This window comes from Mya arenaria, chromosome 1, assembly GCF_026914265.1.
Source record: "Mya arenaria isolate MELC-2E11 chromosome 1, ASM2691426v1".
Classification (NCBI taxonomy): Eukaryota; Metazoa; Mollusca; class Bivalvia; order Myida; family Myidae; genus Mya; species Mya arenaria.
This window is the reverse complement of record NC_069122.1, coordinates 49,669,340-49,740,913: the sequence shown is the minus strand read 5'-3', so window position 1 is coordinate 49,740,913 and position 71,574 is coordinate 49,669,340. Positions and strand designations below refer to the sequence as shown.

The 71,574-nt window shown below is 36.6% G+C and overlaps 2 protein-coding genes across 2 annotated transcripts; both read left to right on the top strand.

Moving 5' to 3' along the window:
- Window positions 1-10,847: 10,847 nt before the first annotated feature.
- LOC128233746 (polyunsaturated fatty acid 5-lipoxygenase-like) lies at window positions 10,848-19,338 on the top strand. Its single transcript, XM_052947610.1, has 6 exons — window positions 10,848-10,927; window positions 12,091-12,277; window positions 14,689-14,887; window positions 15,075-15,189; window positions 15,695-15,841; window positions 16,780-19,338. Exons 2-6 carry the CDS (start codon window positions 12,095-12,097, stop codon window positions 18,116-18,118), a joined length of 1,983 nt encoding a protein of 660 aa, XP_052803570.1. The 5' UTR covers window positions 10,848-10,927; window positions 12,091-12,094; the 3' UTR covers window positions 18,119-19,338.
- Window positions 19,339-31,330: 11,992 nt separating this feature from the next.
- On the top strand, window positions 31,331-41,624 carry LOC128235785 (allene oxide synthase-lipoxygenase protein-like). The gene is made up of 6 exons (XM_052950584.1): window positions 31,331-31,456; window positions 33,590-33,775; window positions 36,856-37,054; window positions 37,190-37,304; window positions 37,770-37,916; window positions 39,455-41,624. The coding sequence occupies exons 2-6, from the start codon at window positions 33,593-33,595 to the stop codon at window positions 40,791-40,793; spliced, it is 1,983 nt and encodes a 660-aa protein (XP_052806544.1). The 5' UTR covers window positions 31,331-31,456; window positions 33,590-33,592; the 3' UTR covers window positions 40,794-41,624.
- The last annotated feature ends 29,950 nt before the right edge of the window (window positions 41,625-71,574 follow it).

Here is a 71,574-nt window from a genome sequence, read left to right as displayed (position 1 = left end):
GATTGCGTAATCTTTAACAAGGCTATATGTTTTAGAAAAAATATTTGAAGTCAACATTGAATGACAATTACTACGCGTTAAGTATGGTTAAGACATCTCAGTACTCCGCGGTATTTGGTAAAAGTACAAAAGCTCTTTCTATGTCATTTTTTACACCTTATGGTAAGTTCTGAAATATCTGGAAAAAAAAATCAGATCGGTGTTTCCTGTTCGCTAAGAAAATTCCGGCCCTAGGGCATTATCGGTAACGAGGACTGGCTTCGGCACGTGCACTCTTGCCTGAATTTTCCATCCGAACCACAAACTCAAGCTATATTTTAGTTGAGCAAGAGGTCGTGAACAGTCAACTTTTATTTGCATTAAGGCAATGCTATGCAATCCAGGAAACATAGGCACGTATCATTCGTTTTTTTTATTCTTGCGTACAATGAGATATATTTAAAAACAAATGTGAAGTAAAATTACACCCAGTTTGCTTAAATAGTTGAGATGAAACAAACTGTCATGTCTGTACGGGTTTTATAGATGATTTTCACGATCTATTCGTCTGACCCACATTTGTTAATGAAATAAATAAGATTGTATGGGTTTATTTTAAATACGACCTAATACGGTTAAACTTAATGACCTCTTAAATTGCAGCGACAATAAGTTACAACAAATAATAGTTTTTTCGTAATAGTATTATTAAGCACTTCGCGTAATCATTCTCAATGTTCTACGTGTGTTGTATTGTTTCGGTGTGCTACTTAGTCAATTTTACTTATTTGAAGTTTATTGTGGTTAAGGTAAAATATGTTTGTGATTAGACCAATATTTTCACATAAATGTCACCAACCTTGTTGCTGCATTTGTAATGAGTATTTACGGCCGCTACATAGCTGAAGTCTGCTGCATTGATAAGGTGTATTTACTGCCGCTACATAACTGTAGTCTTCTGCATTGATAAGGTGTATTTACTGCCGCTACATAACTGTAGTCTTCTGCATTGATAAGGTGTATTTACTGCCGCTACATAACTGTAGTCCGCTGCATTAATAATGAGTATTTACTGCCGCTACATAACTGTAGTCCGCTGCATTAATAATGAGTATTTACTGCCGTTACATAACTGTAGTCCGCTGCATTAATAATGAGTACTTACTGCCGCTACATAACTGTAGTCCGCTGCATTAATAATGAGTACTTACTGCCGCTACATAACTGTAGTCCACTGCATTAATAATGAGTACTTACTGCCGTTACATAACTGTAGTCCGCTGCATTGCTAATGAGTATTTACTGCCGCTACATAACTGTAGTCCGCTGCATTGCTAATGAGTATTTACTGCCGCTACATAACTGTAGTCCGCTGCATTGCTAATGAGTATTTGCTGCCGCTACATAACTGTAGTCCGCTGCATTGCTCATGAGTATTTACTGCCGCTACATAACTGTAGTCCGCTGCATTGCTCATGAGTATTTACTGCCGCTACATAACTGTAGTCCGCTGCATTGCTCATGAGTATTTACTGCCGCTACATAACTGTAGTCCGCTGCATTGCTCATGAGTATTTACTGCCGCTACATAACTGTAGTCCGCTGCATTACTCATGAGCATTTACTGCCGCTACATAACTGTAGTCCGCTGCATTGATGATGAGTATTTATTGCCGCGCTACACAACTGTAGTCCGCTGCATTGCTCATGAGTATTTACTGCCGCTACATAACTGTAGTCCGCTGCATTGCTCATGAGTATTTACTGCCGCTACATAACTGTAGTCTGCTTCATTAATAATGGGTATTTACTGCCGCTACATAACTGTAGTCCGCTGCATTGCTCATGAGTATTTACTGCCGCTACATAATTGTAGTCCGCTGCATTGCTCATGAGTATTTACTGCCGCTACATAACTGTAGTCCGCTGCATTGCTCATGAGTATTTACTGCCGCTACATAACTGTAGTCCACTGCATTGCTCATGAGTATTTACTGCCGCTACATAACTGTAGTCCGCTGCATTGCTCATGAGTATTTACTGCCGCTACATAACTGTAGTCCGCTGCATTGCTAATGAGTATTTACTGCCGCTACATAACTGTAGTCCGCTGCATTGATGATGAGTATTTACTGCCGCTACATAACTGTAGTCCGCTGCATTGCTAATGAGTATTTACTGCCGCTACATAACTGTAGTCCGCTGCATTGCTAATGAGGATTTACTGCCGCTACATAACTGTAGTCCGCTGCATTAATAATGAGTATTTACTGCCGATACATAACTGTAGTCCGCTGCATTGCTCATGGGTATTTACTGCCGCTACATAACTGTAGTCCGCTGCATTGCTAATGAGTATTTACTGCCGCTACATAACTGTAGTCCGCTGCATTGCTCATGAGTATTTACTGCCGCTACATAACTGTAGTCCGCTGCATTGCTCATGAGTATTTACTGCCGCTACATAACTGTAGTCCGCTGCATTGCTCATGAGTATTTACTGCCGCTACATAACTGTAGTCCGCTGCATTGATGATGAGTATTTACTGCCGCTACATAACTGTAGTCCGCTGCATTAATAATGAGTATTTACTGCCGCTACATAACTGTAGTCCGCTTCATTGATGATGAGTATTTACTGCCGCTACATAACTGTAGTCTGCTTCATTAATAATGAGTATTTACTGACGCTACATAACTGTAGTCTGCTTCATTGATAAGGTGTATTACTGCCGCTACATAACTACAGTCTGCTGTATGGATAATGAGTATTTACTGCCGCTACATAACTGTAGTCTGCTGCATTCATAAGGAGTATTTACTGTCGCTACATAACTGTAGTCTGCTCCATTGATCATGGGTATTCGCTACATAACTGTTGTCTGCTCCATTGATAATGAGTATTTACTGAGCGTTTGTCGTTACTCATAAAAGGTCTGAGGTTATGTACATGCACTTTTCAAGTTCTTGTTAAGTGTAAAGGTGTTTGTTATAAGACAAGTTCCATTGATCATATGCATTGTAGGAAATATTCTTTGTATGTATATAACTTATATTCAATTTGCAATGAAGTTTTAGAAAAAAAATCTATAAAATTTGCACAAATACATTTATATTCTATGTGTGATATGATCTTAGTTTTGAACTGAATAACGTTGCTTTTGCGATTTTTAGAAAATTTGTACGTCCGTACTCTCATTGTTAAAATAGCTCTAGACCTATTATTATGTCTACCAATATGCATCTGTCTTCAGTGTGCGCTCATACCACATTGTTTGTGATGTCACAGGCTCGATATACCAATATGTCACTGTCTTTAGTCTGCTTATACAACGTGGTTTGTGATGTCACAGGCTCTAGATACCAATATGCCACTATCTTTAGTGCGTGCGCTAATACCACGTGGTTTGTGATGTAACAGGCTCTAGATACCAATATGCCATTGTCTTTAGTGCGCTTATACAGCGTGGTTTGTGATGTAACAGGCTCTATATACCAATATGCCGCTGTCTTGAGTGCACTAATACCACGTGGTTTGTGATGTCACAGGCTCTAGATACCAATATGCCGCTGTCTTTAGTGCGCTAATACCATGTGGTTTGTGATGTCACAGGCTCTAGATACCAATATGCCGCTGTCTTGAGTGCACTAATACCACGTGGTTTGTGATGTCACAGGCTCTAGATACCAATATGCCGCTGTCTTTAGTGCGCTAATACCACGTGGTTTGTGATGTCACAGGCTCTAGATACCAATATGCCACTGTTTTTAGTGCGCTTATACAACGTGGTTTGTGATGTCACAGGCTCTATAGATACCAATATGCTACTCTTTAGTGCGCTTATACAACGTGGTTTGTTGATGTAACTGGCTCTAGATACCAATATGCCACTGTCTTTAGTGCGCTTATACAGCGTGGTTTGTGATGTCACAGACTCTAGATACCAATATGCCAATGTCTTTAGTGCGCTCATACCACGTGGTTTGTGATGTCACAGGCTCTAGATACCAATATGCCACTGCCTGTAGTGCGCTCATACCACGTGGTTTGTGATGTCACAGAATCTAGATACCAATATGCCACTATCTTGAGTGCGCTCATACCACGTGGTTTGTGATGTCACAGGCTCTAGATACCAATATGCCACTATCTTGAGTGCACTAATACCACGTGGTTTGTGATGTCACAGGCTCTAGATACCAATATGCCGCTGTCTTTAGTGCGCTAATACCACGTGGTTTGCGATGTCACAGGCTCTAGATACCAATATGCCACTGTCTTTGGTGCGCTCATACCACGTGGTTTGTGATATCACAGGCTCTAGATACCAAATCAAGAACGTGTGGAACTTACACGGCCCTTGTACATCAGATTTGATTAATGATATTACTAAGAAAACAGAAAAAATACTTACTGGTGCAGCTGATAAATGAAATTTGTTAAAAGTTAAAAAGAAACAAACTACTTTTAAAAGTATAACTAAGCCATGGTATGATATCGAATGTAAGGCTAAACAAAAAGAAGTTTACGGTTCAAAGCAAAAATATAGGCGTTTTCGCTCACAAAATAATTTTGTAAATAGCTCAATGATGTTGATATTGAATATATTTTTATATTAATTAAGTTTCTGATTTAAATGATGCTTTAAGCCTGCCATTTTCAGTTGCTGAAATTGATAAAGTTATTAAATTGTTGAAAAACAATAAGGCATAAGGATGGTCTTTTGAATAAATACATCAAGTACTCTATGGATGCATTGTTACCAATCCATGGTAAATTGTTTAATCTGATACTTGGATAAGGGGGAGAGCCTGATTTGTGGTGTACTGGCGTGATAATCATATTTACAAAAACAAAGGTGATGTAAATAATACAGATAATTACAGAGGTATTACAATTTTAAGTTGTTTGGGAAAGCTTTTTACTTCAGTATTAATAACAGACTCATTTTTTGGGGAAGATAGTGGTTTAATAGCTGAGGAACTGGCAGGTAATCGTAAAAGTTATAGTATTATTGATCATATTTTTCCAAGGAAATGCTGATTGATATTTATTTGTCTAAACGTAAGAGACTGTACTGTACTTTTGTTGATTATAGAAAAGCTTTTGATAGCATCGATATGGCTGCACTTTGGGAAAAAATGCTAAGCCATAATACTGGTGGTAATGTTCTAAGAGTAAGACATAATATTTATGAGCTAAGTCATGTGTTAAAGTTAATAATGTTTTATCTGATACATTTAAAGTCATAGGTGTCCGTCAAGGGGAAATCTTTCCCCTATATTGTTTTCTATATTTCTGAATCATTTAGTTTCATATATGTCTAGTCAGTGTGAAGGTCTCAACTTTCTTTCTAGTCAAATTCATGAATAGTTGAGTGATAATGATGTTGATGTATTTTTGCAGTTATACTTCCTATTGTATGCAGATGATAGTGTTGTCTTTGCTGAAAGTCAAATTGCCCTTCAACAGGCGCTTAACTGTATGCACGATTATTGTGTTGTATGGCATTTGCATGTTAATACTATTAAGACTAAAGTTGTAATTCTTTCTCGAGGTAAATTGAGAAATAAGCCTGTTTTTTTTTTTTACTTTAACAATGCTATTTTAGAGGCGGTAGATGGTTTTAGTTATCTTGGTGCAATGTTTAATTATAATGGTAAGTTTGGCAAAACTAAGAAACATTTGACTGATCAAGCACGAAAAGCTATGTTTAGTGTTATGACTAAAGTTAAGAAACTTTGTTTACCTGTTGATATACAACTACAGTTATTTGATAGTATGTTAAGCCCTAGTTTATTATATGGGTCTGAGGTTTGGGGATATGAGAATATTGCTATTATATCTCAATTTCAACTCAGGTTTTACAAATATATGTTAAAACTAAAAATGTCTACTCCCACCAGTATGGTGTTGGGTGAGTTGGGAGCTTGTCCTATTGAAAATAAAGTTTATTCCAGTGTGTTGAATTTTTGGGGTAGACAAGTCAGCGTTAAACAAGATAAACTTAGTTCAATTTTGTACCGAACTATGCATAATTTACATGAAAAGGGTATTTTACATTGTGAATGGATTGTCAAAATTAAAAATATTCTTGATAACATTGGATGTTCAGAGTATTGGACTATGCAGAGTATACCTAATTTAAAATATTTTAAGAATAAAGTGAAATCTACATAATGAGTGTATGATCAATATCTACAAAATTGGCATATCAATGTTTATGATTCTCCTAAATATTTGAACCATAGAATTTATAAAATTGAAATGAAACTTGATAATTATCTGCAATGTTTACAAGAAAACTTGGCTATTGCTCTTTGTAAATTTAGATGCCTTAATTTTAATTTATCTATAGAAAACGGTCGTTTCTATGGCATTGGAAGAGGAAAAAGACTTTGTACACTATGTGATAAACAAGAAATAGGAGACGAATTTCATTATATTTTTAATTGTAATCACTTTATAAATAAAAAAAAACGTATATATGTTAATCATAACTTCTATAGATATCCAAATATTTTGAACGATACAAATTTAATGTGTAGTACTGATAAAAGTACATTGATTAAGCTAGCACTCTTTGCAAAAATAATAATGCTGAGTTTTATTTGAATCATCCTCCTTAGTTTTATTCTAAAACAAACGTTTATGATAAAGTTTTTTATTGTTTATTTCAAATGCATAAAGGTCATAGGCCCATGAGCATACAAGAATTTTGCATATATACACATATCATGACAATTCATAGATCAGTGGTCAAATACAATTTCATAGATACATTATTTTTTTTAACAGTAACTAACACTATATTATTATATAATTCAAACTATAATATATATAACACTATATTATTATTACAGTGATGAGACAGTGGCTGTTATTAAACTTATTACATATGTTAGATATAAACAAATGTATTTCTTAATTCAAAAGCTTTATGTACATACATCGATAATTTTCTACATGTAGCTTTCCTATCACTGGCAATAAGTTCAACAAATTTCAGTACATTTGGTCTTTTCCAATAATAATTACTGATGTATTGTTTTCTTAAATCATTATACAATGTACATTCTAACAAAAAATGTCAGTTTTTAGGTTTAATTTTTGGTAAATGCTGAAAAATTAAATAATAGTTCTCGTATTATAGTCTTCTATTTAGTATATTGAATAAATGGATAAAAAAAACACACAATAGGCACCTAAAATCTGCCGCGTATTTGATTTGTCGGAAACTGCTTCTCGTCAACAGCTAATGAGAACAGTGTAAGTACCCTCATGGCGCCCCCATTAGATACACTATATATGACGTCACACATGTGAAAAATATATCGACAATAGCAGCTTGAGCTGTAGTTATCTAAAATGTGAACAATTTTAGTAGGAATTTAAACACATATGAATAAATCAATAAACACTTGTAAAAACTGTCGGAAACTGCTTCTCAACCAGTATACAATATTTTATAAACTGCTCTTACATATTTGATATCATCACAATGCAAACTTTTTAACCAGTACTTTATAACGCTTACAACTCTTTTAGTATATATACTACATGTTTGTTTGTGTTTGTTGTTAATCTGTTGACTTAGTTTTTTCTATTTTCTTGCTGTTTTATGGTTTGATACATGTTTTGTTACTTCTCATGCCCATCTGGGCCATGAGTATGAATAAAACTTGAAATTTGTTAAAGTTGAATCCTCAACCGAAAATGATTTAACTCACTATCTGTATCGAAATTTCATACATCACTAAATTCTAATCATTGTGACTTTATTGTTTGGCATCCGAAGGAAATTATTGATATCAAATTGCAAACGTTTAGTAGTGCATATCTCTGATTTAGGCTATCTGCCCTAAATGTATGCAAGTAGAAAAAATGTCGTCGTGTATATTCACAAATATTTAAATAAATATGAGTTATAATAAATTTCAATCTTAAACGATTGATTATTAATAAGTTTTAAAAACATACATTAAATTTAAATTTGTTCAGATGCATACTTAGTAAAGTGATAAGCCCATCAAGATGGCCTGCTAAGTGGTGATCTATTGACTGGTTCGATGTCATGGTGATTTCATGGACTGATCAGGCCTTTTCTCTTATAAAGCTGATGGGCAATTTCCCTAGACTGAGTTTTGCAGCTAAATGGAAATTATAGATAACACACGCTATTTACTTATCAACCGCTTGAAACACACGCACTACAAAAGATAAAAATCTGTATAATTATATAAATAGTAATAATTTGATTAATCCCAGATATGTGCTGATTTGAAACATAATGAGTTAATGTGCTTACAAGCATTATTCAGTTTTGCGGGCAATCTAGTCAACATCAACATGTAAAGTCTTTGTGTGTTGTTATTCCTTATTTATTGTAACAAAATAATGAACTTTTTTAAAACACACACAAATTAAACTACTACGCTTCATGAGGCTTCATGACGGCAGTTAACAACGTCGCAATTGGGTGAAATGTGATAAATTATGATTTTTTCGGTCCGAATAGAAACAATAGACCCGAGGGTACACGCGTAAGCTATTTTTAATATCGACGTGGCGTCATTTATATTGATGCGACCCCTTTTTATCATATGCCTATCAAATTCCTTTTCCATATCCAACAGTGAAAATACAGCACGATGTATTGAAAAATCCGTATCATGATACTGGTATTTTCCGATTCCGTATCATGCGAGAACCGTGTGTAGTCTCGAAACTACTTTCGCTTTGCTAAATATAGCGTGGCCAAAAATAACTGGTAAAACCTGGCATCTTTTAAATGCATTCACATGGTTCTCATGTCCTTCAAAGAACCATGAGGATAAGCACGAAGCAGAGAACAATTCCAATCAATCTAGACAGCTACCTAGTTGATTGCCATTTCGAAGTTCATAAATTGTTGCATTATCTATGTTTAATATCATAAATACGAGCAGCTCTCCAAAAATGGCCGCGTTACGTCTACAGGAAATGACGATTAGTGTATACTCTTAAAATAAGTACCTTTTTTTTTGTTTTTTGTGCTGTGACATTTTGTGATTGTTTTCGTATAAGCGATTTGTTAATTTTGCTAAAACATAAAATATTTTGTTATTATTTTGCTCAGTAAAGTGAATTCTGTGACTTCGTTTCGCTGTAGTAGCCTCCCTTGACTTTACGCTTTTCTGGTGACCTGCATCACGTCGCGCTATTTTATCATAGCTGATTAGTAAAAGGTGATTTTATGAAACCCAATGTCTCCCCACACACGCACACACGCACACACCCGTACGTATGTATTATTTGTAGAAGGCAGTTAGTTGACCTTTGTATAATTAACCATTAAAATCATGCCGTAAAATTTAAAGAGACTCAGTCTCGAATCTTGGCTAAACGATACGAGTTCAGATATGAGTTAGGTGCCATGCAATACAAAGTTAATATACTCATCTGAACTTTACTGTCTGTGTTAAGAGGTTAATGCCAGGTACCATATGGTCTCATACAAAAGTGCTCTGTGATCTTGTCCGTTCAGCTACGGACCTGACAATGCACGACAAAGTTATACCCCAGACACAAACAAACCATCATTATAGTTTTATAGTGAACCTTTACAAAGTTCAAAGTGCTCTGTGCTCTTGACCTTTGAGCTGTGGACTTTGGTCTTGCATGCTACCCACTGTCTTGATGTGGTAACACTTGTGCATAGTAATTTGAAAATATGTCGATGCATCATGAAGTTATTTACCAGATACGAAATACAACGGACAGACTGACGGACGGACGACCGGATGTTATCGAGCAATCATATAAACCCAAAGCAACAATGTTCTTCTATTCAATGAGACCAATCATTCTTAAGATATTGAATGTTAGAGGATTTCAATTTTATGACCACTTGTGACCTTGACCTTTGACCAAGTGACTCCATAGTTTAAACTTTATTTAGTTTACAACGATTGTGAAGAAAGTTATATGAACTTATACTAATTATCTCTCGTTGGCGCGATGTTAAACGAGAGTGTGGTCTTGTGTTGTGGGGGAAACCGGAGAACCCGGAGAAAACCCACTTGTCCGGCTTGGTGACCACCAACCAATCTCACATGCGCCCACGCCGGGAATCGAACCCGGGTCGCGTTGGTGATAAGCAAGTGCATTTATCACTGATTCCTTCAACGAACATGGAACTCGACTTCATTGAGAACAATCATCTTTTAAACTATGAAATATCAGTGTCAAAAAAGGTTACCAAGATATTGAGTGTTAAATCAATTGACATTTTTTACCCCATGTGACCTTGACTTTGATCCAATGACCTAAAATTCTTCATTGGTCATCTACTCAATAGGTTTTATCATCCTGTAAAATATGAGGGCTCTGCCAGACAGAGCCACACAACATGCCCATTATCTATCTGGTAGGCATGCACTGTTGTTTGAAATGTGTGACGTTTTCGTATGAACAATATTTTATATAATACGGTTGAAAATACACTATATTATTCATTTCAAATGAAATTAAATCAAGAAATTAAAATGTACGTATATCTCCTAACTTTTTTGATGATGCCTGTGTAAAACAGCCAACCGGTCATTTTTTAAATATCCATTGTCCAATAGAATTTAAGTTCAAGATTGTATTCAAATGTTCAAAGTCAATTATATTGAACAATCTTTCTTCTTTATATAGATTATAAAAAAAATCTCTTCGCTCGTTTCGGGTTGTATGAAAACTGACAAAATTGTAAAAACAAATTCGCTCGCTCACTCCAATTTTTAAGGGCAAACACCCAAGGAAAAAATATTAATTTGGTGTGGCCTAAAGGTTGTTTATTAGATTCAATACAACCAATTGTTATAATAGGATATCAAGATTATGTGTCACTGTATAACTAACGCACGCTATCCTTCAAATTTCGTCAATCTGTTATGTCCTTTACGGAACTTGATTAGTGTGGTAAGTATAACAATATTTAATTTGTGATGTGTTTTCAATGATTATGACTTTTCTAAATCGCTTCAGTTTTATTCAATTTTAAACTGTAGTACAAAAACGCCACCGTTCTAATTATGATTATGTTTATACTTTGGTCATGCAAAACATATGTGATCAAATATAACTTGCCAAAACAATACATACATCATTCTGTGTCCGTTTACTTCGTGATATTACATACATCATTCTGTGTCAGTTTACATCGTGATAATACATACATCATTCTGTGTCAGTTTACATCGTGATAATACATACATCATTATGTGTCAGTTTACATCGTGATAATACATACATCATTTTGTGTCAGTTTACTTCGTGATATTACATACATCATTCTGTGTCAGTTTACATCGTGATAATACATACATCATTCTGTGTCAGTTTACATCGTGATAATACATACATCATTTTGTGTCAGTTTACATCGTGATAATACATACATCATTCTGTGTCAGCTTACATAGTGATAATACATACATCATTCTGTGTCAGTTTACATCGTGATAATACATACATCATTCTGTGACAGTTAACATCGATCACGCATACAATTTAACTTATTAGAACAACGCAACACTCTGCGTTACTGTATTATGGTGGCATATAACTGCCGTAAGATCACCTGTTAACGTTCGCGAAATGTTTCGTGTTAACCACTTAATTTTCGCAATAATTATTTAGTTAATATTCGCGTTACTTTTTTGGTAAGATAAATATCATAAGACAAACAACAGGCTTGAAAGTGCCCAGAACTGCCACTTATTACCTTTTTTAGCTGTTCAACATTGACAGGTTATCTAGTTAGGGTTTGCGAATACCACTTAATAAGTAACATAATAACTGGTTAACGTAATAAGATGCGTGTTACTACTTAGCTATCTAGTTATAGTTTGCGAGTTGTACTTAATAAGTAACATACTAACTGGTTAACGGATAAGATTCGTGTTACCTCCTATCAATAAATATATTTATACAAATGGTTATCAACTTATGATTTGCGAATTTCACTTAGTAAGTGGAAACACGAATCTTATTACGTTAACTAGTTATAATGTAAACGAACGCGAGTTATTCGCAGCATTTTGAATACAATCACTAGTTTGGAAAATTCTGTGTCCCTGCAGAGAAATGTACGAATACCGGATAACAGTGAAGACGGGTGATCGACCACGAGCGGGTACCAACGGCAACGTTTATGTTGTCCTACACGGCGAAGAAGACCTGGTGATCCCTCCTACAAAGCTTGATGCTTTTTTTCATGACGACTTCGAGCGCGGACAGACGGACGTTTTCACCTTGAAAAATATACAGGTAAATTTGTTTCAGTTCATTGATTAACATTGTATGTAAAGTGGCGCGACAATCAGCTGGTTTAGTGGCACAGCGATAAGCTGGGTCAGTGGCTCAACGATCAGCTGGTTTAGTGGCACGACGATCAGCTGGCTCAGTGGCTCAACGATCTGCTGGTTTAGTGACATGATGATCAGCTGGTTTAATGGCACGATGATCAGCACGTTAAGTGGAACGGCGATCAGCTGGCTCAGTGGCTCAACGATCTGCTGGTTTAGTGGCGTGTAATCAGCTGGTTAAGTGACACGTCGATCAGCTGCTTTAGTGACACGACGATCAGCTGGTTTAATGGCACGATGATCAGCACGTTAAGTGGCACGGCGATCAGCTGATTTAGTGGCACGACGATCAGCTGACTCAGTGGCTCAACGATCTGCTGGTTTAGTGGCGTGATGATCACTGGTTAAGTGACACGTCGATCAGCTGCTTTAGTGACACGACGATCAGCTGGTTTAATGGCACGATGATCAGCACGTTAAGTGGCACGGCGATCAGCTGGTTTAGTGGCACGGCGATCAGCTGGTTTAGTGGCACGACGATCAGCCGGTAAAGTGACACGACGATCAGCTGGTTTGGGGACACGACGATCAGCTGATTTAGTGGCACGACGATCAGCTGGTTAAGTGATACGACGATCAGCTGGTTTAGTGATACGACGATCAGCTGGTTTAGTGACACGACGATCAGCTGGTTTAATGGCACGATGATCAGCACGTTAAGTGGCACGGCGATCAGCTGGTTTAGTGGCACGGCGATCAGCTGGTTTAGTGGCACGACGATCAGCCGGTAAAGTGACACGACGATCAGCTGGTTTGGGGACACGACGATCAGCTGATTTAGTGGCACGACGATCAGCTGGTTAAGTGATACGACGATCAGCTGGTTTAGTGATACGACGATCAGCTGGTTTAGTGGCACGACGATCAGCTGGTTTAGTGATACGACAATAACCTGCACCAAGATCAGGTTATATAGGTACACGACCCTCAGCTGGCTTAGTGACACGACTATCAGATGTTTTTTGGCACGACGATCGGCTTGTTTAGTGGCATGACGATCAGCTGGTTTAGAGGCACGGCGATCAGCTTGTTTAGATGCACGGCTATCAGCTGGTTTAGGCACAAGACGATCAGCTGGTTTAATGGCACGACGATCAGCTGGTTTAATGGCACGACGAACAGCCGGTTAAGTGGCATGACGATCAGCCGGTGAAGTGACACGACGATCAGCTGATTTGGTGACACGGCGATCAGCTGGCTCAGTGGCACGACGATCAGCGGGTTAAGTGACACGACGATCAGCAGGATTAATGGCATGACGATCAGCCGGTTAAGTGGCACGACGATCAACCGGTTAAGTGGCATGACGATCAGTCGGTTAGGTGGCACGACGATCAGCCGGTTAAGTGGCATGACGATCAGCTGGTTAAGTGGCACGACGATCAGCCGGTTAAGTGGCATGACGATCAGCCGCTTAAGTGCCACGACGATCAGCCGGTTAAGTAGCATGACGATCAGTTGGTTAAGTGGCACGACGATCAGACGGTTTAGTGACAAGACGGTCAGCTGGTTTAGTGGCACGACGATCAGCTGGTTAAGTGACACGACGATCAGTTTGATTAGTGGCACGACGATCAGCTGGTTTAGTGGCACGACGATCAGCTGGTTAAGTGACACGACGATCAGCTTGATAAGTGGCACGACGATCAGCTGGGAGGCCTTGGTGAGTAGCGAGTGATACGAACCACTGAGCTTACCGAACAATGAACTTAGTGTCATATTTCCGTTAATTCGCTTCATACTGTGATAATTGAACTTATGCGAGTTTTAAAAATGAATACAAATAAAAGATCAAAGGATGAGAGCGAAGAGGTCCTATCTGCTTCTTTATCTAGTGCCACTTGGAACCTGTTCATCTTGACCCCTCATAACAAAAATCGTGTTTTTACAGAAATCACGACTAAGATCTTTTATTGAAATAGCATTAAGTATCGAGGTAAATCTCTTTTCGTTCATCTCGCTTTATATTATATTATCAAAAACTCAAATTTAGAGGAACACAATCATGAGAATTTTGCATACGCTATGTTTATTTGGTACTGAAACAATTTAATGAACCACACCACTACAGTATATCTGCATGGGCAGGTCCAATATTTGGCCTTAGAAGGGCGCGTAACCTTGAGGCGCAAACTGACAGTCTATAATTGCACATTCTGGTGTTATTTGTCCTACCCTATTGACATTGACAGTTCACTAAGACAATATTAGGGAGAGGGACTTGGGCGCGTCAGGTCCCCCGCACCCCGCCACCGCCACGCTCCTGGACCCGCTAGTGTCTATAATCTTTGATGTTTTAGACTTTATTTGCAGTTTGAGAAAGTGTCGGTGCTGGAGCTATGGAGGGACGACGCAGGGTGGTATACGGAATGGAACATTGATACGATCACGATTGAAAACCTTTCGGGAGGATGGGAAGCCGTGTTCCCAGTGTTCCGTTGGATCAAGCCGAATGTCCACTACAAATTCAGACCATATGACACCTGCCTCCCCCAGGACGACCTGTTTCCAGGTAGGAAGTACATTAAGCAAAATGAAATGGTTACTATGTTTAAATTATCAAGCAGATTCAAGATTTAAATGTATGAAAAAATCAAATCGCATTGACATTCACCAGACGTTTAATACAGATAAACCATTTACTGACGTTGTGACAGCGAGTTTACTTAACTTATTAACATTAATGATTCATATCACAGAGCAACGCACTCGAGAACTTGAGGAGAAGCGGACGTTGTATAAATACTCGCAGTTGGAACCAGGATTTCCAGTACAAGTGCCTGAAATCCCCATAGATGAAGAGTTTTCATTCAGGTTTCATACATGTATTATAATAATTGTTAAACCGGGTTAATAAAATACTTAAGGGGTAGATTGATTCAAACTGGAAATTGACAAAGGAAATACATGTAATAAAACTTTATTATGTAATTATCAAACCAAAACACAAATGATTGGCATTTTGGACGAACATTCAGGACTCATATTCGATATAACTTAAAAAGAACAAAAGAGCCAGTTCTTCAGAAGATTAAACTTACCAGTTAAATTTGTTTCCTAAATTGTATTGCATGTCTTGGTCTATGGCTAAATCAAATGTACGCAACATTCTCTATTGCCAAATGTGATATTGAAACCCTGTGCTATGGAACGTCATTAATACCCCATTTACACTGTTACTACGTCGCGTCAAGACATACACGTCGTAAGTTTCCGAAACGTCGTAAGAGTGAGACGGGGGTCTAAATTTTTAGGTGTTTTACCTTAAGTTAAATTGAAACCATATGAAAAGGAAAATACTTTTTTGTTGCACCTTTAGTTACCAATGGGACATTACTAAGAAGAAGTTGATTCTCATGGGGACCAGTAAGTTGAAGACGCTGTTTCGCGGTGACTGGGAGTCGGTGGAAGACGTCGAGAGCATCTATGATGATAACATGTTCCCGCGTCCATCCGACTGCACAAGGTACACATGACCATTCACTGGCTCACCTTGAATATTATATAAATATTAACTTTGGATTACTTTTTGAAAGTATGGCTTGGGCACTTGCCTTTTTTCGACTACTGCGCTTGACCCTGTAGTTAGCATCGTATTATTGACCCCGTAAATTGCATTCATATTATACTTCACTTAGTGATTTTCTTTATATAATTACTTATGTTGGAAAAACATTAGATTATAGACGGCAAACCGGATATGTTTATTAACTAAAATCTTCAATAACTTGGTGTGAAACGAACTTGAAAGTTGAGAAAAAACACTTTCAGTTAATTGAAGGAATCATTTCTGTAATAAGCTATACACGACTAAATAAAATATTAACACTTAACTGCTTAACATTTTTACAAGTGATGTATGGCGGTATTTTTCACCTTAATACAAAATGAAACTAGGCCATTTAAAAAAAACACGCAAAAATGTGTCTTATTTTATCACAGTGTATTGAAGATTGTTTTTTTATTTCAAAAATAAAGACTGATATTTCTGTGAGTTGCGATTTGGTTTATGGCGATCCCATCAAATAGTGGTTATTTCCCTTTGGTCTAAAGTAATCACTGCCGTCACGCATTTTCGATATTATGAAATGGTAATCAAAATCACGTGACTTCATTCAAAAAATTAGATTATTTCTTTCATCTGAAATCATTTCTGATTTTTAAACTTTGAAAACAAAGTTATTTAATGGAAGTTGAAATATTGCATTAATATGTGTAAAAAGATTTAAAAACCAAGCAACTTTATATAGCTGAAATCTAGCTATTTTCGTACGTGGTTACAGAGATCTTCTCTGAGATCATTGCGCAGGAGATTGCGAACTTTGGTCTGGTGCTTCAAAAAAAAAAGGAGAGCTTTATATTTCAAATAATACTTGTAATTTATTAATATTTGTATTTTTTCAGATGGCTCAGTGACGAGAAATTTGGACAGCAACGTTTTGACGGTTTGAACAGCATGGTCATTCGTCTGTGTTCGGTGCTGCCTCCGAAGATGGCCGTTGATGACGAAATGATGCGTCCCTTTTTGCAGGGCCTTTCTCTTGAGGATGCGATAAAGTCAAAGCGAACCTTTGTGGTAGATCATAGCATCATGGATGGAGTGACCACTCGCCCTGGGGTTTCCTCTTGTGCTCCTATTGCGCTCTTCTTTCGTCGGGATGACGGCAAGATAGTGCCTGTAGCAATCCAACTGTTTCAGCACCTGGCGCCCGACAATCCTGTGTTCTTGCCGTCAGACCCCAAATACACATGGATCTTGGCGAAAATGTGGTTTAACTGCGCGGACGCACAAGTTCATCAATGGATCGCTCATCTTGGCTTCACCCATATCATCATGGAAGGCTTCGTTATCGCCACTCACCGTCATCTATCTCAGTCGCATCCCATATTTAAACTGCTGGCTCCGCACTTTTTGTACCTGATTGCCATAAACCACCGCGCTGTAGAGACGCTAATGAACCCTGGCGGCCATATTGACAACACTCTCAGTGTGGGCAAAGACGGTGGGGTCCAGTTAATCGGCCGCCACCGTTCATTATGGCGTTTAGACGTAGCCGGTACCCTTCCAGCCGATCTTAGGACCCGCGGAGTGGAAGACCAAGAGATAGTTCCTGACTACCCTTGCCGAGATGACGCCTTGCTCTCTTACAACGCCATAAGCTCGTACGTAACGAAGTACGTACATCTCTACTATGCCTCCGACGAGGTGCTTATTAATGATCCAGAAATTCAGTCGTGGCGCCGCGACCTTGATCTCCCAATGGAGGCTGGCGGCCTTGGAATCATAGGAGTCCCCGGAAGTGATGGAAAGTTCACTACACGTGATCAATTTATCACGGTTCTGACAAGCATTATATACACATGTAGTGTTGGTCACGCATCTGTGAACTTCAAACAATATGACGAATATGCATTTCCTATGAACTACCCGTCATGGCTGAAGGGTGATCCTCCGAAGGACAAATCTGCAAAAACAGAAAGGGATATTTTAGACGCCATCCATTCACGAAAGGCTCAAATGAAAGTGATGTTGGTTTCAAAGATTTTGAGTGAACGCAGTACAAGGCCGCTTGGGGATTTCGCGATCGACTACGTTTACGATCCTCCTGCGGTACAAATACAGAAGGAATTTCGCGAGCAGCTCAAGAATATCAGTGACGTCATCAAGCGCCGAAACGAGACTAGGGAATGTCCCTATCCCTATTTGGACCCGGCGGAAATTCCAAACTCTATAAGCATTTAAGATCAAACGTTAATGGACAGTGACACTATCATTTGTAACAGGAAAACGACAATACCCTCACATTCTTATAATATTGTATCGTACATTTTTTAAATTAGCACTATGTTTTCCCGTAGATATACTTAATCAGACTAACAATTCACGCAACAAGCGATGCATTTAAATGATTCTTTCTTGTTTGTTATCATCTTTAATTCAGTGGATCATAATGTATACACTGCACATACGAATAGCAAACGTATGTATTTTATGTATAAAACACGTTGAAATCAAGGAACGCATTATGTGCGTTTCGTTGATTTTTGTGAAACATATAATGGAAAATTGTTTGTTTTAGTTTACATTTGGATTATATTTCACCTAGTAAGCACCAAAAGCCATATTTTACGAGTGCCGTAGCCACGAGTTATATATTTATTTACTTTGTTTTATGAGGTCAAATATATATTGCGATATTAATTAGTACATTATTTAATGAAAGTACATAAATTGACACTCAATTGTAGTATTTCAAAAAAGCACGCCAATTTGTATGCGGACCTAACGCCATTTCGTAAATGACGTCGTTGAGATTGTGTCCAAGCCATGTGCGCAATGACTTTTGATTTGGAAGTGAGAGCCGGCCAAATTTCCAAACAGAAACTATTATTAATTTGTTATTTCACTTTTTGAAACAGCGTATTGGTTGATATATCGTTACAGTTTTTTTATTAAATGTCTCATGTCATAAATCCAAATTTTAACGCACTCTTATTAAGGATAAAAAAATCATTTCGGGGTAATTTATGATGTGATGGTATGGCCATGCTAAATAGTTAAAGCCCCCAGTAGACTCGGGTTCCAGTGAATTCTTGTTTCACTGACCGTTTCAAGGCGGTAATCCCATTATTCAACGGTTAATCCATTTTGATGAGGGTATGGTTTGTTGGTGTTGTTTGTATTTAAGTATGTGATGTTAATATGTATGTGTCTATAGTTCAGTCTCGTTTGGGCCCTTGCCTTGTGCCACTAAACAGGGATTATTTTTGAACTTTCGACTACTGGGTTTGTCCCTGTATTTTTCATTGTATTATTGTCTATTTTTTCGAATCTTTCCTACATCTTATTTATGACTAATTCATTTGGGGAGCATCTTCTAAGCAAACATTATGATATACATTGATTTCAATCCTAGTATTTACATTTCTTCATTCTTTCTTTCGTCAGAAATAAAGTGAAACTAAAAAATGGCTGTTTTTGTTTATATTCCGACCGGGAAGGTCTATCTATACAAGCCTTAGCCAACCAAAATTGGTTTCTGCCTTTATATTTCGGTGACACTATTCGCTGTAACAAAGCTACTCTTATATCTTCAACAATTTTTAGTCGGATATTTTTTGCGAAATTAAGTCGATAATTTTACATCTTTTACATTTCAAAGTTATTCACCGGCGAACCTGTTGTATTTTTGAGTGCAGAACAATACACACACATGGATTAAAATATCTGTTTTGGTGGTGAATATAACGCGCTATTCTTATAAAATTATATACCATCATTTTGTAATTGTTTTGATAGTAAACATGACACTAACGAAAGCGAACTATTTGAAGTTGCGAGACTGCAGACGACCGAAAACGAACACTCATATTATGATCTGTTGACAGGAATGAGGGCCATTTTACATGATAATGACGTCATATATGATATAAAAAGAGGATATGCGTAGTATATGTAATAATTCAATTCTGATAACGAAAAAGAAACTACTGGAAATATCCTAGTGCTTAACCTAATACTTACTTGTTTAGATAAAGGCCAAATAACAAACGAAAAACACACAAGGCGCGCAAAAGACAACAAAACTTATTCACATAGATATCAATACAAGGTCGAGGTTGTCGCTTTGGAAATACATACACATATAGTCCGATGTATGTGTTGTATATTTGTGTTGTATGTTTGTGTTGTATTTTTGTGTTGTATGTATGTGTTGCATGTTTGTGTTGTATGTGTGTGTTGTATGTTTGTGTTGTATGTTTGTGTTATATGTATGTCTTGTATGAATGTGTTGTATGTTTGTGTTGTATGTATGTCTTGTATGTTTGTGTTGTATGTATGCCTAGTATGTTTGTGTTGTATGTTTGTGTTGTATGTATGTCTTGTATGTTTGTGTTGTATGTATGCCTTGTATGTATGTCTTGTATGTATGTGTTGTATGTATGTCTTGTATGTTTGTGTTGTATGTATGCCTTGTGTGTATGTCTTGTATGTTTGTGTTGTATGTATGTCTTGTATGTATGTCTTGTATGTTTGTGTTGTATGAATGTCTTGTGTGTATGTCTTGTATGATTGTGTTGTATGTATGTCTTGTATGTATGTCTTGTATGTTTGTGTTGTATGTATGTCTTGTTTGTATGTCTTGTATGTTTGTGTTGTATGTATGTGTTGTATGTATGTCTTGTGTGTATGTCTTGTATGTTTGTGTTGTATGTATGTGTTGTATATATGTCTTGTATGTATGTCTTGTATGTAAATCTTGTGTGTATGTCGTGTATGTTTGTGTTGTATGTATGTCTTGTATGTATGTCTTGTATGTTTGTGTTGAATGTATGTCTTGTGTGTATGTCTTGTATGTTTGTGTTGTATGTATGTTTTGTATGTATGTCTTGTATGTTTGTGTTGTATGTATGCCTTGTATGTATGTCTTGTATGTATGTCTTGTGTGTATGTCTTGTATGTTTGTGTTGTATGTATGTCTTGTGTGTATGTCTTGTATGTTTGTGTTGTATGTATGTCTTGTATGTATGTGTTGTATGTATGTCTTGTGTGTATGTCTTGTATGTTTGTGTTGTATGTGTGTCTTGTATGTATGTCTTGTATGTTTGTGTTGTATGTATGTCTTGTATGTATGTCTTGTATGTTTGTGTTGTATGTATGTCTTGTATGTATGTCTTGTATGTATGTGTTGCATGTATGTCTTGTTTGTTTGTGTTGTATGTTTGTCTTGTATGTATGTGTTGTATGTTTGTCTTGTATGTATGTGTTGTATGCATGTGTTGCATGAATGCCTTGTATGTATGTGTTGTACGTTTGTCTTGTATGTTTGTGTTGTATGTTTGTGTTGCATGTATGCCTTGTATGTATGTGTTGTATGTTTGTGTTCTATGTATGTCTTGTATGTATGTGTTCTATGTATGTCTTGTATGTATGTCTTGTATGTATGTCTTGTATGTTTGTGTTGTATGTATGTCTTGTATGTATGTTTTGTATGTATGTGTTGTTTGTATGTCTTGTATGTTTGTGTTGTATGTATGTCTTGTATGTATGTGTTGTATGTATATGTTGTATGTATGTGTTGTATGTTTGTGTTGTATGTATGTTTTGTATGTATATCTTGTATGTATGTGTTGTATGTATGCCTTGTATGTTTGTGTGGTATGTTTGTTTTGTATGTGTGCCTTGTATGTTTGTGTTGTATGTTTGTGTTGTATGTATGCCTTGTATGTATTTCTTGTATGTATGTCTTGTATGTTTGTGTTGTATGTATGCCTTGTATGTTTGTGTTGTATGTATGTCTTGTATGTTCGTGTTGTATGTATGCCTTGTATGTTTATGTTGTATGTATGTCTTGTATGTATGTGTTGTATGTATGTCTTGTATGTTTTTGTTGAATGTATGCCTTGTATGTTTGTGCTGTATGTTTGTGTTGTATGTATGCCTTGTATGTATGTCTTGTATGTATGTGTTGTATGTATGTGTTGTATGTTTGTCTTGTATGTATGCCTTGTATGTTTGTGTTGTATGTTTGTGTTATATGTATGCCTTGTATGTATGTCTTGTATGTTTGTGCTGTATGTTTGTGTTGTATGTATGCCTTGTATGTATGTCTTGTATGTATGTGTTGTATGTATGTGTTGTATGTTTGTCTTGTATGTATGCCTTGTATGTTTGTGTTGTATGTTTGTGTTATATGTATGCCTTGTATGTATGTCTTGTATGTATGTCTTGTATGTTTGTGTTGTATGTATGCCTTGTATGTTTGTGTTGTATGTATGTCTTGTATGTATGCCTTGTATGTTTATGTTGTATGTATGTCTTGTATGTATGTGTTGTATGTATGTCTTGTATGATTTTGTTGTATGTATGCATTGTATGTTTGTGTTGTATGTATGCCTTGTATGTATGTGTATGTGTTGTATGTTTGTCTTGTATGTATGCATTTTATGTTTGTGTTGTATGTTTGTGTTGTATGTATGTGTTGTATGTTTGTGTTGTATGTTTGTGTTGCATGTATGTCTTGCATGTATGTGTTGTATGTTTGTGTTGTATGTTTGTGTTGTATGTTTGTGTTCTATGTATGTGTTGTATGTATGAGTTGCATGTATGTCTTGTATGTTTGTGTTGTATGTTTGTTTTGCATGTATGCCTTGTATGTTTGTGTTGTATGTATGTGTTGTATGTATGTCTTGTATGTTTGTGTTGCATGTATGTGTTGTATGTTTGTGTTGCATGTATGTCTTGTATGTTTGTGTTGTATGTTTGTCTTGTATGTTGGTGTTGTATGTATGTGTTTTATGTATGTCTTGTATGTTTGTGTTGCATGTATGCCTTGTATGTTTGTGTTGTATGTATGTGTTGTATGTTTGTGTTGTATGTTTGTGTTGTATGTATGTGTTGTATGTTTGTGTTGTATGTAAGCCTTGCATGTATGCCTTGTATGTTTGTGTTGTATGTTTGTCTTGAATGTATGTCTTGTATGTTTGTGTTGTATGTATGTGTTGTATGTTTGGGTTGTATGTTTGTGTTGTATGTTTGTCTTGAATGTATGTCTTGTATGTTTGTGTTGTATGTATGTGTTGTATGTTTGGGTTGTATGTTTGTGTTGTATGCATGTGTTGTATGTTTGGGTTGTATGTTTGTGTTGTATGTTTGTCTTGAATGTATGTCTTGTATGTTTGTGTTGCATGTATGTCTTGTATGTTTGGGTTGTATGTTTGTGTTGTATATATGTCTTGTATGTTTGTGTTGTTCTGTACGTTCTATGTCTCTCGTTTAGTGTCCGTTTGGGGTTTGGCCGTGCGCCTTTAAACAGTGTCATCGTACATTGTTTGGCTTCTTAATTTGAATCCATTATCGATCTTAGCACTTGTTGGACCCGTCAGTTTTTAATAGTATTGTCTTTGGAGAATACCAGTTGGCAAGTTGTTGCTGGACACTTTCCGCAGTGTTTTTCAGTTATCAACCTGAGATTTTATATATATTTTTCTGAACACTGAACTTCAGCTCTTTTTCAGAAACTTATAAGAGTCCGCAATGAGTGATATTTTCTATTGATATTCTCCATGTGAAAATCTATAACGATCTTACACTCAAACAAACATTTTTTAAATCATATGCACACAAAGGATATAAATTACATAGAATTGTACCTTTTTAATCACAAAAAGAAATAGTGCCGATTTGTTTGCGAAACAATTAAATTTAATTCGCTGATAAATCTTTATAAATCACCGGATAGCATATTATAAATAACATATTGTTGTTTTCCATTGTTCCGAATAATATGTACAAATTGGGTTAAATTCTAGTTCGTCGGTAGTCATTCTCGGACTTTTCCTTATTAGTTAAATTATTTTTAAAAAGGAAGTAAATTTGAAGCTTTCCATTGCCATTAAGTAATAATTAGATGACATGATGTTATATCCTAATGGTGAAGAATGGGCGGAGTGAAGGTAGCGCTACTTCAGGTAACAATTGGTCCAAAGCAGAGATACTAGCGAGTGAAGTTTTTTTTTTGTACATGTATTTTGCATAGGATAGCAAGTCGAAACTATAAACCTTCTTGACCAGTTCTCTGGGATAACATAGGTATCCGCATACGTCTAATAATACAAAATAAGATAACCAGGACAGTCAGTATCAGTTTTAACTTGAAGTTTCAGCAAACCTTGTAAATAATGAATAATTATCCCAAAGTGGGTAGTGGTGTATCCTGTACAAATAAGATTTCGATTTCAAAGAACAGGGGCATAGAACTGCAGCCTATTGTATTAAGCCGATTACGTCTTTGGTTTGATCAAAGTTATTCAAAATAAGTATTGATTAGTCAATATATATCCATAATAATAACTACTAATCAATCATTCGTTTTAATGAGTCAACTAGCCAACAGTTTTATACACTGCTGCTGATAACAGATTCAAAGTGTTGCATGATATCCTGTATATCGTTCCTGTTTGTTATTTCATCTGAATGACGTCATCAGTGACGTGATATTTCGACGTTTACACATTTTGGAAATACCCATGTACCTCCATGTCACACGTATTAATGTAAACGTGTAGTATCGACTTCCCTTCCATATGATCACTGACGGACAATGTCCAGTATACCTTATTGTCAGATCAAATATATATAAGATATCACTACTTCACTCGCTTATGCCGATCTGGAAAGTTATAAAACATTGCTACCTAATTATCGAATCTGTGTTCTTATTTCATGTATTCTAAGATGTCTTTTCAGCTGATCTTATTGTCTTCGACCCGCCATTCCCCATAAAGAAGGTGACTATTCCTATTTCTTGCAATGAAAATGAAATTACCACTCAATGTAGTTCATGCCTGATGCACGACGGCATTATCAATCTCTGATTTTGACGGAACATCCGGAGACGCCGAAACATCTTATTCACACTAAATTTTCGTCCACGGCCGATTCGTCTTGAAATGTCCAGCAAAACTGCAAGACACAGGCCTAACAGGATAAATTTAACTTCCATAGGAGCCATGAGTGTGTATAAAAACTGTTTCACCCCTGCCATAGTACCTTCTCCTTTTCTTCAAGTGCGCAAAGGTTGTAAGTTTGCAATCGATTCCAGGGGTTGTTTTCTATACCCAACTTAAGTTTATCTTATGGTAATCCATTGTTGAATTGATTCACTCTGTTGGTCAGTTATTAATAACAAGAAATCCGATTAGCTACACCTTTCGTGGATCCAATTAAGACCAATATTGATTACCAGCCTTGACTAGCCTTTTTGTATCAACAATCCACTTCGTTGCTTTAATGTTAAACATTGACTAGTGCAAGCTCTAACAAGGTGATCTCACTTTTATCATCATTATAACATGTCATAGTCTCTTATCCACTTTCATATCCGTCTAAATCCTATGTTGCGATCTTATAAAATATAATAAAAAATCAGTTGAATATCTTTCTGTTACAACTTATAGAATTAATCCAACTCGTATTACTTAAAGTAACGGAGAAGTAAGTAATGGTCTGTTTAAGACTAGTTTGTCTTAGAATACCTAGTTATTATAACTGGTATCGGAACTAACAATACCGGGTGGTCAGCATCCTTAATTGGCTAAATTAGTTCATAGGGACGCACGTTAATAGAACAGCCAACTCATAAAATATTGACGTACATCGATACCCATGTCATATACTCAAGTTGGCTGGTGGAAAGTCAGGCTGCTTTCTTAAAGGCAATATAACATCCTACGTTTGAGTAAAACGAATTAGAAGGAAATTATTTTCACTTGTTTATAATGGAATAACCGCCAGGTGGCGTTTAATAAGCACGAGTGATTCATATGCACGAGTATTTAGTGCGCATATGAATGTAAATACATTGAGCTTTGGGGAACCGATACGTTCACATCGATTCAATTGATTGTTAAAATTTTATATGCAAATGTTTACTGTGAAAGTTTTCTGTTATTACGCAATTTCATCATATGAATGCTCTATTTGTTTTCACTTGTCTACAGAGAACATAGCGATGAAATATTCACTTGTATAACTTGATGTAGTACTTATACATGACTCGTGTAAATGATATATTTTCTATACATCATTGTTAAGGAACTAATGGGTGATGAGGCCCGACATCTAGTGGTACAAGACAAATCCTGAAAATCTGGATGCCAAACGAGCAGAGGTTTCGGAGTGGTCTCCAGAAGGAGGGTTTTTACTTTGCTCATGTTGCAAGTTCGTGCTGTATGTGTTCATCGTTTTCCCCAAGTGCTTCTCTGATACTTCCAAAACACTACTATTGAAAATAATTGTTTTTGTTGTTTTCTATATGAGGTTATAGAACAACTCAAGGAATACTCGTATTTAAAATCAATACAATAAACATACATTTTGAGTGAATTACCTTTTACTACTTACTTAATAATGCATATATGGAAAATATCAATTACTGATTACAAATTTGTAACCGTGTGTTTAATAGCTGAAAACGCGCAAATATTAAAGATCAATAAAGATTTACGACACTCAACAATCGTCTCTTAAGGTAGTTATGCCGCGTTTTATACACTTGGATTAAACACGGTATCCTTCATAAGAACCACTGTTTTCGATATTTTTCCCTTTCGGTAAATTAAAAATATATATATTTTTTTACTTGCGCACCTCCCTCAGAACCGAGATTGTTTTGGTTTAAAGTGTTGGCGGGGGGGGGGGGGGGGGGGGGGGGTGATCCACCAAGAAAATATTAACAATTTCTTGTCCGAAATAGTGCATTTTGGAGCGTATGTTTTTCTTTTTTCTCCTATATTTACAAAAAAGGGACGGTTATAGGGGGAGTATGCACCGGGTGCGCCCCACTGAATCCGCTAATGATCTTTTAGGTAACCGATGTACACCAATGTGATTATTGAATGCCTGGTGACCAGATAATATTTGCTTATCACTTGAAGGGATTTAATGTGTAAAGAAGAAAAAGTCAATACTGATAACAACATGTACACATGATGTTTTGACCATGAATCATTAAACATAGATCATTTCACTTCCGATTTCAATTAAAATGAAAATAAAAATACAAACTATATCTGTAATGTATTGTCGGTCATTTATTTCACACATCAGTAGTAAACTTGTAATTAGTAAGCAATAACCCTTTCAAATAAAACCAAAATTACATGGTGTCACCAGGTATCTAAATTTAAAAACCCAACTCATTGCCAATGGCTGAATGGAATGACAAGCTAATTTGTACTGCGGATACCTTAGGGAATTTGTTTTCCTTTGTATATAGTCGAAACTCGTAGGTTCGAACTCCCTTAGCTTGAATTCCTCGTTGGCTCAAAAAAGATGATGACTGATTTCTTTATTATACTGAAGGTAAACATTACCGCTTGGCACGAATTTTCCGAGGTATTTTCGCAGGCCCCTGGGAGTTTGAGCGACCGGTGTTCGACTGTATAGTATTTGAGAAGTAGCACTGAAACATTAGAAACTACAGGGACAAGCCTGGTAGTCAAACTTGTTCTCCCATCTCGCTGGAACTCTTTTGTGCGTAATGAAAATAAATGCGTTTAGATATGTGATAATTCGTGGTTGTCACGGATATACGCGCAAATATTCAAATTATTTCGGGAATAATTAAAACAAATGATATGAATATATATTTTATTTTGGCCGAAAAATCACCCAAATCAGCCAAATCACCCATAAATCGGGGAAATATTAATTAAAACACAATACACTTAATTACAAATAAAAGATAAAATTACAATATAATACAGTGCATGAAGGGCGGGAGGGAGGGTACAAATATTCGACGACCGTTCCCGCGACTTAAATTCTAACAATGAATGTGAACGCCAAATTAAGGAAATCAAGCGAAGAATTACCGAAAAGGAATTAAAGGTACTAGAGGTACAAGAGTTATCTCCCTAATTATTAAGATTTTTGAAGCAAAAATTGCAAATTATTTCGGGAATAATTAAAACAAATGATACGAATATATATTTTATTTTGGCCGAAAAAAAGGCTGCATAATTATTACACACATATGATACAGAACAATAGCAGCCAAATCACCCAAAACAAAAACTCGGCCAAAAAAATAAATAAATTGACAGAGCTACATGTCTAGCGGCCTGAATCAAACATTCGTTAGAAAATGTAAATAACGTAAATAGCAGTCCGACTTCCAGTTGCCAAATAAATGAACAAGTTCACCTGGAACTTCACACTTAACGAAAACAGATTCACCACCTCTTCTAAAAGAATGTAAAGTATACCCAGAGGCTCCATATACAGAAGTGAGTTTCATGATGCATTTAAAAGTTCTGTCAAGCTTACTTGCATTCAGAAGAACTAAAGAATGAGACTCTTCGACACTAAACCGAAGATCTAATGAGTTTGCTGGATTATATTACACAAATGACTTTATGCGACAACTGGACATAGCGGAGATGTGTCATTCTTATACATCGGTAAAACAACATTATTGTCTCCACATTGATTTGTCAAAGCGTATTTAACATTCAGACCGACGGAGTCACAGAAACAGGGTTTTTTTTCGTGAAAGATGGGCACATGTGGCATTACAATAAAATTCAGACTGGTATTTTGATATATTATAGCAATACATATATAAAGAACTTGTATTTTTTGGGGTTCCACTTGATTTGCGTTTCATGTATTTCAGTACATGTTCGTATGTTTTATACGTGTATACGGTAGCACATAACTGTTTGTTAACTCTTCATTTTGTCAAATTCCTCGAATGAAAGTGTTATTGTACTTTTTAATGTCTTCGTAAGTAGAGATTGACAGCTGACTAGATGTAATTATAATTCTGTGAAATGTCAGAAAATGGAGACTCCGAATGTATGCAAAGAATGCGGAATGGCATTTAAAAACAAAAAACACTGATTTCTTACTTTTTTCCTTTTCAAAGATAATTTTTATTTTGGTCTTGCCATATTGAAAGAAGTTACTTTGGAAAGAGATAAAAAGGGTAATATGTTTAAATGCAAAAACATTGAAAACAAAATATGAAAACGGATGAACAGGTTAATTTGATGTTTGAGAATATTTTTTATTTGAACTAATAAACTGTTATATCAAAGCTTTAATTCTAAAATATCTGGCTGTGTGAGACTTAAATAGGAAGAATTGACAATACCGTGTTGTATAAAAAATTGTCAAGCCATATCGGTGTTTGACTGAAACTGCCGTGTGACACGTATAATTTGTATCTTAAGCATCAGAGAGAACGCCAAAATGAAAAAAACAGGAGGTATATCATTCAGCTGAAATATTGAAACATAAAATAGAAGTGCTGTTAAAAACATTACGACATACAACGGACGTGAATGATAACAACACTCAAGTTTGAATTGTTTTGGGGCATTTCTTGAAATCGATCATATAATAAACTTAACACTCCTTTTCTTTTTTGGCTGTGTTAGGAAGCGGAGATTTTTCGCACTGTGGCTAATTGTGATATGCCTATTCAATTGTATATATCATATAAAAATAGGAGCATTCAAAAAATCGCCACAAACGGGCCACTAGCTACAGATATGTTTTATTCGACGTCAGTTCAGATAATATGCACAAGTTAAACTACCTGATTTTTTTGAAAGAAATGTATGATGACAGCAATTGCTGAACTGCATATTTAAAAGTAATCGAACTTATTATGGCAGACTTTCTCTTGAATAAATTGATAGACAATATTTCAATTGCATATGAAATATAATTGTTAAACATTTTGTTATTCAGGTGTGCGTAATTATGCAAACATTCTTAATACAAGTTAAATAAATAAAAAAAACATGAACACTACTAGAATGACTGTTTGTCTGAATGTTAAAACGCATTCATTTCTTCATTGCCACTCTATACAATGCGCCAAAGAGGAAACAATGTTTAACAACGAATTTAACGAATAGAAATAATAAATGTAATTATAATAAAGCGTTTTAGCACCCGTCTGTGAAATAATGAGGATATTCACTGAAGGTTGGAAAACGACCGTGTACTTTATCAATTCTAAAATGTCCGTGTACTTTATCAATTTGGTTTTTGTTCATTTTCACCTGTGAAATATCTATAAGAAATAAAACGATAGGCGCTGAAACCTATAAAATGCATTCAATTTGCTTAAAATAAGATTATTATATAATTATTTATGAATTACACCAAGTTTAGTTATAGATTTGTCATGAGTCGTGTACTTTGCCTAAATTTACAGCTCCGAGAAATCAGTTGGTCAAGATTTTCTGGAAAACTCTAGGATATTAGAGAAAGTTCTTTATAACCGTGGAAAGTGCTCTTAATTGCGGGGTTTATGGTCTTTATTTCACAAAAATTCTCCCAGTATTAAGAAAGTTATTTTTAAAAAACCTGAATCGACACTTGTTGACATCTACTGCCGTGCACTTGACCTGAAAAAGTCACGTGGGTTCTCCACCGTGTTTAAGGTTAACAAAAAAAAAACGAAATCGGACAAGGTCACGTCATTGCGACATAAAAATATTCGACGACCGTTCCCGCGACTTAAATTCTAACAATGAATGTGAGCGCTAAATTAAGGAAATCAAGCGAAGAATTACCGAAAAGGAATTAAAAGTACTAGAGGTACAAGAGTTATCTCCCTTATTATTAAGATTTTGAAGCAAAACTTGCATATTATGTTAAAAGTCAAGTCGTTCTTAAAATAGTTCTGAGGAGAGTTCAGTGTGTGGACACTTTTTATGGTGCCATTTAAAGCGAGAAATAATTAATGAGGATTCTAAATATTGCCACAAGACAAGGTTTCCATAATGCTACTGACGACGGTCTTCAACAAGGGAGGTAATTGTGTGATGACAATAAAAAAGGAGTTCCTTACGGGTACTTGTTTTATCTTTGCCCGCGGGCAAGATAATAATTTCTAGCATGGTCAAATGTTTGAATCTACTTATCTGAGGTGGGAGAAAGTGAGATGTTTGCTATGATGCAATTATTATGTTTGGAAGGTTTATACATGGATTTAATAACTGTAATTTTATTTGTATTTTAATTTCGCAGAAACGTGAATAAACGACATGGAAGTTGCATGGTTACATGCAAATAAGGTTGGAAATGAGGTAACATGGAAATAAGGTTTGAAATGAGGTAACAATGACATAAGGTAACATAGAAATAAGGTTATATAGAAAAGGAAATAAGGTTAAAAGGAAATAAGGTTAAAAGGAAATAAGGTTACATAGAAATAAGGCGATGAAATGCTTTTTGGTGGGGTGGGGGTGGGATTAAAACTGTTGAAGGTTTAGAGAAGGCATTTAAATAAACATACAAATGAATAAGCTTACTCTACTAAAACGTAATGGGACTTTAATGTACAGTGAGCTTTATGATAGCTGTCACTTGGTCACTCATGCATTACCGAAGCAATTTGTTCATAAAAACTTGATTTCTTTAGGATCAATACGAACAATAGTTATACTCGCATATCAAGGTTTTGTGTAATTTTATAACTAAAGCACGCTATTTTTCTCGTTAACGACTACATGATCTGTCAATCTGTTATGTCTTGTACGGACTTTTATTAGTGCCGTAAGTATTACAATATTAAATTTGTGATGTGTTTTCAATGATAATGACTTTTCATAATTGCTTCAGTTTTGCTCTTTTTTTATTAAACCGTAATACAAAAATGCCATCGTTCTAATAATGTTTCTGATTATCTTCTGGTAATGCATAACATATGAGATCAAATATAACTTATCAAAACAATACGTAAATGTGTATAGATATAACCAAGTGTTAAACCCTGTTAATAGAGTTGAGCTGACTAATTTCTGTAATTTTGTAAAATAATCATTTTGTATTCGTAATGCGATTCTTAATATATATACATAATACTGTTCATCCTCTATAACAACACTGTTTATCATACTGTTATTTCACTGTGTTATAAACATACATATGTTTATACCTTATTTAAGATAGTCATACAACAACAACAACAACAACAACAACAACAACAACCTCTTTTAATGTATTCAGGCAATTATGCATATAGCATACAAACAGTTTACGAGCAAACAGGTAAAATTTAGCGGGAAGCATAAAAATAAAATGTAAACAAAAAGATAAATGATTGTTAATCAGTAGTAGTGAACTTGTTTGCAATTAAAGGTAAATCTAGAATGCTTATATAAAAACATTTTGTTATTAACAATTTGCTAGAACAAGAATTTAAACAACTAATTCACCAAAGTCCAAATGTTTGTTTAACAGATGTCACCTCTAAATGTGCCTTTGATGTAATTAACATATTTGTTCAACTATGCACTTGCCTTAAAATGAATTATTATGGGTTTAGGCGATGTACGTTTGTAAAAGTCTTAATAAAATGTCTGTCTGTCTGCCATATATCATTCTGAGTCCGGTACTGCGCTCATGCATTTATGAATCATAGAAGTTACAATTTAAGGTAGTTATACCCTCATGGGCGGCTTTTTAAACCATGATCAACTCGATAATATCTTAATATCATTTCCTGGATTAAAAAAACAACAACAACAAAAATCAAAGCAATTTATTGTCAAATAACAATTTGATTTAAACTTGAAATACATTACTCTTATTTCACAATAAATTATAATAGCGCCATCACTGCGAAAAGAAAAAAACAACATTGGAACATCGACGCGTAAAGCAAAATCAACAAGTTTTATTCACGACCAGTTCTTTATTAGTAAATTACTTCAACCTCTTGAAAACAGTTTACCCAAAACACATCACAATGATTTTCCGTCTGTATTTAAAAAGAATCAATATAATTTGATAATCCCAACCAGCTGTTTCAGTCGGGTCTGCAAGAAATGAAATCTTCATAAAAAAAGCTAATATTCATGTGTACAAATTTATATTTAGTTATTTTTTAATGAAACTATAATGTAAGCTTCTTTAAAAAATGTTTGCTAAAGAAAAGATGAAATAGAAAAATAAAAAAAGTTGGATTCGAACCAGAACATTTTAACCCTCAAAAGTTGTTGTCCTTAGTTTAACAACATAGGCTTAAGCATTAGAATTGAAGAGTTTCAAGTGTAGGTTTTCATTATGGGTGTGCTATCTTAACTTATTAGAACAACGCAACACTCAGTATTACAACTATAAAGCATGGTTTACGAAAAGAAAGTGAAGATATCCTAACATTGAACGGAACGGAATCAGCGTTTATGTCTGTAATAATTTGGTTAATAAATATCATTATTTGTTGGAATGTGCCTTTTTATAATTATACAAACTAAAACATGTTAATGTTGTGACTATACCTTTGTTCTTTGTCATTATCACATGCATGTGAGTTTGGTTTGTGGTCACCAAGCCGGACAAGTGGGTTTATCTCCGGTTTCCCCCACAACAAAAGACCACAATCTCATGTAAAATTGTGCCAACGACAGTGATTAATATAATATTGTAATAACTTGTTTCACAATCGTTGTATGCTAAATATGTTTAAACTAATTATCACATACATGTAATATGCATTGATCATGAATGAATCTGGAATCTGGAATCTTGGATCATATTTACATGACATTTGTGATCAAATTTATCATTTCAAAAACATTTGTATCAACATCAAAAAGTAAACGTACATACCTCGTATTAATAAGGCGAGTTATTTGCAACACTTGGAGTACAATAACTAGTTGGGAGAGTTCTTTGTCCCTGCAGATAATGTACGAATACCGGATAACAGTGAAGACTGGTGATCGACCGCGAGCGGGTACCGACGCCAATGTTTATGTCGTCCTACACGGCGACGCAAACCTGAAGACCCCTCCCACCAAACTGGATGCATTTTTTCATGACGACTTCGAGCGCGGACAAACGGACGTTTTCACCGTGAAAAATATCGAGGTAAGTTGTTTTTTTCATTTTATAAAATGCCTGAGTTGGTTTACGTGACACGGCGATTAGTTGGTTAAGTGGCAAGACGATCAGCTGGTTTGGTGTCACGGCGATCAGCTGGTTTGGTGGCACGACGATCAGCTGATTTAGTGGCACGACGATCAGCTGGTTTAGTGGCTCGACGATCAGCTGGTTTAGTGGCACGACGATCAGCTGGTTCAGTGGCACGACGATCAACTGGTTCAGTGACACGACGATCAGCCGCTTCAGTGACACGGCGATCAGCTGGTTGAGTGACACGGCGATCAAATGGTTAAGTGACACGACGCTGGTTCAGTGACACGGCGATCAGCTGGTTCAGGGCACGACGATCAGCTGGTTCAGGGGCTCGACGATCAGCTGGTTCAGGGGCACGACGATCAGTAAGTTTAGTGGCACGACGATCAGTTGGTTCAGTGACACGACGATCAGCCGCTTCAGTGACACGGCAATCAGCTGGTTGAGTGACACGGCGATCAAATAGTTAAGTGACACGATGCTGGTTCAGTGACACGGCGATCAGCTGGTTCAGGGGCACGACGATCAGCTGGTTCAGGGGCACGACGATCAGTAAGTTTAGTGGCACGACGATCAGTTGGTTCAGTGACTTGGCGATCAGCTGGTTCAGGGGCACGACGATCAGCTGGTTCAGGGGCACGACGATCAGCTTGTTCAGGGGCACGACGATCAGTAAGTTTAGTGGCACGGCGATCAGTAAGTTTAGTGGTTCGACGATCAGCTGGTTTTGGGGTGATCCAGTGATAATAGTCACATTTTTCATTTAATCCGCAGCTGGGGAAGATGGGTTCATAGTCGACTTTAGACAGAGACCGGGATTTGGACATGGCCGGTGAGAATGCCCGACGGGAAATATTCTTGTCCTAAATGTTCAAATAATGGGATTATAAAGCCTAGACCTATCTGAGAAATGTCCCTGCTGCAGGGGTTGGATAACAAAATTTATAATCTGCCCCGTGTGTCCATCACCGGTGAGGCAAAACATGGAGAGGTGCATGCTAAGTAGCTATTTCGTTAATTGTTGTGAAATTGCATGGTTAAGCATTATCATAACGTTACCAATATGATATGACCGCTACTGCACTAGTATATATATATGCAAACAATATCTTAACCGTTCTGCATACATGGACTGCTGTAAACATATGTATTTCTTAACGCTTCAAAGTGTTTCACTATGGTACTTTTATGTTCACATCAGTCATCATAATGCCTTTCACATAGTATTGCGACTCGCGCTATCCGTATATTTTTATGGGAATAGTTTGTTCCAGTCTATCAGGTACAATGGAGAAGGAGGTTAAGATAGTCATCATGTTTTATATTTATCGATAAATAAAGAGCCATAAAGGGAAACTATAATTTACCTACTTCATTAACGCATTGAACCTGAACGGAAAGCCATTTACCATGTTAACGCTTAAAACCAAATCTGCTGGTAAAGAAAAATATGATGTGGATGGCAAAATACTGGAACAGGGCATAGGGGAGTCACGTCGTCATACGAGTCAATATTAATTAAGGGTTTTATAAACAATGTTCATGCTTGAAGATTATTCTTTGTCTGTCAGTAGTTACGGAACAAAGTGAGAAATGCTATTATATTAGTGATAACGTTATGCCTCCAAGCCAAATACAAGAGCATCATTATATTTACCCTAAACAGACACAGGCGTAACAAGGCGTACTCTAATAGGCCCGGTATACTCTTTTACTTTGTTTCAAACTACCATAACTAATGATTTCAATAACTCGGGAAGTCGGGGCAGTAACGATTACCGTAAAAAAGTTCTACGATCTCTTCCACATTACATACTGGGACCAACTCAAAATGTTTCAGGTACGCCCCTGGCTGGTGTTGGTTTTATTCTCGTCATTGTGCATTTCAAATGAGTGCTGGTCATACTTTCACAAATATATTAAAATAATTTAATGTTACGGACGAACCAAAAGAACATGGGTATTTATGTTTGGTTGACGTAATGCACCAGTCAATTGTAACCACGGCCCCTTCAGGCCTGGGGAAAAGCGGGGACTTTGACTTCCGGTCCAGCCAAGCCCGGGTAAGATCCCCGTCCTGCGAGGACGAACTGCTGGTAAAATCCCCGACAAATGCCCCCGCACCACAGAGACCCTAAGTAAGGCCCATTCCCCGCTATATTTGGCGCAAAGACAAAACCACCGCATTCACCCGGCACGGCGGGGTCACCTGAAAGTTAAAAACACGGCCCATTTCTCCGGTATATCCCCGACCTGGTGGGGGGGGGGGGCGTGTTTACGACTGACTGATGCATAACGCGATCGTACTTGCTGGGATTCTGTATGAACCTTATTTTCAAAGGGAGCTTGGAAAAAATAAACCGAAAATAGCTATTTTTCCATCAAACTTGAAAGAACGAAGTATTCATTATATTTAGAAAGCATATTTGTAAAGTGCATTACCTTAGAAACCTTAATAATACAAAGATGCATTAGTTGTTGAACAGGATCCGTCGTGCCTCATGGAGTCCGTAAAAAGTATCATACTGTACATGATTCATTTCGGGAATATATAGACTTGATCAATGATTAAAATTTCACGTGCTGAACTCTTGATATACCATTGAATATCATTCTCTTTGTGTTAAATGCACATTTGGTAATTTTATACCTTAAATACTTAAATTGGAAGACAACGCATTGAATGTATAAATTTTTATCAAAATAGTATTTCTATTATTAAAAAAGTCATTAAATCTTTCTCATTTGGATTGAAAAGAATAGAGTTTGAAAGACATTTAACGTACATAATATCTCTAAAACAGCCTTAAATCGTATCTATGGAAATCCTGCAAATCCACAGGTTTATAACTTGGAGGCGCAAATTTAAAGTCTATAATGGCGCATTCTGGTCTTACATTAGATATACATATCTGTCCTACCCTAGTGACATTGCCACTCAGACAATGTTAGGGAGAGGGGTGGGAGTGCGTCAGCCCCCGCAAAAATAGACGCTAGATCCTATTCTGTGATTTTTTGTATTTCATGACCAGTTTGAGAAAGTGTCGGTGCTGGAGATATGGAAGGACGACGCTGGCTGGTACACGGAATGGAACATTGACACGGTCAAGATAGAAAACCTCTCGGGCGGCTGGGATGCAGTGTTTCCAGTATTCCGCTGGATCAAGTCGAATGTCCACTACAAATTCAGACCATATGACACCTGCCTCCCCCAGGACGACATTTTTCCAGGTAGGAAGTACATTTCACCAAACTCACATGGTAAACGTGTTTAAATTATCAAGCAAATTCAATATTGTTTAAATGTAAAGACAATTCTCATTGTATTTGAGGCCAAACTCCCACAGCGATTTTATTTTATCCCAGAACAACGCACTCGAGAACTTGAGGATAAGCGGACATTGTACGAATACTCGCAGTTGGAACCAGGATTTCCAGTACAAGCGCTTAAAGTTCCCCCAGATGAGGAGTTTTCATTCAGGTTTCATACATGTATTATAATAATTGTTACACCGGGTTAACAAAATATTTTAGAGATGGATTGGTTGAAATTGAAAATTGGTGAACTAAATAGAAATTAATTGTGTAAATATCATAACAAAAGTCAACTGAAGGGAAATTTGGACGAACATTAACGACTCAAATTTAATAGAACTTCTAATAAAAGTCCAGCACGTGAGGGGATTAAACTTAGCAGCTGACATGTTTGTTCCGTACATTGTTTTGCATGCCTTAGTTTTTTTACGATACATTCTCTTGAAACCCAGTGCTATGTACCTAAGACCCCCCCCCCCTTTTAGATCTATTACTCCATTGACACTGTTACGATGTCACGTCAATGTATCGTCGAAAGGTACCGAATTGTCGTAACAGTATAGCAGGGGTCAAAATGTGTTTTACCTTAAGTTAAACTGAAATATGACGTCCTTTTGTGTTGGACCTTTAGTTACCAGTGGGACATCACGAAGAAGAAGTTGATTCTCATGGGGACCAGTAAGTTGAAGACACTGTTTCGCGGTGACTGGCAGTCGGTGGAAGACGTCGAGAGCATCTATGATGATAAAATGTTCCCTCGCCCATCCGACTGCACCAGGTACACATGACCATTCGCTGGCTTACCTTGAATTATCATCATTAAAGTGACTAGCTCATGGTTTGTAAAATGCGCTTTTTTAATTACGAAATAAAGCGTGGCAAATCATAAGGAGTGTTAAAACAAAAATACCAAAAGCTGGAACCCTGCAACAAATGTTGATATTTGCTCAAATATCGTCTTTGAAGACCACAATTTTCATAAACGTTTATAACGCGATCGAAAAATAATAACGGCTGTGGTGTTGTGTGATTGGTTGATTGACATTACCACGTGATATTATTAATATATCATTAACAGGTCAACATATCCTACTACTTAAGTTAAAGTCTCGATGACCTTGTTGACTAGCAGTATGTGTTCTACTCTTTTTCCTGACTTTACTGTCGTGGGTTTGAACCCCACTACAGCCAAAATAACTTTTATATGCTATATCTGTACTTTTATCCGCAATTAAGATATCATAGAGTAGAATAATGATAATATAACTGTTTTCAGATGGATAACCGGGAAAACTAATATTTGGTCCAAAAACATGAGCGAGTCACTTCAAGTATAAACTTTGGTTGACTTTTTAATGTTTGGCTTGGCCGTTGTGCATGCCTCTAAACAGGGTTTAGTTGTAAATGTTCGACTATTGGGCTTGTCCCTGTAGTTTTCAATGTATTATTGAGCACGTTAATTGCCTTCTAACTGTACATTCATTCATATTGTGAACAATTCATATTAAATTACAGTAACAAATGATGTTTGAAAAACGCACAAGATAAAAGTACGGCAAACCGGATATGTTTATCAACTAAAATCTCTAATTACTTGGTATCTGATTGCGAGAAACGAACTGAAAAGTTGAGGAAAAACATACTTCAATTAAATGAAGCAATCATTTCAGTATTAAGCTATAAACGACCTAATATAATACAAACGATCTTTTGATTTACTGTTTTACAACTGATGTATGACGGTATGTTTTACCTTACAAATGAAACTAGACATTTTATAAAAAAAAACAAAACTGCTTAATTAATCACAGCGTATCGAAGGCCGTTTTTTGTTAAAAAGAAACTGTAACTGCACAGACTTTGAAATTGGTGTGAGTTGCCATCTGGTTTATGGCGTCAGACAGCGGTTATTTTCCTTTGGTGTAATCAGTGTTGGTGATCAAAATGACTTCATTCAAAAATTTTAATTTTTCCTTCATGTGAAATGATCTTTTAAAACAACGTTATTTAATGAACGTTTCATAAAATATTGCATAATTATGTGTAAGTAGATTGTTTGTTTTTTCGAAGAAAGCACACTATACCACACATGTATGTTACTGATATCTAGATATTTTGTACGTATGTACAGAGATCTTCAATTAGATTGAGATAATGCACGATACTATTGTCAAGTTATTGACAAAATCAATGGCGTAAATACAAGCATGCGACCTTTAAATTAATCTTACTGCCCATTTGATCTTGTGTTTCAAAATAAGAAAAGCATTGATTTAACATATTTCTTGTACTTATAACATGTTTTGAACTTTGAAGGTGGCTTAGTGACGAAAAATTTGGACGACAGCGTTTTGACGGTTTGAACAGCATGGTCATTCGTCTGTGTACAGAGGTGCCTCCGAAGATGGCCGTTGATGACGAAATGATGCGTCCCTTTCTACAGGGCCTATCGCTTGAGGAGGCGATCAAGTCAAGGCGAATGTTTGTGATTGATCATAGCATCATGGATGGAGTGCCCACTCGCCCGGGGGTTTTCTCTTGTGCTCCTATTGCGCTCTTCTTTCGTCGGGATGACGGCAAGATAGTGCCTGTAGCGATCCAACTGTTTCAGCACCCGGCGCCCGACAATCCCGTGTTCTTGCTGTCAGATCCGAAATACACATGGATCTTGGCAAAAATGTGGTTTAACTGCGCGGACGCACAGATTCATCAGTCGATCGCGCATCTTGGCTTCACACATATCGTCATGGAAGGCTTCATTATCGCTGCTCACCGTCATCTTTCCCAGTCGCATCCCATATTTAAACTGCTGGCACCGCACTTTTTATACCTGATTGCCATCAACCACCGCGCTATAGATAAGCTAATGAACCCTGGCGGCCATATTGACAACACACTCAGCGTGGGGAGAGACGGTGGGGTCGAGTTAATTGGCCGCCATCGGCCATTATGGCAATTGGACGTAGACGGTACCCTTCCGGCAGATCTTAAGGCCCGCGGAGTGGATGACCAAGAAGTAGTACCTGACTACCCTTGCCGTGATGACGCCTTGCTCTCTTACAACGCCATACTTTCGTACGTAACGAAGTACGTACATCTCTACTATGCCGCCGACGACGTGCTTATCAATGATCCAGAAATTCAGTCGTGGCGCCGCGACCTTGATCTGCCAATGGAGGCTGGCGGCCTTGGAGTCAAAGGAGTCCCCGGAAGTGATGGAAAGTTCACATCACGTGATCAGCTTGTGTCGGTTCTGACAAGCATCATATACACGTGTAGTGTTGGTCACGCATCTGTGAACTTCAAACAATATGACGAATATGGATTTCCAATGAATTACCCGTCGTGGCTGAAGGGTGATCCTCCGAAGGACAAATCTGCAAAGACAGAAAGAGACATTTTAAACGCAATACATCCACGAAAGGCTCAAATGAAAGTGATGTTGGTTTCAAAGATTTTGAGTGAGCGCAGTACAAGGCCGCTTGGGGATTTCGAGGTCGACTACGTTTACGACCCTCCTGCGGTGCAAATACAGAAGGAATTTCGCGAGCAGCTCAAGAATGTCAGTGACGTCATCAAGCGCCGAAACGAGACTAGGGAATATCCCTATCCGTATTTGGACCCGGCGGAAATTCCAAACTCGATAAGCATTTAAGAGTTGACCTGCAAATCATGCAACAACTTCAACACAATGGGTCATGCTTTATAGTTATAGCAAACGATTATGGAACAAATAGACATTGTGGTGTTGATATTAATATTTGTTAACTGTACATGTTTATTAGTATCAATGTAAGATCGCACTATATTTCACCCGGTGATAACCAAAAGCTATATTTTAAGAGTGGCATAGCCACAAGTAGTGTTTAGGAGGCGAAATATTATTGCGATGTTAGACTTGTTATTACTACATAAAAGTACATAAAAATGATACTTAATTGTTGTCTTTTCGAAAGGCGCGAAAAAGTGTATCTGAACGCTAGTTTTATATAAAAACTGTATCATGACATTAATTCATGATGATGACGTCATTTATGATATAAAAGAGGATATGCGTAGTATATATTAAAATACAATTCTGCTAACAAATAGGAACTACTGGAACTATGCTTAAGTGCTTAAAAGCCTTACACTTATGATTTTAGATGGACTAGGATCAATGGGCAAAACACGAGCGAAAAACACACAAAAGGCACGCAAAGACAAAGTCTTAAAATGTACATGGATATAAATATGATTATCAATACAAGGTCGAAGTTGTTTCCTTAGGGATATATAAAATATATATTTTGATATATGTATAGTATGTCTGTGTTGTTCTGTGCGTTTTGTGTCTGTTGGGCTTTGACCTTGTGCCTTTTAAACGGGGTCATCGTAAATTGTTTTATTACTGGACTAGTGACTGTAGTTTTATAGTATTTTTGGAATGTTCAGTAATTTTAATCCATTTTCGATCTTTTCACTTGTTTGAGCCGCCGGTTATTTATATTGTTGTCTACGGAGCCTCAGTGCAAGTTGGAGAGTAGATGCCGGCTCTTTTCAGTTATCTTTCTGTTAAGATATTAGAAAAAAATCAGGTCACTGAACCACAGTTTTTTCAGCATCTAAACCGATTCCGCCATGAGTGAAATAAATTTATATTTGGTATTCACGAGATAAAAATCTATTGCGATCATACACTAAAACAAACTCCAAGCTATCACACAAACATCGGGCCGATGTAGGCTCAAAGTCGGCATATCGGTTCATCTTGCCAATGTTGGGCTGATGTAGTATTAAACAAAAATAAATAAGTAGTTGTATTATTAACCTAGCAGTTTGCTTTGTTTTGATTACCAGCAAAGGAAACCCAATTATATTGATATCATGTCTTGCAAAGCATGTACAAAAAGAGTTATTTCTATTATATTTATTCGTCTATTCGACATTGTAAAGGGGTAGGAACTGTTAAACAGCTATTGTGGTCTGCAATATCTGTTGTCTGCTTGCTTAATAATAATTATCTCCCTTATGTAAAAAGTTTTCATTGATTTCTTTTCTGCAATACATTTTGTAAAGTTAAGTTACAAAACCTCTCCGTCTCTAGTTTAGCTGTTCATAGGCGAACGGTATCTAAATTGTATTCTATTGGGTCCTTTTAAGTAACTATTACACAATAGTTCAACATTACGGAAACTGTTATGTTATTTTACAAATGGTCCGTAGTGCAGGGGTGTAGACATTAATTTAAGTAGCAGGGAATATCCCAAAAGGAGGCGGGGGGGGGGGGGGTCTGGGTGTCCTACCACAGTTAGGGTCAAGGGGGCCACGCCCCTTGTGGGGTGAATTTAAGACTTTTTAACCACAATTTCTAGTCTCCTGGTGCATGATTATTTTGTAACAGGGAACCTTAACATAAATATACTTGAATTTGAAACTGAATCTGAGAACTATCCCGAGATTATCCGTGACATAGACCTACATGGTTTGTTGAATATACTAAACTGTACAATAAAAGCAAACGAAAGTATAACTTTTCCGAAACAAATGATACATCATGAAAACTGGTTGATTTCGGCAGGTACTTGACTTTTTTTCATTTAGAACGAAACCAAAACCGTCCCAGCCAGAGATCAACATAGGTCTTGGATATATCCTCATTACCTTTCAAGTACGCATCATTTAATGACAACAGTTATACATAGCTATATTGTCTTATAGAGTCAAATGAATCAATTGATAAACTATGTTTATTTATATTTATTATAATAATAATTTGTCTCGAAATGATTTACACTATTTGACGTTTATAAGTATCTTCCATGGCGGATAGTGTAAGATAGTTTCATCCCTACCCGAGCGTAGGATGTTGCGGAAACGAGGTTTACAGTGTTTCCACAGAACACCCTGCGCGAGGCTTGGGATGAACCGACCTTAAACGAGCGGCCATTTTAGATATCTTTTCGCCCACCGCAGTTAAACAAAATAGGGTAAGAATGTATAAAAAAAATATTTTTACATACGGGTACTTTTTTTTTCCCGTGGACAAGATTATAAGTATCTGCCATGCCCGAGAGTGTATGATAGGTTCATCCCGATCCGAGCGTAGGGTGTTTTGCGGAAACGAGGTTTACCGTATGAACCTATCTTACACGAGTGGCTATGATAGATGCTTTTTCTCCCACCTCAGTTAAAAAAATTAAGTAAAAGTGTATTTTTGCTGGAACTCTTTTTTGCATAGTGAAAAATAAACATGTATGGATATGTGATAATTCGTGGTTAACATGGATATGCGCACATTGATTCTCGGAAGGTTGTCATCAGATAAAAACATTGATAAAAACACCTTTAAAAACTTGTCTGTGACTGACTATTGTATTTCAAGCATTTTGTTGCTAGACAAATTTTATAACTTTGAAATTAAAGAGCCTGACAACTTATTGTCAGATGGCCACTCACTTTTAAGTGTCTCTTTGGCAGTAAGCTCACGTTTAAAAACTAATAGTACGATAAACGAACCTGAGTCAGAGCACAGCCATTACACATGCCCTAAATTGCAAACTGATAAAAAGGAGATGTTTTGTAACCAAATTAATCAAGAACACTTGGATGTTCTTATACAAATGGTAGAATCAATGAATTTTCAAACAGGAAAAGATGAATTAAATGTAGCAGTTGACGAAATCAGTAGCTTATTCATTAATAGTTCTAAAAAGGTGTTTACAAAATGCAAAACCCACTATAACGTCAATAATGATAATAATAATAAACCTTGGTTTGGTCCAGAATGTCATAAAACAAGATGTACATATAATTTGGCTAAATCGAAATATAAAGGAAGCCGGTCTTTGCGCAATAAACTTTCCTTAAGAAATGCTAGTCACGCTTATTAAAGTACGATGAATAAATTTATAAGTAAGCATAAAGAAATAACAGCGCATAAACTTCGTAATTTAAAAACCCACAAACCCAAAGAGTACTGGTCGTATCTTAACAGAGTGAATAAAAAAACTCGCAGTGCTCTACCCCCCCTTATCAGATATGTATAATCATTTAAAAAATCTGAATGATAGTAGCAATCGAGAAGTTTTCGAGTTGCCTCACTTAGACCGCACAATAAATAATGACATACTAAATCGGCCGTTCTCCCGTTGTGAAATTAAAAAATGTATTAACAATTTGAATAACGGAAAATGTCCGTCTCTATTTGATTGCATCCTTAACGAACACATTAAATCTACTTGCTCATCACTTATGCCAATTTTTGTAAAATTATTTAATATTATCTTGGAGACCGGTCATATACCCGAAGTTTGGACAGCGGGTATTATTCGGCCCATTTATAAAAATAAAGGAAGTCCACAAGATTGTAAAAATTACAGACCAATAACAATTCTAAGTCATCTTGGAAACTTATTCACATCGCTGTTAAATGATAGATTAAATAAATATTTGGAAGAAAATTCTATACAAGAAGAAAATCAAGCTGGTTTTAGAGCAAAATATGCATAGTTTGTTTTGTATAAACTTATAGATCTACTACGTGCTAGAAAGAAAAAAATATACTGCTGTTATGTTGATTTTTCCTCTGCATATGACAGTATTAACAGAGTTAATTTGTAGAGAAAACTACTCTAGTATGGCATATCAGGCAAATTCATTCGTATGATATACAATTTGTATAGCGATATCAAATCCTGTGTTTCCGGTGATAATAACATACTATCACCATTCTTTGAAAGTAAAAAGGGGGTCCGACAAGGAGAAAACTTGTCACTGGTAATGTTCGCGATTTTTCTGAATGATTTGGCATCCTACCTTCTTAATCTGAACAATACAGGAGTCGAAATAAGTGTACGCAACGAACAAAATTTGGTTACCTATCTAAAAATACTCGCCCTACTTTACGCTGACGATACAGCGCTACTTATCGAAACTGAAACAGATTTGCAAAAAAATGATTGATGATTTTGATAATAATTGCAGTACTTTTGATTTAAAGGTCAATATCGATAAAACAAAGGTAGTTGTTTTTGGCACTAATAGGCCGACTCACTATAATTTCAAAATAGGAGACAATATAATAGAAACGGTTACTAAATATAAATACCTAGGAGTATTCTTTTCAAGCTCTGGAAGTTTTCTTAACGCAAAAACACATTTAGTTGAACAGGCCAAAAAGGCAATGCACTTACTATATAAACATATTTACAATCTAGATTTACCGACAGACTTACAATTACAATTATTTGACCATACAATATTGCCAATACTAGTATACTCTGATGAGGTATGGGGCTATGAAAACCTAAAAATAATTGAGCATGTTCATCTTAGTTTTCTCAGAAAAATAACAAAACCTAAAATAAGAACGCCTGCTTATATGCTATATGGTGAAACTGGACGATATCTATTAGAAATTACAATAAAATGTAACTTGATAAAATTCTGGATATCCATTCTTCGAGGTAAACAAACTAAATTATCACATATTTGCTATAAGTCTATGCAAAATGATAATTCCAGATTTTTTAAATGGACAGATCACATCAAATCTATTTTTAGATAATACTGGGTTTTCCAATGTATGGTTAGAACAATCTTCAAATATAAACCCTAATTTACATAAATGTGTTAAACAAGTCCTTATCGACCAGTTTAAACAAGATTGGCACTCTGTAATGAATAACTCTTCTAAAGGCAAAAACTACTCACTGTTCAAGGAAACCCTCGAATTAGAAAAATACTTTTTAAATCTTGCTCCTAATTTGAAACTCTTTATGAGTAAATTCCGTATGGCGAACCACAAATTCCCGATAGAAATAGGAAGGTATAATAATGTTGACTACGCAGAAAGATACTGTCATATTTGTAGGTCAGACCTTGGTGATGAATACCACTACTTACTAGTTTGCCCATCCTTTTAAAATATCAGAATAAAATACCTACCAACCTATTATTTCAATAGGCCAAATACAATTAAATACAAGGAAATGTTAACTTGCACACATGTTTAACTATTGACAGGAGTAGCCTTATTTGTGAAACATTTAATACGTAACGCATGTCAGCCAGTGTAATTTCTCTAGTTGTTTGTTAAATTGAATTAATTATACTGTGTTCTCAATAACGTTTGTAATTTATTTATACGATATGCTTGTCCAAGGCACAGCCTTTGAAATCTGGAACTATATTGAATATCCCTTTTATCCCTCATATTTTGAAAATATATCTAAAATAACTGTCTCCCTCTTTTCCATGATAAGATATATATTCCATACATGTACGACCATAAAAAAATACATAACCATTTTATTTCCGCCACTCGAGACAAAGTCATACTTCTTCGCATTAGTATAATTAAGCTTTTATTGACACTGCTAACTAAACTTATTTGTCCTCATGTATGTATGACCTGAGTGTAAAAAAGATATTTGTTGTTGTTGTTGTTGATTCAGATAATGTCAATAGTCAAATCGGTCTTTAATAGTTCTCAGGAGCGTGAAGCATAATTTCTTGAAAGGTGCGTGAAAACTTTTTGGTGACATTTGAAGCGAGAAATAATTAATTATCATTCTAAATATTGCCACAAGACAAGGTTTCCATGATGCTCCGGACGACAGTCTTAAACAAGGGAGGTAATTACAATGTGATGACCATTAAAAAGGAGTTCCATACGGGTTTTATCTTTGCCCGTGGGCAAGATAAGAATTTTTAGCATGGTTAAGTATTTGGATATACTTAATTGAGGTGGCAGAAAAGAATTTCCAACATGGCCAAATATTTGGATCTATTTATCTGGGATGGAAAAAAGGTGTCTTGCATTATCAATCTTTGTTACGTAAATGACATTTACTTTTTGAATGGACGATAAAAAGCGATTATCCTCATGCATGCTAATTGGGTTAAACAAAATAAACGCACGTTTTGGTTCGAGGTATTTCAGAAGCTCTGTCAGGAGTACTCGGGACTCATGAGGGTTGTACTCGGCACGCAGAAAATCAAAATTTGGTATCCTATTATTCGTTAAGCAGACTCGCAAAAATAAAGCAATATTATTGTTCCACTGCATTCAGGCAGATTATGAAAGAGACTTGGATGCGCATGGAGGGAGTGGGGTAATACCCTCTCTTTAAGGTGATACTAGAAGGCGTTGACAATATGTTGTCTGCTACTGAGGTCGCAATGAAACCCAAACTGCTGTTTCAGTATTCTGTATGTAATTTATTCATCCGATTTTTTCTCTTACAATTTATCATAAGTCCCTATTGTGTTTATTTTTTCTTTTAATGTTTGACGATTGTTTCGACGTAAAACAATAACCACTAAATCATGTAGCTACTATTAACGTCATGTTATAATTTACGAGGTTTCCTATCAATTTATTGCATGCCATTTACATCATGATTTTGCTGGGATTAGACACGAAACAACAGTAGACAGACGATTTGAAGAGACACTGCATCTTGTTCACCAACGTGTACACATGGTTTAGGTTGAGTAACTTCAATCAAATATAATTTTATCATAATACTTCATCAACATTCAATATTAGCCAAAAGAATATCGGACATACGAGCATGGTTTATTCTGTATTGTTATTCAAGATTCGCGATGTGTATTGAGTACAATAAAATCCAGTCATGATAGAGTATCCATGTAAGACCATTTAGAACAAGAGAAAAACTCTTGGATACTAAGGTGTATTGTAAAAATGCTTATTTTGATCTCGATCCTTTATATTACAGTTGATGGTTTATACTGTTTATGTTTGCGAAACGAATATAAAACTATATTAGTTTTGAACTACAAAAATGCAAGCATTGTCTCTTCATAATCTGGTCACAACAACGCTACGAGCTCCGCACGAGAAGGGTTTCTGTCGAGATTTCGCAAAATCGCACGGAGTCCGCACGGACATCGTTCACTCTTGCGAGCATCGATCGTACGGATTTTTTGAACTCGTAGAGGACTCGATGAAAATGTTTCGCCGAGGTCCCGAGTTTTCGCCGATATCGTAGTAATTTTCAAAGTCGGCAGCAGCACGCAAATGCTTATGTAGAGCATGTACGGGCATCCCACGACGTCCGTGCGGATTTGAAACACCGCGATGTGACCAGGTATTACATATTTACTGTTACCATATGAGCGCTGTATTTTTATCAGCTGTAGCAATTGGTCCGAAACAGAGACAATTATCTCCCTTTGAAGATAAAAATATAAAGCAAGTGAGGAGATGTTATCTAGAATAACACAAATTCTTTTCATCCATTTGTGTTTTGTTTTTTAAGTTTTCCAATATTTATTTGAAGATTATATTTTTTGTTATTTGTTTCGAAAATACATTAAAGAGAAAACAACTGCAACTTCGATGTAATAAATCTGTTTATAATACCATTAAGTGTAGTTAGTTTATGTTTGTACGCACATTTCAGTGTGCAAATTGGTCATAATCAAGGTAGAGAGGCTGCTCAATGGACAAATTAGCTTCCCCTTTTCAATAACGATTAACGTATAAAAATTGGACCAGAAGAGCTCATAAAAATACAAATTTCAAACTATATCCGTAAACCTTTAAGGTTTAATTAGCTAGGTGCTCTACCAAATGTCGCGTAATACCGCTATTCACTTAATTTGTTGGAAGTCTTTTGGTTATTAAACAACAATTGTTCGAATGTTAGTTTTTTTATTGTACACCGTTCTTTCTAAGTATAATAATCAGTTCTAAATACAGCATAGCATTTAAGGTAATCCCACAACTTTCTCCAGTACATAAAGGACCACAGGGCTCTTTCCTAGCCCTCCCTCTTAGCCCTCTCCACCCTATCTGTTTTTACATTGAAAATGATCCCACTTAAATACTATAAATATGACAGCTTTACAACCAAAGCATACACGTATTAGTAATTAACATGATTATTTATGAAAAACTGTACGTTTGTACCAGGTCGGCTATCAGCTACTTCCGTATTCATTGACAATCAAATATGCCCTACAATAATTACTAAACATTAATTATGAAGACAAATATCCATCTAATTAAAAGCTAATTTTACCGTAACTAATATCATTATGTTACACAACGCGACATTGTATTCCTATCAAAAACTACCACTTCACTGCCAACCAAAGGAAGCATTCTTCTAATGCACAATTTAAACGACTAATGCAACACTGATGTTAAAGTTAGGATAACAATCAAGCTACAATGCCATAACATTTTATTTTATTATCAACACATGATGAATCCTGGAGAAATTTCCAGTAGATATGGATTTGATTGAATTTACCATTTTCCCCGATTTTCGTCAAAAAGAACAACACACTTGAGCTCTGATTCACATCCCTGTATCCACAGTATATATTTCTAATAATGAACTTATCTCATATGCCATTTTTCATTTTCCAATTCTTTCCAATGACTTTTCATATTGAAAAGGGAACTACAGGGATTAGCAGTCGTCAAACACCTCATATAACTTGTTAAAATGCACAAGGATCGGAGGATACATTACAAACGGACACACCCAAACAAGGCACGCAAAATACAATAATCACTCACAATGTACTTCGATATCAATTGAAATATCAATATAAGTTCAGTTCATCGCCTAAAAATGGTAAGTTATACGAATCCATGCTCGAATTTTGCAAAACAAAAAAATACGTCTATTCCAGGAAACCTAATTGCAACATTACATTAAATCATATTGTACAATATCCGTTTGTTTTGTTCTGACAAAAACAACCCTATAAATGTTGTAACAATCGCGTGTCTGCTCAGTATAGTTTTTGTAAGAAATCCTATTTGACTGTTGCATAATGAGACGTTCAGACGATGAATAAACAATCTGAAAGAAACAATGCAATAACACCCACAAACTATAACTTCGTGATAGGTTTAGCCAAGAAAGATCTTAACAAAACTCGGTAAAATGGACATTAAATTTGCAATAAAAGGCATCGAGAATTTGGTTCTAACTGGTGCAGGAACATCCTGTCTAACGGTAGTTTCGAATTGGTGGCTGTCAAAATTCTGGAGGTAAATTATGGAATAATCTGTCTCATAAATTGTAGCAATGCGTTCAGTTGAAATGCCAGTTTTCTGCTCAAGTATTACATTGAATCTGCGACGAGGCTAAAATCCCGTTTTTCTGCATGTTTAAAACATATGAAATAGTTTCAGCTTGGAATTATAGTTATTCGGGTTTTCCCAGCCTAATCCTCCGGTACAAACAAAATTAAACCGTTGTTAAATACACACATTACTTCGGAGAAAATAGATTTGGCAGTATATTTTACAATTCTCTCATCAGATAAGAGGAAGCAAACCTTTTCAGTACCATTATAGGAGTTAAACATTGAGTTAACACTACTAGCTTTTTGAAGCAGTAACTGACGAATTTCAGCATATGTTGAACAGTTAAGTATCACATGCATTTCATCTTTTATATCAATATTACAAATTGGACAGATCCTATCATTAACCTCTTGCCTTTCATATCTACCGGTCTCTTACCTTATTTGCGCAACGCCACTTCTGAACTTTGCAAGTGCTGATGTATGACTATATGGCATTAATATATTAACATAATGTTCAGTTTCACAGTCAAGTTTAAATTTCTGGTACAACCTTAATTTGTTTGTACCGTGGCCAGTTTTAGCCATAATACAATTTACTGATACAAGCCACTCATCTACATAGACATCCATTGCGGCATTTAACAGTGTTTTAATAGTATATTCTTGTTCAAAGGGTTAGTGAAGTCTACATAATCTCCACAATGAAATTTACGCAGAATACTGTTTACTCCAAAATGCCATTTTTTACAATTCCTATTGGCAGATGAAAGACAATATTCAGAAATCTTGAAATTTAGTCTTGACTGATCCATTACTGATAGCCTACACCAAAAAATTGCAACACATTTTAACTGTTTAACAAACACCGGCTCCCAGCCCATATCTCCAGCAACAGCAGAGTTTGGTGTGGATTTTCTTGTTCCTAGAAAGAAACGCATAGCTCGGTTTTCGATGGCTTCAATACATGAAATTGTTTGAGTACCCTAAATGGCTGCCCCGTATGCTATTACTGGCCAGATCATGGAGTCATATAGTTTTTTATAAACATGATGAGGCATACCACCAAGGAGTTTGAACTTTGCAATCAATACTCCCAAAGCTCTGCTTGCCGCCTGTGATACAAACTTGGCAGTAACGTTAAAGTCCAGATGTTCATCAAGAACTAGGCCAAGATACACATATATTTCAACAATATCAAGTGACATATTACCACATAAGAAATTAAAGTCTGTTTTACACATATTATTATTTCTAAAGTGTACAATTTTACTTTTCTTATCATTCACAACTATGCAAGTTAAATTACACCAATCTGATAAAGCATTTAACATCTGTTGCAGATCATTTTCATTAGAGGCTAATAATACAATATCATCAGCATAAAGCAATATGGACAATTTTTCTCTGTTGCCAACGTCTATTCCTACGTCTAGGGCTTTTATTTTTATAGCTAAATCATTGATAAAGCAATTAAATAAAATTGGGGACAAAATACACCCCTGTCTTAAACCTAGTTTTATGTTGAACCATTTTGAAAGCATGCCATTAAGCTTGACGCAGCAAGTCACATTCTTATAAACTGCCTGTATTGCGTGATACATTTTTCCATTAATACCTAGGTTTTTCAGCTTACTAAATAATAAAGATCGATTAACATAGTCGTACGCCTTATTAAAGTCTATAAATTCTGCAAAAGTTGATTGTTTTTTTCTAATCCTGGACTCTACTACAGAACTAAGTGAAGATAAATGATCAACTGTGCTTCGCTTCTAACGTAAGCCATTTTGTTAATCTACAATTTTACTACTATTATCTAACCATTGAGAAAGTCTCTCATTGAGAACTGAACAATACAACTTATACATGGTTGGAGCAAGATTAAGACCCCTATAATTCAGTGGTTCCCTTGGGTCAGCCATACCTGGCTACGGAATTGGGTTCAGAACCCCCTTGTCCCAATCTGACGGAGTTTTGCCCGTTTGGTAGAAAACATTAAAGAAAATGTGTAGAAATGATATTGCCATATCGTTTTTAAAAACCTCATATGGATTGTTATCAAACCCCGGAGCTTTTTGCTGCCGTGCCTTTTCAACGGCTTTACTGACTTCAAATATACAAATATTATTTTCGAAATCTCCACCATTTAAACCATTTATAAGTGTATCATTACAACTCTCAACTGAGAACTCATTATTTAGCATGTTACTAAATTTACATTTCCAGTGATCTAAAACTCTTAAAACATCATATTCTATAGATCCATCATTATTAACAAACTCCATAGGTATTCTATGCATCATTTTACTTGCCACACCAGTTTTTCCAATAGTTTTCGAAAATGTATTTGAATCGTTTTCAACAGATTCAAGCAACTCACACTGCATTTTATACCAATATCTATGTTTACTTTTTTGTACTTCCTTGTCAAATAATCTACGTTTACTACAGTACAATATTTTCATGGTCGTCTTACTAGATCTATCAGAGGCTTTGAGACAATATATTTCATGTACACATCATTCCATAACTCAGTTAAAAATTCACTCCATCAAGGTGTGTATAATTTCCTTTTCCTATTATTAACATAGCTCAGAGACACTTTTTTTCCTATGAGGCCCTCGATCAAACAATTTACCCTTTATCAGTGAGCACAGTGATGTATAGGATTGATCAATGTTTTCTTGAGTTTGAAGGCTTTGTTCTAAAGAGTTTACTGTTTTAAAAAGCATCTCACATACATCACCAAATATAAATCATTTGGAATACTATTTGCCCGAAAAATGACATTATCTGCATCAGGCTGACCTGAACTTGGCACACCAGATTCCCTAACATAGGTATTATCACAATTATATTCCCAAGTTAGAAATGAGTGATCTGGAATATCTATAAACCCGTGCATTTCTGCCTTTTGTACCAGTTCCCTGGCCTGCATTACTGAAAAATTACAAAATAGGTGTAGCGTTTCAAACAGTATTCCACCACAGAACATCCCTGGGGCCGAATACGTGTAAAATCATCTTTCAGACAATCCCTTCCATTTAACATGGCAAAGTTTACATCAATTAAGAATTCTCAAAGCATTTCACCATAGCTGTTGCAAGTATAATCTATTTTATCTCTTTGTGGGAGTACATCTACTCCCTCAATAAAATCAGGTAATTCACCACAACGACCATTGAAATCTTCAAAAATGCATATCTCGCCTTCATTCTGGTATTCATACACACTTGTAAGTAGCTTGTCATAAAATGTGTTAGCAGCAATTAATCGTGTTGATGCTTTTGGAGGTAAATAACAAACACAACAATATAAACACTTTTTTGAAAAATTATGTTTAAGACAAATCCATAAAATACCCTCGAAAGAGGGATCTACCACAGATACATCATATTCAGCAAAAATGTCATCTTTTACAAATAAACCTACTCCGTCTGATCCTGACAAGGCATTAACATAAATGTCATCTTTATTATTTCCAAACCATTTATAGCCATTCAAAAATATTTGTTCATTACATTTCAAATGCGATTCAGCTACTCCTACAATATCTAAGTTAAGACTATTAATACATACTTCTCTTATCTTATAATTATCAGAATAACAATCATTATTAAAACCATTTACATTCCAAAATCCTAATTTAAATCAAAATCTGTTTCCTCTACTGCCTTGACTCTGCCCTCTGCTGCCACCACGGTTGTTGCCACGAGCATATCCACCATTTCCCAAGGCCCCACGCCCCCGGTTGGCACTACGGTCATTGTTAACATTGGATCTGGAAGATGAGTTATTTGCACCTTCACTGTTAGCACTATGATTTTCATCTCGGAAACCACCGTGATTGCCATTACTATAAGGTTGTCTGTTTCTCGTACCCACATTCCTATTCACCACTCTAGTACCCTGGACCCTAAGGTTGGAATGCCCATTGTTGATCGCGTTCACAATAAGACGCATGTTTGATGCAAGCTGCCGTTCTTCTTTGGTCTGATCGCTGTGGATAAATACTTTTTTGTAGAAAAGAGTCTTTCCAAGCTGGGTTTTCGCCGTTATAATACGATTTTTATCCTCGAGACTATTGCATTTTGCAACTACCACCCCAGGGGTGCTATCTGACAACGCTTTTTTCCGCTCCACCTAGACTAGATTTATGTCTTGAAATTTCAGCCCATTTCTGAGCAAATCTGATAACCTTTTGTCAATATCTTCTGATTCATTAAATGGAAGGTTACGTATGACTATATTAAATTTATTGTCTTCGGTATTAGAATTATTTGGAGGGGTTTTGGCTATATTCTCCATTTTTCCATTTAATCCTTTAATTTCACTTGATATTTCTTTACGTAAATCTCCAATTTTATTATCCATATCTTTTCTCATTCTTGACATTTCGGAACTCATACGCTTATCGAAGACCTTTGTAATTTTGTCAGTCACTTGTTCAGGTATACGTTTTTCTGAGTCTGAGATCTTCTCTTCTAACATGTCTATTCTATGATTGATTGTTTCTGCAACTAGCTTCACATATCTATAAAGTAATAGTAACAGTGCTTTGGTATCAAACGACTCGGCAGTTATGGCATCACACTGAATAGTTTTGGTTTTGATTTTCTTACTTTGTTCCTCACTTTCATCTTCATCGGCACCAGAGAGAGAGGTCGTTTACGACAGCATGGAGTGTCTGGGTGTTTGGTTGGAGTCCAGTTGACCTTTTCTGCAATGTTAGTAGTTAGCACTGATCCCACGTACTGAGAGGCCTCTTCCTCCATCATGTTCAATACTTTCTTACTCAAAATTCTGCTTAATTGAGTCAGTGGAAGGAAATATATGCGATTTTCAGGACCGCGAAATTATATTACGAAGTAGCAGTATCCGGTGCACCGGTTAAATGTACCTCGTGTAAAATATTTGTACAAATGTAAAGTCTGCTATTTCCTCTTTCCTATAAGTATTGTGAGAAATATTCGCTGCCACTGTGTAAAGCGATCAACCAATTACCTCCCTGATCAACGCTTTCACAGGGAAACCTCCACAAATACTCTAAATTAATAAATACTTTCTACCGCCTTCCTGGAAACAACGTGCTGCGGCTACACACAACTATGTTATGGATATAGATTTTTTTAAATTGCCAGTTGCAAGTCATTATATTGAGTTTGCAATCACAGAAATCTTTAAAAAAAAACGATAATTATGGGATTTATTTAATTGGTAATTCAATTACTGCTCGGTTCGTTAATTACATCACTAAGCAATGACGCTCTCGCCTTGTGGTGAGATATTGAAAACGATTTCAGCTTTTCCAGAAAACAATACCCGTCATATGTTAGCGATCTGAATCTTGAAATCAAACCCAGGGACAATAATGATACGTGGACGCTTTTACCGAAAGCATCCTTTTGGATTATTTATATACTCTCCGGTCTTGACAGTGAACACATGAACGATACTGATACGTATTATCAAAATATAATTTTCAAAAGGCTCCACTAATTTAAAAACATCCATTGCTTTGCGTAATATATAAAATCAAATCAATTAAAGCTTAAAAAATACTTCCGCCGTATTATATGACATTGAGAGTGTCATTGTGCCTCTTCTTAATGGTATGCTTTTTGTAATTGACTTTTCAATTAATAAAATGTTTGAAAAGAACAATTTTGGTTAAAAGTGATCGTGTTGCTTACCTTAGGACAACCTTTGGTTTAGACAAATGTTTTTCAATGTAAATTTACAATTTTCAGAAATTACAAATTTAAACATAATCAAGGTTTATCTCGTAACAATCAAATACATCTAATAAATTGGATTGAAATAAAGCTCAAAGTTTTTACTTTATCGTGATTACAACTTGTGTTTACATGAAATACCTTGCTTGTTATTATCGCTTAACATAACACTTCATTTTAAAATGTGTATGCCATCGTGATATTCTGTACGTATCTAATTAATAATTGGTATTTCGCCAATGATGTGCATATATTTCAAAAGCCAATAAAAGTAGACTAGCAGGTATATGATGCATTATTTCCCAATGTGCAGGATCGAAATGAAGTTGCACAGCATTGCGCTGGTTATTATAATTGGTGTTATAGCAGTAAAGGCATACCATTCAAGACCTTTTCCTAATAATGATGACGATGACGACGAAGCACATATACATGGCAGAATGAATATGCAAGGATACAACCCTTCTAGTTCTGAAAACAGTGGCTACGGTCAAGCAGATGGCTCCAATAGCAATTATTATGAGCAGCAAGGTGGTGGTGCAGAAGGCGGTACTGCTGTTCATGAAACCATTCACAATAGTGTTCAAGGCGGTTTTGATGCCAAAGGTCATCGGGTAAATGGCGCTTCTAATGTATTTGGTCGCGTTGCTAATGACATTGATCAGGACGACAGAGATAACGTAACTCATGACATCGGTCATACCAGTGGTTTATTACACTGGAGAGGAAAAACTGAAAGTCATGGTGGAGAAAATGATAATCCTCCCGTTAATACAGTGCGAACAGGCGGTCATCGTGATTTTGGCAATGAAGCAAGACCTGGTGGTGTTCATGATTTGGGGGAATATGGTGGTCAAGAAGCAAAATTTGGATTTCCTCCGTTTATTGGTCAAGCTTTGCCAACAGGTGATGGTTATCGTGATGGAGGCATATTTGAACGTCATGGTGCTGCAAGTATTGGTGTTCCTAGCGGTATAGATAAGGCTGAGCCAACTGGCAGTCCTAGCAATTTTGAAAATAAGCCATCTGGCAGTCCCAGCGAATTTAGAAATGAGCTAACTGACAGTCATGAAGAAGAAAACGGTTCTCATCGCGACAAAGCTTACGCTGGTCAAACAGCTCATTCTGATATATTTGTTAGTGGCCCAAATAAAGGCGGTGTACATGATGCAATCAACAGTGACGGTTATGGAACTATGGATACAATTCCTTACTATGAACGTCACTCTAGGACAGCCTTCAGTGTTCCAGATGTTGGAAGAGTAGATGGTTTTAATGATGCAGGCACGTTTGGCAGACAAAGTGCAACATATACATTTCCTCAAGCCGAACGATATGGAGGCTTAAAAGGCGGACTGAACGCATTTGGAAATGATGGTAGTTTGGGCGGTTATTATGGAGCTAACCCTGTCGGTAAGAATGGAAAAATTGACGTTTCGGAAGATGGTAATGGCGTTCCCCAAAGCATAATTAAAGGAGGAAAGAAGGACGGGAACTTTGATATTGGACATGGTGGAGTGAAAGACGGATACATGGGTGACATGCCTGTCGGACAAGGTAGTATTCAATCCGTTCCTAATGACGGAGAAGTAACGGGCCTTACACATGAAGGGAAAGGTGTTCCAGCTGAGGGTGATTAAGCTTGTTGTCAAGGCGAACACAAAATATATGGCAACTACGGCTTCGGACATAGTTAAAATGCAACGTTGTCAAATTAAATGCAAAACCATATCAGTGTTATTTTTAACTCAACTCTCTAGATAGTTTCTCAAGTACGTTCATTAAAACCCTCTAGCTGTAATTCCATCAAATTTTAGATTTGGGTTACAAACCACGCTTGTCTTCAGTTTATTAATGTGAAAAGAAAGACCAGTGAAATATATAATGCAAACATATTTTCAAGGAGCGCCATTCATATTCATTACAAATTCATCATTTTAAATGACAAATTAAAATAATAAAAAAATATCAAAAACACCGTTGACCACACTATAAGCCACATATCAAAGGCAACGATGACAACGTATCAAATCACCGGGGTTAACATATCAAAGACACAGGAGCCACATATCAAAGACACCGGGGCCACATATCAAAGTCACCTGGGCCACATATCAAAGACACCGGGGCAACATATCAAAAACCCCGGGGCAACATATCAAAGTCCCCGGGGCATCGTATCAAAGTAACCGGGGGCAACTTATCAAAGACCCCAGGGCCACAAATTAAAGACACCGGGGCAACATTTCAAAGTCCCCGGGCCATCGTATCAAAGTAACCGGGGGTAACTTATCAAAGACACCGGGGCCACATATCAAAGGCGACGGGGGCCACATATCAAAGACACCCGGGGCCCCAATTAAAGTCACCGGGGCAACATATCAAAAACAACGGGGCAACATATCAAATACACCGGGGGCCACATATCAAAGTCACCGGGGGAACATATCAGAGTCACCCTGGCAACATATCAAAGACACTGGGGGCCACATATCAAAGTCACCGGGGGCAACATATCAAAGACACCGGGGCAACATATCAAAGACACCGAGGGACACATATCAAGCTCACCGGGGGCAACATATTAAAGTCACCGTGGCTTCGTATCAAAGACACCTATGCAACATATCAAAGTCACCGTGGGCCACATATCAGAGTCCCCCGGGCATCGTATCAAAGACACAGGGGCTTCGTATCAAAGACATCGGGGCCACATATCAAAGTCCCCGATGCACCGTACCAAAGACACCGGGGGCAACATATCATAGTCACCGGGGCGGCATACCAAAGTCACCGGGGGCAATATATCAAAATCCAAGGGGCATCGTATCAAAGTCACCGGCGGTAACGTATCAAAGACACCGAGGGCAACATATCAAAGACACCGGGGGCCACAGATCAAAGTCACCGGGGCATCGTATCAAAGACAATGTTGGCAAGATATCATAGACACTGGTGTCACATATCAAAGTCACCGGGGCATCGTATCAAAGACAAAGAGGGCAACATATCAAATTCACCGGGGCCACATATCAAAGTCACCGGGGGCAACATATCAAAGTCCCCGGGGCATCGTATCAAAGACACCGGGGGCCACATATCAAAGTCACCGGAGCAACATATTAAAGTCACCGGGGGCAATATACCAAGTTCAAAGGGGGCAATATATCAAAATCCCAGGGGCATCGTATAAAAGTCACCTGGGGCAAGTATCAAAGACACCGGGGGCAACATATCAAAGACACCGGGGGCCACATATCAAAGACACCGGGGGCCACATATCAAAGACACCGGGGGCCACATATAATAGACGCCGGGTACGTATAAAAGACACCGGGGGCAACATATCAAAGACACCTGGGGCAACATATTAAAGACGCCAGGGGCCACATATCAAAGACGCCGGGTACGTATAAAAGACATCTGGGGCCACATATCAAAGACGCCGGGTACGTATAAAAGACACCGGGGGCAACATATCAAAGACACCGGGGGCCACATATCAAAGACACCGCGGGCCACATATCAAAGACACCGGGTACGTATAAAAGACACCTGGGGCAACATATCAAAGACACCGGGGGCATTGTATCAAAGACACCGGGGGCCACATATCAAAGTCACCTGGTGCAACATATCAAAATCACCGGGGTAACTTATCAAAATCACCGAGGTAACATATCAAAGACACCGGGGGAACATATCAAAGTCACCCTGGCAACATATCAATGTCACCAGGGCAACATATAAAAGTCATCGGGGACCACATATCAAAGTCACCCTGGCAACATATCAATGTCACCAGGGCAACATATAAAAGTCATCGGGGACAACATATCAAAGTCACCCTGGCAACATATCAAAGGCACCCTGGCAACATATCAAAGTCACCAGGGCAACATATAAAAGTCATCGGGGACCACATATCAAAATCACCAGGGGAACATATCAAAGTCACCCTGGCAACATATCAAAGGCACCCTGGCAACATATCAAAGTCACCGGGGCAACATATAAAAGTCACCGGGGTCCAAATATCAAAGACACCTGGTGCAACATATCAAAATCACCGGGGGAACATATCAAAGTTACCGGGGGAACATATCAAAGCCACCCTGGGAACATATCAATGTCACCAGGGCAACATATAAAAGTCACCGGGGACCACATATCAAAGTCACCGGGGGCCACATATCAAAGTCACCAGGGGCAACATATCAAAGTCACCGGGAGCCACATATCAAAGTAACCGGGGACCACATATCAAAATCACCGGGGCAACATATCAAAGACACCGGGGGTACGTATAAAAGATACCAGTGGCAGCATATCAAAGACACCGAGGACCACATATCAAAATCACCGGGGAAACATATCAAAGTAACCGGGGACCACATATCAAAATCACCGGGGCAACATATCAAAGACACCGGGGGTACGTATAAAAGATACCAGTGGCAGCATATCAAAGTAACCGGGGATCACATATCAAAATCACCGGGGCAACATATCAAAGACACCGGGGGTACGTATAAAAGATACCAGTGGCAGCATATCAAAGACACCGAGGACCACATATCAAAATCACCGGGGCAACACATCAAAGTAACCGGGGACCACATATCAAAATCACCGGGGCAACATATCAAAGACACCGGGGGTACGTACAAAAGCTACCGGGGACCACATATCAAGACATCGGGTACCACAAATCAAGTCACCGGGGGTCATATATCAAAGTCACCGGGGTCCACATATCAAAGACACCGGGGCAACATATCAAAGACACCGGGGCATATATATAAAAAATCGATACAAAAATTATTTAAAAAAAATACAAATGTTTTACTGTTATTTTCCAAATCTGGTAAAAGTGGTTAACATTTAAATTAAATTTTGCTTAGATTTTTTCTGTATTTTCGTTTTTTGGAGAGTTTATGTGAGATTTCACGGACACGTAAATATGCACAAAAAGCAATTAGACTAAACATATTTGTGACAGGTCTTATGGAAAGTTATTTTTATATAATGCGGTTACTGTGCCAAGACACTGTGTTTTGGCAGAGTTACGTACCTGTGAACGTACTTCAAATGTCAAGTCATTTCATAACGGAGGAAAACATGGCTAACGGGATAATATCATTCGGAACTCCTCGGCCATTTTGATCGAAAACAACCCCCGAGTCGGATGTATGCCGGTACATCAGTTGAAGTAGTTCTTAATTTTTTTAATTATATCATTAATTAAATGTAGTGTTTAAGAGTTGTATTTATTGATCTAAGTTTAAATTGATTGCCGGTGAAGTGTATTATTGCAAGCATGATTAAGATTTTTAAGAGTTAAGTAATAAAGTTTAGCTGCTAAATAAAATTACTACGCGATCTACTTGCAGCGGACTTAAACGTACCACATTTTGAGTATGTAAACCGTCCAAATACATCCGAGGTTGTTTTCGATAAAAATGGCCGAGGAGCTCCGAATGGGATGATAGTTGTACCGCTGAAAAGTATTTGCTTGCACTTTCTTTGTTTTTGTTAACAGATAGGTTCTAGATATCATATAATTATTTAATAATAATTTTGTTTGAAATTTAAATCAATTTGGAATTTTTGCTCAACGATAAGAAGAATTTAAGACGCTACATTGATTATTGTAAATGAGTTTACAGATTATCAGATTCATAAGATATTGTTTTCCTTTGAATAAAATCATGACTATTTAAAGTATTACTTTAAAAAAGCATTTTAACCAGAATGCATTTGATAAGACAGTGCGTGTCGTTAAGGAAACAATAAAAAAACAGTCTTATTTTGACTTTGGTATATATCTTGGCGATGTTTAAACAACCCAATTTATGGCCACGTAGCTATTAAGTGAAAAAAGTATAAAGGCTTATATTTATTTTCTTTAACTGTACACAAATCTTATAGTTTTTTTTATCATAAACGTTGAATGAGTTACATAATGATACAATAAAATTAACAAAAGAATAATTATTCATTGACCTTTAGTGTAACGCGACATGCGTATGTTTAGTTTGGGGTATTTTAATTTTTTAATGATGATCATTTTAAATGAAATGAATTTTCACCAAAATGATTACATAAAAACCCGCATACATATATAAGTCTATGTTGGACGAAAATAAATCAAACTATAACATGTCGAGCAAAGTTTAACACTAAAATACACTCATAATATCAGAACAGCGTTCGACACGAACGGTGTCACGGGCTCCCGAGGGTTTACAGAGCCTTAAAGGAAGGTGTTCCGACGGGACACCATATAAATTCGTCGGAAAATTAGAAAAACAACAACAAATACATGTTAAGTTCAAGCATAAATGAGTAAACAATCGAAGAAATTATTATATTTGTCGATTATTAAGCGCAGAGGGGAATGAACTGCACATCGTTGGATATGCTATTCATCTCCCGGTTTCAAATGTTTCGTCAATGAAAGTCATCTGCATTTCTTAAATTTATAATAAATTCTTGACATTTTTTGACGAAATCTGATCTCTAAATCTAGATTTAACCTCTCACGAATGCAAAACAATGATTTATGATAACAAATATGTCGATTATTTAGCGCAGGGAGTAATAAAGTGCACACCGTTGGTTTTGCTAGTTATATTCCGGTGTCAAATTTTTCGTAAACGAAATCGATCTGTATTTTATTAATTTATAGCAATCGCTTTATATTATGTATTCAGTATAGTATGAACACTGATACTATGCATACTCTAGATTTTTACCTTTTAAGGCAAAAAATTGATTGAATTGCCAAAACATGAAAACAATTAACCCTGTTGTGAACTTAATGCGTTGATATCTACTCAAATCATTTCAACCATCTAATTAGGATTCGTATTGTTTTGCGATTGTATTTAATGCATGCTTAAAGTAGAGATATTCTTACGTTTTTTAAATACTAAACTGAATAATTTAAGAGCCCATCATACGCCATGTGAAATTCTTTTTAAAACCGGCTTATAATGAACATAGAACAAAGACGAGGAAGGGCCGGTGTGGTTTCGCAAAAATTCCAAGACAAAAAAATATTATTTTTTTTGAATAATTCATTGAGTTGTATATCAGACAGAAGCCCTGTGCTATAAATTACTTTCTTTAAACGCCGGTATGGTGGAACTACAAAGTCTGGGTTTAGTAAGTGTAAACATAAAAGCTTGTCCCTCTTTTAGTATAAAAATACTTACAAGGTGGGCGAAAGTTTTGGCAAGTTTACAACTTCTATCAAACAATGAAAATCTAAACGAAAATATCCGATGATATTAGGTCGTCACTTTTTGTAAAACATATTGAAAACATCATTTACGGAGTAAAAAAGTAAATTGAAATATCAAGCTCTTCTTAATTGCTAAAAGCACGTTGAATTGCTACTTATTCAACCAACGATACTAAATTTAATACTATTGTTTCTATCTTTCGGTACTGGTACCCAGCTAGTAGATTAATCAAATGGAGATTACCGGGAACCAGGACCTTGGGGAGAGCTAAGACGAAACTGAGGCATGAGGCCAGGAGCTTGCTTTGTATGACCTTATTATTCCCAGATCATATTCTTCACAAGTCCGAGGAATATCGGGGACGAACTGCTGGTAAAATTCCTGCCAAATGCCCCCGCACCCCAGGGACCCTAGGTAAGGCCCATTCCCCGCTATTTTGATCTCAATAAATTGGTCTGGGATGTTAGATGTATGTACTCTTTTCATATTCTGGTATCAAACTAATTCCAACATATACTACTTTTCTTTTAACGTGTATTCTTTAATATATTTCAAATTGACGAAATTGATGTTACAATGACGCAATTGACACCATGCCGATTACGATAAGGCTACGCATACAGTGTCACGTGACCCCACAGTTAGGGCCTTCCGACATCAACACAGAAGCAGACGATAATTTTACAGAATTTATACTTGACAATCAGATAAAAAAAATGCATGGAACATGGTCAAACATAGCAATAAAAGCTAGTATAACATTAAATTAAATAATTATAATCAATTAAATTCAATGCTTGATTCAGGTAGAAACAATTTAATGTCTAATCTTTAAATTAATTATTTTTATTAAGTAAACCTCAAATTTAGGGAAACAAAACATGTATTAATTTCCTTTAAGAAAGTCAAAAAAGTGCAGATTGTCGGAGGTCATGGTGGATAGCAACGGGCAACTGTTAAACCCCGCCTAATCTGGATGCTGATTGGTCAGTCGGGTATCGTCCGGCTAGTTTGACTGACACCGCGTCATGCTTATTGGAAGAGGCTGAAACTTATTTTGTAATTACGTAAAGCCAAACCCATGTTTTCCTTTTTTACGAGTTGTTTATTCGTTTATATATATACTTTGTATGTTTGCAAAACAGAGCAAGAATGCATGATAGGCTAAAGTTTTAACTTGAAAAATTAATAAATTCAATAAAATCCACTGCATCCGTTATTCCGCAAAAGCATTCAAATCACTAATTTGAGATACTTTCGTATACTATTTAATGATATATGAAATATAACATTTTCAAGAAAGACTTTATAAAACTTAATAAGTTTGATCGAAGTGCGCATTTAAAGAAAGCAGCATAAACAATTCCTACTAACAACCTTTACATTGACTGAGATGCCAGCAGACAAAGACTGTCGTTTATGCACCAGTTAATTCTAACCACGCCCCACAGGTCCGGGGAATATAGGGGACTTCGACTTTCGGTCCAGCCAATCACAGGTAAGATACCAGTCGTGCGGGGACAAACTGCTGGTAAAATCCCCACCAAATGCCCCCGCATCCCAGGGACCCTAAGTAAGGCCCATTCCTGGCTACTTTTGGTACACAGACAAAACCACCGCATTTACCCAGCACTGTCGGGCCACCTGAAAGGTAAAAACACGGCCCATTTTCCCGGTTATCCCCGGTATACCCCCCGGGGGGCGTGGGTACAATTGACTGGTGCATTACCTTATGTTGCATGTTGAAATGAGTTGCTATCAACGTGTTTTGTATTATTGCTATACAAGTGTAAATTTCGGAGTTTGGGACGTGGAACGTCGCTCTCATGATTACAAAGCGTAATCTTTATCTGTGTAATTGACAAACGTCGTCTGCTTGCACCTTCCAAGTAAAATACAAAACATGATTCGGTTTTCCCAAAATTAAACGAGGAAAACTATCTAGTTTCTGAAGATTTTGTAAATATCCGGCTAATTGTCTTACGAAACGAAATGGTTGCTCATCAAGCCATGCAAACTACGGCTTATATCTTCAAGATGCCCGAGTGTTTTCGTCCCTGCAGATTAATTTTAGACGACCATCGACGGCCGTTTCGTTAGACGAACGGTAAGTGAATGTGTATTATGTCGGAATACTAGTTATAATGTTAAGCGGAAAACTGTATAGTTGCAGAATTTAGATATAGCAGAAATATTATATAATATACCACAATACTATATAATTGCAACGCAAGTTTTTATGTCACGGTGCTTGTTCTCGATAACCTGTTATGTGTTGTGTGGTATGCATACTTTGATAAGATTTACCTTTGCGTTTCATCTTTATTAAGGATTGTTGGGATAAGAGTGAGGTCTGTGCACGTTAACTGGTTTAATCCCCAGTAAATTTACATTTTACTGACCGTTCCAAGGCGGTACCTAACAATTCTTGATAAACATACCTATTTTTTATATATAGTATGTATGCACTGTGCTGTTTGTGGAGTTTTGTGCTGTTCTTCCATGTTTCTTGTTTGTGATTTTGGGTTCTATGTCTTTGGCCTTTGCCCAGTGCCACTAAACCGGGTTTATGTTTAAACTCTTTACTACTGAGCTTGTTTCTGTAGATTTTTGCATAAATATTAATAAGATTACGACTAGGGTTGTAAGTGCTCTTGATTGCTGAAAGATGATTCTTCTGCTAATAAACATTTCGACGATTTGAGGCCTAAATTTAAACAATAATGATCATTAGATATCTTCCAGTTGCTTTTTGATGTGTGTTCATAAAAGTGAGTAAAATAATCCAGTTTCAAAAACGTTAAAATAGACGTGTTGCTGACTTACAATTATTAGTAGTCTCTATATGTGTTGTGTTTACAAAGATATTCGCTTGTTATTACATCGTTGAAGTTATCTTATTTAATACGTAGAGCACGCATACATTTTAGGTTTATAAAAAAACGCACACGTATGATTTGCTGTAATATAATCATGTTATAAATAAATATCACATGTAATAACATATAACAAATCAAATGACTAAAACTTCTGTAACATTTAATTATAGTTCATGCACCGTTTTTTCATTTAGGAGTTATGCGTAATATACATTCAATAGAATATTTACACTCAAGTTTAAGTAGATATTAATTTCCAGCATTTTGTCAGATTTTAACTACGGAAGGATTTACACGCACTAAATCAAATGGGAAATTGGCTTTATTTTTGTTTTGCTGTGACATATTTCATTAACCATGATTATTTTTTTGTTTCTAAATTATTTCAATAGTAGAAATGTAATTGAGTATTGCTTTAATAGGAAATATTTATTCTATAAAGTATGTTTTATATAATCTAGGAACTTATAAACATTTATATATGATAGTTCGGACATTGTTATAAATTATTGTTAGATCATAGAGCTTTTACTGATGTATACGTTTCATTGTTGAAGAAATATTAAGATGATAGATGTTATAATAAATCGTGAAAATATGTAGTTGTTTCTTTATTTAATTAATTATTCAATAACGACTTTAACAGGAATATTAGGAGATCTTATTTTAAATACCAGCTTGATTATCGAGAAGGACGCTACCACTTATTCGGTAAAGGGAGTTTGAGAATTTTTAGGGTGAACATTCAACATGTGCCTGGCCATGTAGAAACAAATTGCATGACCACATGGCACGCATGAATAACTTACGTAGTATAATGTACGTGAAGTTAGCGGCCTAGCGGCCTAGCGGCGTGAAGTTAGCGGCCTAGCGGCCTAGCGGCGTGAAGTTACATTCATACAGTTACATAGCGGCCTTAAATTGTTTTCTATTCAGAACATTTTTCTATACGTTTTAATTTAAAATAATTACAATTAACTGTTTTATGCACAAGTTATCACTCTGAAGCGTTTTAACTTAAAAAAAATTAAGTCGATCAAGCACTTCAGCGGCCTAGCGGCGTGAAATTAGCGGCCTGGCGTCCTAGCGGCCTAAAATTGAATCCTATTTCAAAGCATGTATACATGCATTTTATCCTAAAACAATGACATATTAACTGTTTTTATGCACACATTAACACATTGAAGCGATTATCAACATTTTTTTTTTCAAAAACGTCGATAAAGCAGTCAGCTAATTCAAAGCATTAAACATGCCTGTTCTTCTAAATCAATGATATATTTACTGTTTTTATGCACAAATTATCACTCTGAAGCGTTTTTCAAACAGGTAATTTAAAATTGTTTTAGAATAAAAGGTAAAGAAAAATGTTCTGAATAGAAAACAATTTAAGGCCGCTATGTAACTATATGAATAAAAAAAACCTTGATTTATCATTGTTTTAAAAAAAACATTAACAATTGCTTGGAAATAGAAAAATAAAATAGGCCGCTAGGCCGCTAGGCCGCCAACTTCACGCCACTAGGCCGCTAGGCCGCCAGGCCGCTAACTTCACGCCGCTAGGCCGCTAGGCCGCTACCTTCACGCCGCTAGGCCGCTAACTTCACGTACATCGTAGTATAACATTTTAATTTAAGCAAAACTTTGTAAATACTATTACTTAGATCATGCATGATACATGATAGGAGTGATCAAATATCTGACAGGTCAGAACAACGCCATAACATGTCTTACTTTACTTAGATCCAACTTAAACAGCATATATGGTGAAATATGAATTTGGCAAAGTTTTGTGTCATAAACGTTTTATAAATAACATTGTCGAGTCGCTACATTTTTGCGAAATACATCAATTTATTCATACGTAACATAATTATGATATTAATGCATTATTCTGTGTCCCTTTAGATACCGGATAACAGTGAAAACGGGTGATCGTCCGCGAGCGGGTACCGACGCCAACGTTTATCTTGTCCTACACAGCGAAGAAGACCAGGAGACCCCTCCTACCAAACTTTATATCCGTTTTCACAACGACTTTAACTGTGGACAGACGGACGTTTACACCGTAAAAAATATCAAGGTAAATTTGTTTCATGTGTTTGATGTATGTACCCCACACTCAATAGACGTATTGATGTAAGCTTCATTGTTACCTCAGACGAAAATTCAGCGATGACCATAACGAGGTAAGTTTGTACTTTTTGTATTATCAATGGTTCCTCCAATTTAACGGAATCTCGATTTTTTGGACTGAATGCACGTTGTATTCATCGTAAAATAATCCAGGATACAATTCAATGAGTATTGAACACGCTGGTACGCGATGATTTTGTGTTTTTTTCTAACTAATTTACGTTCACAAAGCATCCAAAATTCATATAATTGTACATAGAAAACCTAATTCATTTGATATCAACTGAGCAGAATGGAACATACGTATTGTAAGACTTATAACCTACACATCGTCTAAACACCTATGGACTTATTATAAATATGTTAAGTGAATGTACATGGTTAGTGCGAATTTATAGGGGATATTATGATATGACTCTTTTCTGGTGACCTGTATCAGGTCGAATTCGGTATGTAAACACATATCCGTCAAGACCAAACGAGCCTTGATGCAGGTCACTAGAAAAGCGCCCAGCATTCCTTTTATTATTTTTCTCACTATTTATCCGTTTATTTTTTCGTTTTCAATTTGATTTGTATTTACCGCTATCTGTCAAATGTCCAATTATGGAATGACTTGCGCGTATGAATATATTTCGAACTTTTGTGTATTGAAGTCAGGGGAGGCTACTCCAGTGAAACATGTCAGAGGTTACAGAATTCACTTTGTGAAGCAAAATAAGAAGAAAATGTTTTATATCTCAGCAAAATTGATAATACTAACACATGTTTAAATGTCACAGCACAAAAATAACAAACTTAAACGGTACTTATTTTACGAGTATAAACAAATCGTATTTTCCTGAAGACGTAGCGCGGCCATTTAAACAAAAGTGAATGTTCGTAGAATATTTTGACGATCATTTTATGCGGAACAGAGGGATGTTCGTGAATCAGTCGATATTTTGATTCAAATTCTGTAATGCATTTAATCTTTCATGCTTTGTATTTTATGATCAGTTTGAGGAGGTGTTGGTGCTGGAGATTTGGAAGGACGCTGCAGGGTGGTACACGGAATGGAACATTGACACGATCACGATTGAAGACCTCTAGGGCAGCTGGGATGCCGTGTTCCCAGTGTTCCGTTGGATCAAGTCGAATGTCCACTACAAATTCCGACCATATGAAACCTGCCTCCCCCAGGACGCCAGATGAATTGTTTGCATGTGTCTGATTCATTCCAGATTTATACCGTCGTGTGCGTCATAACAAAAGCATTGTGTCCGAAACATCAAAACATACGACTTAAAAGCACTAAAATATAGACAATTGAAGAACTCATATATATTCACCATTCACGAAATAATTGCATTGAATGTTAAGCACCCAACATATGTTTAAAGGTAAATTTCGAATGGGCGACCTATCGCGCTGCATTATGACATTATACCGCGTTGCCAGTAAGGCTAGCGCTCGAATGCCGCAAAGTATCAGATTCTATGTCGCGTGCATTCCTACTATGGAAAAGGCAGCCTTAACGTGTTCATGCCTTAAGACAATTAATACAAGTGGTTCAATCTTTGACTTCTGGCATTGTCCATGTAGTTTTAATTTTATTGTTTATTAACCAAATTTTATTCAATTCACAGAACAACGATCACAGGAACTTAAGGACAAGCGAGAGTTGTATGTATACTCGCAGTTGAAAGAATGATTTCCGGTGCAAGCAAACAAAGTCCCTCCGGATGAACAGTTTTCCTTCTGGTAAAAGTATACGAAATGTTTAATCTGGATCCTAAAAATTAATTCCCCAATTATCGAACTAGCTAACCCACGGCCTCTAAACGCCAGCTCAACCACTTTATGGTGGTGCAAAGAAAAAGAGCTGTCGACACTTCCGTGGTGGAGCTTGAACAAACGTGGGTATGATTTATATTTTAATTGATAATTTCATTTAACGGACATATTTCGAAAATCAGAGAATGTGGTACCGTGTAGAACACTTCTGCCGTAGGCTGGTTACTATTTCGCTTCAATGTTGTGCAAACTATGGTGCCAGGAGCTTTTCACCCGAATTGGACTTGTACATATTCTGAGAACTGATTGCATAGCAAGTACATTTCGGTCCTAACACACCCAGTAAGAACATTCTCACGCATGCAAACATAACTGTTATGTATAGTACCTATGCCGGAACAAAACAAATTTGATAAGCTCTTCTTTAAAAGGAAAAATGCACATATTTATAAAAGTGGTGGCGCTGTTGCCCTAATGGTGGCGCTGTCGATATAGATATATTATAAAAAGTTAACACTTTTGGAATGAATACAAATGTTTATCATTCATTGAACATTATGCTGGTTATGCATGCTACTTGCGGGAACAAAACTCTTTGCGAACTACCTTAACCTTACTGAAAACTATTTCGAAAACAAACGGCTAAGTGCTGTTAATTTTACCATATATCTATAAGTAAGAAGTAAGAAGACGATTTTCATCCACAACATCGCGTCACTGTAGTTTTTTTCTCAACTGTATCTAGATGAAAACACAGCGAAATCAGATTTGGCAGTTTCAAAATACCCCATCTGGATAATGATGATGTCGCACAGTGTTACGGAAACCTTTAATCTCTCAGAAAGAACAGATACAAACAGGAAACAAAATTAGTAATAAAAAGGTAATGAACGCCTCTCTCAATAAATGACCCCTAACCTTAGCCACTTATTTGCGTGCACTGCTCCTTAGCATTGTGCATAAATACTACACATTTACATTGCACCAACTTGACACAACAATCATGAATGGTGTTGCTAATCCTGAAACAGGCCAATATTATCGAGGGATCCTAACCTTAGCTGTGCCTTTTAGTTCGTTTTCTTCTCGAGTCGATGCCGATGTCCGAATGTTTTACAAAACTACAGCATGTTTCATGGAGATCCAAGTACCAATGGGTGTGGAATTTTCTCTAGCAGGTTTTTCACAATATGCCAGTGTCTAAACTGGCTTCCAAAATTTTAAATCGCCGAAAAACTCACCTTTTACATGGGCGCCGCCATCTTGTTTGAATGCTAAGGTTAAGGACGTTTTCCACTCAAAACAATGAACCGGGAAGCATGGACGCTCCTGACATTACTGCCCTTGTAAGAGTGAGTTTTAGGACTACTTTCGATATTTACTTGATGAAGCAAAATTTAAGCCTTCCCGGCTGCTTTGCTATATTCATCTCGTTTCGAGAGCAGATCTTTCAAATGACGCATATGGTCTTGTCAAATGAACCAAACAAAATTATGATAACATAGGCTGTCGAAAATTACTAATAACCAAGACACTCTATCACGACGTTTGTAATTACATGCAGTTACTTCAAATAACATTCTGGGAATGCCATCCTTTAG

Excerpts from the sequence above, each read along its gene's own strand:
- LOC128235785 (XM_052950584.1), top strand. The coding sequence starts at position 33,593 with ATGTACGAATACCGGATAACAGTGAAGACTGGTGATCGACCGCGAGCG. Across the intron at positions 33,776-36,855 it reads TCACCGTGAAAAATATCGAG|TTTGAGAAAGTGTCGGTGCT; the intron begins GTAAGTTGTTTT and ends TTTCATGACCAG. Across the intron at positions 37,305-37,769 it reads GATGAGGAGTTTTCATTCAG|TTACCAGTGGGACATCACGA; the intron begins GTTTCATACATG and ends TTGGACCTTTAG.
- LOC128233746 (XM_052947610.1), top strand. The coding sequence starts at position 12,095 with ATGTACGAATACCGGATAACAGTGAAGACGGGTGATCGACCACGAGCG. Across the intron at positions 14,888-15,074 it reads CCAGGACGACCTGTTTCCAG|AGCAACGCACTCGAGAACTT; the intron begins GTAGGAAGTACA and ends TTCATATCACAG. Across the intron at positions 15,842-16,779 it reads CGTCCATCCGACTGCACAAG|ATGGCTCAGTGACGAGAAAT; the intron begins GTACACATGACC and ends GTATTTTTTCAG.